The sequence below is a fragment of the Chroicocephalus ridibundus genome, chromosome Z, assembly GCF_963924245.1.
Source record: "Chroicocephalus ridibundus chromosome Z, bChrRid1.1, whole genome shotgun sequence".
In the NCBI taxonomy this organism is placed as follows: domain Eukaryota; kingdom Metazoa; phylum Chordata; class Aves; order Charadriiformes; family Laridae; genus Chroicocephalus; species Chroicocephalus ridibundus.
In genome coordinates this window covers 52,607,772-52,679,860 of record NC_086316.1, presented here as the reverse complement: position 1 = coordinate 52,679,860, position 72,089 = coordinate 52,607,772, and the positions used below count along the sequence as shown (strand labels likewise).

Genomic DNA, 72,089 nt, shown 5'->3' with positions numbered 1-72,089 from the left:
GCTTTAATCAAGTTTTGGAAGATGTTTAAAAAAGGAGTAATGAGTATTCCATTGTGGAAATATTTGCCGGTATTTAAACAGCTGTAGTTTCCCTCCTGCATGAGTCTTTCTGTTCAAGTAGCTGTTACTCTACCACTCCAGCATAGCCTCCTTTTCAGGATAGCAAACCATCTTGTTTATTGTTTGACATCCACGTGTTTTGCAAAAAATAATGTGCTATGCCTCCTAATAACTTGTCTTAAGAGCTCCAAATCCAAACTGAAACAGCCTCTTCTAATCTCCCCTTTCTGGGGGCAATAGCCTCTTCTAAACTCCTAGGAGGAAAACAGCACAGCACTAAATGTTCACAGGTCTTCCCTGGGAGCTGGATGGAGCAGTCAGCACAGCTTTTATATCCAGTCCTACATTCAGGGTGGGGTCTTGGGACTCTACAAATTCCAAGAAGGGGCTGGGGGTCCCCGAGCACTGTGGCGGTACCCTGTTACTGTCGTGCCCTTGAGATGGTGGCATTTCAGAGTGCTGCTGCGGCTGGGGGTGTCGAGGAAGGGCTGTCCTGCCTGTGCCTTGCGTCCTCATCTTTGCAGGCGCCAGAGCAGCCCTCCAAACCTTTCTGCAGTATATTTTACATCCTGCTTTTAACAAGCAGATTAACTTCAGCTCCTGTGTTCAAGCACTTCCAGGCACAGCTGCTGGTTTCTCAATTGGCTTGCATTGCTTTTCCACCCCAGAGAAGCGAATGGAGTCCATCAGCTTTCAAATAAAATTGTGTTGCTGTCCCAGGCATGCAGAGTCTGGAAGAGAAGAGGGACATTTTTATAATCTACCACCAGATGTTGATGATGTTGAATTTTCACTTGAAGCTACCTAGGGGACACACTGCTGATAGTCCCTGAGAGATAGGTACATTATAGATGGTATGTGTAAACACGACTCCTTTGGCACCCAGGGAATGAGACTGAGACACCAGGGAAAAGGCGAGATCGTGACTGCATTTTGACTACAGCTTTCCTTCCTCCATAGGAATGAGGGTCTGAAAGGATATCTGTGACACCATGAAACTAGTAAATAAGTTCTTGTATTTCCTTCTGGACTTGTACTTACTTCAGTGAAAATGGTTTATAGACCAAAGACTGTGTTTTAAAAATAAAACAGAATTTCAGAACAAAACTTTGTGGCCTCAAAATACAAATGCTTGCATGACTATTGACTTGACAACACTGTGTATTTTTACATGAAGAGATATGTCCCTAAAGGTTCAGTTTTTTAAATCAATTTATCATTGTATACGGAAAATGCCATTACTGTCTATGTCAAAAGACTCTCCATATGTCTAAACAGCACATAGAGTCAGCCTGTATAACCTCTACATCTGTCTACCCCAGCCTATTCATTGGCATAGACCATGCTTCTGGAGTGCTTTTCATGAAGCACAGAGGGTAACTTCCACACAAAGCATAAAGACAATTTAAATTCTTAAATTTATTCTAGGGTTGTAATTTGGGCTGACACATGCTTCAGCTATAGCTAGGCATAGTGTTCTTTCATCTAAAATCAGTGTTTTCAGACATCACCTTGCCAGACACAGGTTACCAGAGAAACAAGCATAAAATAGAGCAGATCAGCTAGGGTAAAGGTGGGTGCCAGAAGACCAAGAACCAAGGCCGAGAACTACAGTTAGGGTTCATGAAGACAAGAAAAGTAGTCTTGCAATATCTGACTGTATTTAAGACCTCAGAAACCAACCCAGATCCACCTGGCAAAATTTGTATCTGTGGTGGTAACGATCAGCTGGCTGCAATTAACCTTAGCCTGAAATCAAACTGAAATGTTATCACCTGACCTTTAGGCTTAGTCACCTCGTCAGGCTGCAATCTGGCTCTTCTCCCAGGGCAGGCGGAGTTTAATTAGGATCAAGAAACTCTGGGAGAGGTGATTTAGGCTATAGTCCCTGCTAGGTAACTGCTGCCATCAGGAGTTATTAATCTTCTTACTTACCTAACTAAGGCAAGCTATGGATTAACCAATTCAAGCCAGTAGGAGGGGATCAGCCAGAGTTAGAAAGTTAGGCTTTGCAGGAGCTGCCCAGATAAGTTTAACGCTCACAACGACTTGTGTTACCTATATAATTCTAGGTCTAGGCCATGCAAGCATCACCAGCTAAGGTAAAGCGGTAGAGATGACATCTCAGTGCATGTATATGTAATTCCAGATTACCACTGACAGGCAGTCAGGGTCAGACTTGCTCAGGGTATGGGGGATGGACACTGGTAGGGGACTGCAAGAAATGAGGATTACTTGCCTGAGCTCTACATCTGCAGCCAGTGCTGTAACTGCAGCTGTAACTAGAGACTTTACTGAGACTTTTGTAATTGTATACAGCATTATAACTGGTTGAGATGTCTTCCTCCAGGTCTCACCATTTATGGAATGCTGATAGGGTAAAGAAATTATAGTATTGGGATTAATATTCATGTTGGCAGAGAAGACAAACAGGAAGAATTACTCTTTTGAAGATAAGAGTTTTAAGACTAGGTCTGTGCTTGGTGAAGGTGATGGGGAAGGGTACGTGGCTAAGGTCATCAAGAGACATTTAAAGATAGGTCATTGTGGTCTTGGCTGGGATTGACAGATATATGTTAAAGTGGATGTTTTATAGGGAAGCTTTGTAGGAAAGGGCATGCTAGAGTATACATACTGTCTGAAACAGGCTTGCTAAACTGGATTAAGGTTGTCTGTCTAAAAAGAAAATATTAAATCAAATTATAAAAGCCATAGGGACTGCCAGGAGCCATTGGTTTATTACAAGATTAGGGGTCAAACCAGCAAGGACTGATCTGCTCATTTGGCAGCCAGAATCTGGATCAGCAGAATTTGGTTTAGTGGCTGAAAACATCCCACAGGCTAAATCTACGTTTTGGGTGTGTGGTTTCACTGCTAGACCTGCATAGAAAATGGCAAACAGAATGGCTGAGGGTGGTTTAAGGCTGACCATTGGGACTAGGGGATCAATCAAGGAACAAGGTTCAGACGAACAGGCAAAATTAGGTTGATGGGGTGGTTGGGACAGACCTAAAGACAATCCTGGTTGAACATGCTGTTGGATGGTGGCACAGAGCCACTGTGCTGAGGCTGAAATGAGATTGGAGGTGTGCTGCGTGCTTACTGCAGTTGGAATTGATCTCCACTTCACATGAAACCAAAGAGCATCACTGACAGAGAAGGATATTTTTGTTGACCTTAATGGACACTGGTGTTTGCCCTCAGCTTGTTTATACTTAACGAGGATATAAACTGAAAACAGCTGAAAATTGTGTGTAACCAAGTTGGGAATGTGCTAGAGTTTTGGTGTGTTTTACCTATCTAGGCACGAAATAAATCAGCTTAGGAATTTTTTTACCCCTTGATCCCTGCCCATAAATGTTAGTGAAGTTACTGTTCAAAGCTGACAACAGGAAGACTATTGATTCCACTGTGTTTATTCCATGTTAAATATTTTCCCAGTAGAACTGAGAGGGATGGAAAGCAATTCAAGCCACTTAAAATAATGAGCTATTTCCTCTCCTTCCAGCACTTAAAATAATTGTCTTGGGGGAGGGTGAGGAGTAGTTCTTGGCGATAATTGAATGGGCTCTCTTCATTTTATTCCTTTCAAAGATATCAAAGTCATCTGTACTAAATGACTCTTCTACACCTGGCAGCTTTGATAACACTGTTCACTTCCCATAATAAATAGAATCAGCCTTCAGCACCACTTTCATTGACATTTATCTTGTGACACTATGTTTTCTATCAGGGCAAGGCTAAACACAGACCTTACCATGATTGTGACAGGTCTTAAGCCTGTCTGCATAGCTGCTACTGTAGTGAATAAACATCTGCCCTCATTATCTAATAAGCAAAGACTATCTGACATCAAGTGGTGTTCAAAGGAAAAAAAGAGAGAGGTTGCACAAGAACTGTCTTTAATAAAATGTCAAAAGTGAATCTCTCAACAGCAAGATAACAAGGAGGACAGCAATCATGACCTCTTTTGCACGCACTTCCTGACCTCCCGTGTTCTTTCACTGTCTGCCTGGGGAGCATGAGAAGCCTTATGCTTTGAATAATGAGTGTGGTATCTTTGCTAGGAGATCCCAGAAGATTTGTGCCAGGTCTGGGTTTGGGTTGCTACGATCTCCCTGGGAGACTCTATTTATTTGCAAAACTCAGAACTGGTTGAAGAGCCAGTAATATGCCCTCAACAAGAGTACTGCTCTCCTAGTTCAGAAGACAGAAGTCTTCTGCTTCTGCTATCATCTTAACATTTCTGAGGAATGAAGGTTTGGCTTAGCAGCAAGCCGCACCAGTTAATACATATTATGAAATCCTGTAAATCCAATAACCTATTTTAGATTAGTTACCAACACAAATCTATTTAATTCATGAAGTGAACTTATATAATATCTGAATCCAGAGGATTTAACCAAAAAAAGTGTTTCAACAAATATAGTGTCTCAAAAATGAAAGTTTCGTTCACTTGCATTTCTAATGTAAGGGGGAAAAACACTTTGTACTTGAATTTAAAATATTTTTTTTCAGTAGAAATTCTTGGAGACAGACTGGAAAGTAACACCACCTTTAGAAGTTTTACAAATTCTGGTGCTGTCAAAAGCATTTTGTTCCTTTTGAGTCTTCCTTCCACCCTCTACCACTCAGCTCTCTCACAGTGGATCGACACAGGAACGTTTTTCTTGAAAATTTGACCTGCAAACCAGTTTCTTGCTGATGACCAAGAATGCACAAATGCCTTTTAGTGAAATTAAACATGGAACAGAACAAACTCTCAAACTTTTCAGCTGCTATCTAGGAGCCATGGCCCTGTAAGAGCAATCAAAGGTTCTGAGGGTGGAAGATAAACAATGAATGTAGAGATCTGTTGAACCACACTGCATGGAGGCACCTCACAGAAAGGGTTGAGTGGCAGAAGGAAGTAGCGTTGCAAATGAACAGCAGTTTTCTGGGGTAGATGGAGAAGTAACAAGAAGCAAGGGGACAATGCCTAAATGATGGAGCGTGGAAGTTTTTACATGGGTCTTTGCGTGATGGGAAACAATCCTAAAAGTATTTAGACAGTCTTAAGTCTCAGTGTCAAGTTACATTCCCATGGTTTCTCTGTGCTAGGAGTTTTACTGCTTGGACCTCAATAGTCCGTTCATTTAAAAAGAACGGAAGAGATTGAGTTGATGGAGGCTGGGAATAATATGCCTTAGCTCCTGCTGAGATTGTGTTAGCTCTGGTGGTATAGTTTTGTCCTTTATAACTCTGATTCTTTTTCTTTGAGTTATTTTTGCCTTTAATACATGACCAGCTTCCCCTGTTAGGAATATAGCTAACCTGATTCTTTTTATTTTGAAGTCTAGAAATTAGCATAATGTTGGTGATAAATATGTCATTAAACAGAACAATCCTATCTTCCACTTCTTAACATGACAAATGTGTGGAATACCTTACAATGATGCTGCCAGATCAATAAAACTAGGAATAAGTAGTTTGTTCCCTGTACTTTTTCTGAAACTGAAAATATGCACCTTCACATTACTCAGTTTCATGTGATACAAAAGTTTCAGGATCATGAATGTCTTCATGGTGCCAGAGAGTACTAAAATATCACAACTGGCTTACAAAGCCACAAAGTTTTCTCTATCCAGTCAAGCTGAACTAAAAGAATTTTGAATGGCTTTTCAAGTCATGTGTTCCTTATGAATCAGTTAATAAATAAAATCTGATGCCACACTGTTTATTTGTTAGATTGGCACAACTGTATGTGCTATTATTGTGGCTCTTCTTTGCATTAATGATCTCGCTTCCCATACTTTCTCTTTTCATCTCTTGCTCCAGGCAGGATTTAACTATTCTGCTACCATTTTCCAAGTAAACAGACTTCATTTCAATATAATATGAAAAGATGCTTCCATTCATGCCTCTCAGGTGGGGAGTAGGGTGTGGTTTCTATAGCTTACTCAGTAAGCTGGACCTAACTGGCCTCTGCTTGAACCTAACACTATTTAGCTTCTTTGGCATTTCTCAACAGCATTGCACTGGCTGTGTTCCCAGGAGCAGTTTACTGGCCATATGAACTCCTTTCAGCAATTCTTGAAGCCCTGAGTAGTTTCACATTGTCTGCAGTCCAGTTCTGTGCCAAGCAGTAGTGACAGCCCTTTCTTAAACTACAGTCTTTCTTCACCTCTGTCCATCTTGGACAAATACCTGCAAATTAACATGCAAACATTTACATTTGGTAAAAATGGCTAGTACTTAAGAAAACTAGTTGGTTTAACCTCTCAGTAATCCACTGTATCCCAGAGGCGTAACTTCAGCCTTTTATTTTTAATTCTTTCCAGGGTCAAACCATGAATCCTAAAGCCACAGAATGGTTTTTATTTCTATAAATCTATTACAAACTCCAAACTGTTTCACAGTGCTAAAATGATGAGATCACCAGATGTCTGGCCATTTCCAATAGCAAGGCTGAAACCTGGAATAATATTGACGTCACCAAAGAGGAGGCACCTGCAAGAGGTAATATGATGGGACTTCTGGGCTGGCCAGGGAGAGTCAGTCATGGCACTGACATGCCATTTTGGCCTGCTGAGCACAATCCACCTGCAGCAACCTTGGGCAAGTTTATAGAATCACAGAATCATAGAATAGTTCTGAAGGCCTCACAACGCTTGAACTCTGAACTAAGGTGTCTTGAATTCTAATTCAGTATTATTTGACTTTTTGTGCTATGCTGATGCAACCAACTTTTGCTGTTCTACTGTTTTACTAGATGTCAAGCTACATAATGTAGCTCAATGTCCAGATGGAGATCAGTTACAAGTGATGTCCCTCAGGGGTTCGTATTGGGACCAATAGCATTTAATATCTTCATCAATGACAGAGACAGTGGGACCGAGTACACCATCAGCAAGATTGCAGATGACACCAAGCTGAGTGGTGTGGTTGACATGCCTGAGGGACAGGATACCATCCAGAGGGACCTGGACAGTATTGAGAAGTGGGCCCATGTGAACCTCATGAAGTTCAACAAGGCCAAGTGCAAGCTTCTGCACATGGGTTGGGGCAAGTCCCAGTATCAACACAGGCTGGGGGATGAAGGCATTGAGAGCAGCTGGATGCTGTTTTGTCACCACACAGGCCAGGAGAGTTAACAAAATAAAACTACTGGTGCTTGTGTGTATGTCCAACTCTGTCAGCAGTAAAAATGAAAATGGCTCCAGCAAAGTGATCGTGTCATGTCTGGAAACGCTGTTGCTATAAAATAATAACATTCAATTTCACAGCAAAAGCAATCCCCATATTCAACCTTTGCATTATGATGCATCTGTGATATTAGAAGGAAAGACAATTGAAGGATTTAGAAATTCCCCTAAGCAACTCTCACATTTCCTCCTGTAACGTGTCAAAACAGCAAAAGATGAGCATGATTCATAGGCTGTTGTTATTCTGCTGCTTCCTTATGTGTCAGATCTGACTGCTTCTAGAAGTTTAGTGTGCTTTCTGCTGTAGATGCGATGCAACCCAATGCTTGGGCCTGATGTGAGCATTTTGGCACAACTCTAGGGGAAACAGGGTGGTTGGAGGTTCTTTGTCCCAGGAAAAAAGGCTTCAGTCTAGACTGTTGCATTGACTAGAGTTTTCTTGTTTATTTTATTTGTAAAACTGATACACATTATAAATTTCTCAGCAGCTAGAGGACTCTTATTTTAGTGCGATGGGAACACAGTTCATTAAAGTAGTTTTTCAATAAGTGGCTCACAAACCTTGAGAGGTTGTTTCTTTGTTAGGCTTGTTTTGCTAAGGAGTCTGTAAAAACTACTGTCGGTAGATTTAAAGCTATTGTACAGCAATGTATCTTTCTGCAGGAAAATATTATTGCAATTGGGGAAAAAGATTAAACCACTGGACTTGGATGTTGCTGAGATGTCTGCATGCTCTTGGGTGTTGCCCAGAATTCCACAGTCCCCACTGTTGCTTACTGCCTTATATAAATCATTATAGTTACGACTGTAGCTCTGAAAGAGATGCTTACCACAGCCTTTAAGGCTTTTACGTTAAGCTTGACCCATAGGTGCAGTTCATTGTTCCATGTACTTTTAAAGCAAAGGCTGAGTTTTACAAACGGTATCTACAATCTTTGCCCAGTGGAGGTAATGGCTAATGAAATCATGTACATACATGGGCAAAGCAGCAGAGAAAGAATAATAATGTTTTAGATATGCTTCTATGTTCTCTATGTGCAATGAATGATTAATGCCTCTGAAGTCAGTAGAGTGCATTAGTAGAAGGTGCTGTGAACAGATTGAAAAACCGGGCCCTCTCTGTACGCCTTCAGTTCTGATTCATCTGGGTTCTTGTACAAGCCTGTGAAATGGCAAGTGCAGCACTCTCATCTCCTCCCTTTAAACAAAGCCAAGAAAATCCTAATCTGTGTTCCTAAATGCTGTTCCTGTGTTCCTTTTCATGCTCTTTTCACAGCCCATGGCAAGGAGCTCAGGAAAGGGGGATTAATCACTTTTAGAAGGCATTGCAGAGAAAATGTGTCAAAACTGACAGAAAGAAAATGCCCTGCTCCTTTCTCCACCACCATGTTCATGTTCCACTTTTCACTGGCCTTTGGGCACAGGACAATGCATCGCAGTGATATTCCAGCTGCTGCTGAGGTAAGAGTTTGTCAGTGCAAGGTGCCCTTGATAGACCTTTCAGACTTTCACAGTGCTTTTTCTTACAGCTGGATACAGTCTTAAATTTTGGGAAAGCCTTTTTTGGGGTGAACTACCTATACACTGCATTGTTCTGGATGAAAGTTCTGACTTTGATTGATATGACCCAAACTTCTCTTGGTCAGTAAGCATGCACCGGGCTTTATTTTGTTAGTGGATTTGAGTGATAGTCACCTTGATGATGATTATTAATGGCTTCTGTTAGTCTACCTGACCTTACCCATCTGCAGTAGTTCTTCAGTTCTAGAGTATCTTCATTCCTCCTAAGTGACCTACTTAAGAAGTTCAGCGTTATCCTGCCCCAGTAGGAGTCATGCAATGTGACACAGAAACATGGCCAATGAACATCCAGCTCAAACCGCCTCACCCTCCTCTGCATGTTAGTTTGGATAAACAAATAATGATTGCTTCCTAGAAGCTTCTTACAAAGAATATTGTCATTATTGAGGTAACTAGCTGAAAGCAGGAAAGGCAGGACTCCTCTCTACCACACCCTGTGTTGTCATGTACCTGGAACTCTTTTAATGCTCCTGCAGCCTTTGAAGACAAAACAAAGGTCCCACTTCTGTAGCCCATACTTCCAAGGGAAGGTCCACTTAGAGCAATTATTTATATAAGCCTTATTTACTTCAGTGAGACTGTGGGATTTCTTCAGGACCCAGATTACGAAAACCTCATCTCTTACAGTTTATTCATCAGACCCCCCCCCCCCCCAGTTCCTTGGCATAAGCAATGCAAGGAATATTTTCTCTTCATTATATATTGCATTGTCTGTTACCAATACTTAAGAAGAAGTACACTTTATTATTGGGAATAGTTTCCTCATTAAAAAAAGGCTGGTTTATTACATCATGAAAAATAACCCCCACGAAACTGGCTGCCCTCCAGGAATTTTTTTTTTAAACGCTTACTCACCTGCAGTTTGATATGACATAACTCCAGGTTAAATATCAACCACACTTTTTGCTGTACTGTAGGAATCTGTCTGACACTGTCAACAGATTAAGGAAATAGAGAACTCACATGGACCTAGGTACCTGCTGGCTACTTTCCAAGGTGTTCTTCCAGCATAATTTTTATAAAGACGAACCAGCGATGACAACATCTGAGCAGTTGGCTCAGTATGGCCAAATATTTTATGTTGTCCAAAGGTAGAGATCTGTCTGATTGCTCGCTCGGTTCAGTGGAAACCTTGAGCAGTCTCTGGACTGGGCTAATATTTCCAACATCATTGAGTTAAATTTATCTTGGACTGCACTCCAGCTGAGGGAGGGCCTGCCCCTTTTGGATCTGGCTTCAGGAAAAATCCTACACTGCCAGATCATATTGCAGCTACTTTTGATCTCTAAGACACCTGAAAGACTTTATTTAATAGAAATTGAAAATAAATGTATTATAAAGTTACTTTATTATTAAAATCAATGTTATAAATAACCTGAGCTGCTGTGTCTCATCCGTTGAGTATAATATCCCTAAAAACAAATTTGCCTGCACTTTGCTGTTTCTTTCCATTTTGAATTCTAGCACTTACCAATACGCACCATCTTTTATGGAAAGCAAAAAAAGCATAAACTGAAAACAGGCCTCTTCCTCCTCAGGCTCCCCTTTGTTGTCCTGTTTAATGACTTTTGTCCTCTGATCTCCCATGTGAATAGCCTCAGCAATCATTCAAGAGCTAAATCTGCAAAGAACTGCCATTAAAATAAGGATTCTATCTTACAGGCTGGAAAGTAGTTACCTGGTTAAACTACATGCCCTAAGTTCACAAAATCAAGCTGAGAACATGATCTTTGGAAAATGCAAGTGTGTTTCATGATGGCACTATGGTTTTGTTCACAGTATTTTCACCCTTCTGGACAAAGACAGTACCATGTTACAGACTCCACAGGCTTAAGGCGCCAAGAAAAACTTCACAGTGAAATCATTTTAGCAACACCACCTTATCTCGAAATGTTTAGCATAACATCCATTCTCCAATTTCTTATGTAAAATCATGGTTTGACCTAAGGCAAGTCTACGGCAGTGCTCAGTACAGTCACGTGAAGAAACTTATATTCCTTGGCTCTTACACCCAGTAGGAGATGCAGATGAGATGGTGTGATGATAGAAAGCCTATCCAACAAGAGACTAAACAGCCATTTCTTGTCTACACAAGCATCCACACTTTCCTGGACTAAACTATCAAGACTTCCAGCTACAGAAAGAAAGAAAGAAGTGGTTGATAGGAGGATTTAACAAGGCATTAAAATCACTGAATATGTCTATCTGGACTTTAAAAAAAAAAAATGCTATCAAAGACTGATGCAAATGCCCTTATTTAGAGATTCGAAGTAAGAGATTCATAAAGTTCTGAATCTCACCCAAAGACTGGACATCACAGGGTAGAAAAGAAAAGGGCAATACTGGAGGACTACAGAGATCCTGTTGGCTGTTGTAGGGAGAAAATCTATGTGGCCAAAGCTCAATTAGAGTTCAAGCTGGCCAGCTTTTTTAATATGTTAATAGCAAAAGGAGGACTAGAGATAACATTGGTCCATTATTTGATGAGGTCAGTCACCTCACAAATAGGGACGTAGAAAAAGTAGAGATGTTTAGTGCCTTTTTTTGCCTCTGTCTTTAACACCAATGATGGGCTCTGGGAGTCCCATCTTGAAAGACTGTGACTGGGGAAATGATAAAGCTCCCAGCTGACTCTGAACTTGTTCGAGACTTGCTGCTCCAGCTAGACATGCACAAATCTATGGGGCCCAATGGGATTCATCCCAGGTTACTAAAAGAGCTGACTGATGTCATCATGGGACCACTCTCCATTATTTTTCAACAGTCTTGGGAGTCTGGAGAGGTCCCAGTCAACTGGAAGCTGTCAAATGTTGTTCCAGTTTTCAAGAATGCTAAGAAGGAAGACAGGCCTATCAATCTCATCTCAGTGCCTGGTAAAATTACAGAGATGGTTATTCTGGGAGTTATTGAAAAACACTTGAGAGACAACCATAGCCAGCATTGGTTTACGAGGGGAAAGTCCTGCTTAACTAACTTAATTTCATTTTATGACAAGGTCACCCATCTAGTTGACCAAGGGAAGCCAGTAGATGTGGTGGGTTTTGATTTTAGCAAAGCCTTTGATACTGTCTCTCACAGTATCCTTCTGGATAAAATGTTCAGCACACAGCTAAACAAGTCCATAATACGATGGGTGAGCAATTGACTGATGGGTCAGGCTCAAAGTATTGTAATAAATGAGGGTTACATCAGGCTGGCAGCCAGTCATCAGTGGGGTCCCCCAGGGCTCAATTTTAGGGCCAGTGTTCTTTAATGTTTTGATAAATGATCGGGACGCAGGAATCAATTGTTCATTAACCAGGTTTGCCAATGATACTAAACTAGGACTCCCTCAAGGGTAGAGAGGTCTTACAGAGACATCTGGGTAGACGAGAGGGCTGGGAAATCACCAACTGTATGAAATTTAACAAGGGCAAGTGCAGGGTTCTCCACCTAGGACTGGGTAATACTGGTTATACGTACAAACTGAGGGACAAGAGGGTGGAGAAAAGCACCAAAGAAACAGATTGAAAGGGTTTGAGTTGATGGCAAGTTGAATATGAGTCAACAGTGTGCCCTTGGCAGCCAAAAGGGCCAACCAAGTCCTGGAGCGCGTCAAGCAAAGCATCACTAGCTGGTCGAGGGGGGTGATTGTATCACTATACACTATGCTGGTGTGACCCCACCTTGAGTACTGTGTGCAGTTCTGGGTTCCTCAATATAAGAAGGAAATCAGACTATAAGAGCGTGTCCAAAGGAGGGTGACCAAGATGGTGAAAGTTCTCGAGGGCAAGACTTATGAGGAGCAGCTGAGGTCAGTTGGTTTGTTCAGCTTGAAGAAGAGAATGCCAAGGGTGCCCTCATCGCAGTCTACAACTTCCCCAAGGCGGGCAGCGGAGTAGGAAGTGCTGATCTCCTCTCTTGTGACCAGCAATAGCACATAAGGAGATGGAATGAAACTGCATCAGGGGAAGTTCAGATTGGACGTTAGGAAAACGTTCTTCACTAAGAGGGTAGCTGGTCACTGCAACAGGCTCCCGAGGGAAGTGGTCATGGCACCAACCTTGTCAGAGTTCAAAGATGCATCTGGATGACGCTCTTAGTCATATGGTTTAGTTTTAGGTAGTCCTGTGAGGAGCAGGGATTTGGACTCAATGATTCTTATGGGTCCCTTCCAACTTGAGATATTCTATGATTCTGAAATGAAGACAGAGTATCTGTCCCACAGGAAAGAAATACAATTTAGATACCGTTTGATGTACATGTTTTTGTTTACTTAAAGAGAAACCTATTTCCTTGAAATGCAGATTAGTTTATTAAATCTCATAACCTGGAAGATTTAACAGGGTGGCTTTAACATAGACGTATCTTTTTATCTTTGTAATTCAAGAGTAAACCCATTGACTTGCAAGCTGTTATACTGATGCAAAGCCTGTGGGAGGTGAGAATCAGGCCGTCAGATAGTAAAGCGTAAATTCATGAATGCATAGAGTACATTATATAGTTTACTTTCTGAATGTTGTTCATCTGGAACAACAGAAATAGGTTATTTTCTTTATTTTCAGATTATTTACAGTAGGATTCGGGGAACTTTTTTATCAATAGGAACACTTTTTTTAAACTAACATGAAACTTTGGACTATTTCTTCTTACATTCCCGTTTGAAAATGCTTCATAATTGAGGTAACTTGGAATCATTTAAAAAAATAATCTTTCGGATCTTGTTTGTAAAAAATCTCTTAAAAAAACAAGCTTGAAAACAACTGAATCATGACCTTCTTGTATAGCAAAGAACCCCCCTTGTATAGTTCAATATTGTTGCAACAGTAATATAAACTTTTACTTGACAAGATGTTCATAGTTCACATAGGAAGAACTTCAAAATGATCCTTGCTAATTTATAGAATGGCACAAATCAATATTAATTTGAGGTTATACGGAAGCTGTGCTGCAAATATCCATAAATTAAAATAGAACTGTAGGACACATTTGGGGATGGTGGCATTAAGAAAGAGGATTCTGATTTTGTGTGTGTGGCTGCTTTTGGCCTTCTTTTCTGAGAAGAATATTGATTTTTTTTTGGCCATCTGAACTAAACTGTCCTGGCACGAATGGGAGACATAAATGTCTTTGTATGTGTCTCAAGCAAAGGATTTACAGATAGTCTGATTATATTGATACAGTAAGGGTCCTGGCCTAAAATCAATGCACCTGTGTCTGTGGGTTTTTTGCTTAACTGTGCTAAACCGTTGCAAAGTGCTCTGATAAATAACTCCTAGATTTTAAAGTACTGATGAAAATATTTCACAGAGAACATCCAGTTTGTAACAATATTTTGTTTCCCAAGCTTACCACACCACTTTTTGTGATCCTAGTTGCTATAAAGGACCTGGCACACAAAGTGAGTGCCTGGTCTCACTCTATCAACCCCCCTGACATGCGTCAGCTGCAGCTCCATGGATGGGGCTATTCATACCCCAAGTTTTCATGCCTGAAAGGTTTTTCAGTGCCGCGACAGGTGTGTGCAGCCACATCCCGGGCCAAGGAGCGACAGGGCGCTGCCAGCGTTGCTATCTGCACAGACAGCATGTGCCTGGCTATCAGAGTTACAGTAACTGTCTCAGCTAGCAAACCGTGCCTTTTCAGGGGGAGGAAAGGGGTACAAAAATAATAATAATGCGGCAGGGGGAGTGGGGGGAAGGAGAATCAGCCTGCCTGCAATGAAACCCGTTTGATGAGTGGGAGAAACATTCACACTGTATGTATACTCCTATCCCTGTTAGAAAGTGATCTAGGGTCACAGAGCTCTGGATAGTAGTTTTATTTTTTCTTCTTCTTTTCTCTTTTTTGCACCTATTCGTGTTCATTTTTCCTTTTCTTTTCCTCTCCTCTCCCTTTCTTCTCCTCTCTTCTCCCTCTCCCTCTTCTCTCTCTACCTTTCCTCTTCTCTCTTTTCCTCTCGTCTCCCTTTCTTCTCCTCTCTTCTCCCTCTCCCTCTTCTCTCTCTACCTTTCCTCTTCTCTCTTTTCCTCTCCCTCTTCTCCCTCTCCCTTCCCTCTTCTCCCTTCCCTCTCCTCTCCTTCTCCCTTTTCCTTTTCCTCTCCCTCTCCCTCTCCCTCTCCCTCTCCCTCTCCCTCTCCCTCTCCCTCTCCCTCTCCCTCTCCCTCTCCCCGCAGGGTTCCCAAGCCCTGCCCGGCAGCTCCCGGGCCAGGCCGGGGGGGAAGCGGGGGGGGAGCACTCCCCGCCGTGCGGGGGCGCCCCACCGCTCCCGCCGCCGTGCCGCGCCTCTTCTCCAGGCATTACGGTAGGCGGGCCGCGCCGCGCCTCTTCCACCTGCCAGCGGCCTTTAAAGTTGCGTCCGGCCCAGACGCGCGATGACTCGGGTCCTGGTGCCCGGGGCCGGTAGGCGGCAGCTGTCGGGGCGCATCGCCGTCCCGCCGGAGCGGGGCCGGAGGGCGCGCCCCCCCCGCTTTCCTTGGCTTAGGACGAGTTTTTCTCCCTCGTCCCCGCCTGCCTACTTTTGTCTTTCCACCCGGTGGCAAAGGAGGGCCGGGGAAGGGCGGAGGGCGCGGGGGGGGGAGGCGCTGGTTCGCCCGGGAAATCCCTATGTCTGCGGCGGGTCACCTGCGCGGCTCGGCCGCCGGCCCCGCCGCTGCCGCGGATTACCGCGTCTCCGCGCTCCCGCAGCGCCCGGGCGGCCGCGGGTAGTGCCCGGCACCGCCGCCGCGGGGCCAGCCATGGAGCCCGGCTCCCCGCCGGACCTCCGCGACGTCGAGCAAAAAATGGGGCGCAAAGTCCCCGAGAGCCTGGCGCGGCCCTTGCGCGGGGAGGAGCTGCCGGGACGCCCCCCTGCCGCCGCCGCGGCCCCCGGCCCCCGCCGCCGCCCCGCCGCCTCCCTGGCCAGGCTGGAGACGAAACTTCACCTCCTGAAGCAGGAGATGGTGAGTAGCCGGGCGCCGGCCGAGGGGCCCTGCGGCAGCGCCTCCGGCGCCTTTGCAGCCCTTTCCCCCCACCACCCCGGCGGCACCGTCCCGCCGCGGGCAGCGCTCCCCTGCGGGGTCGGCCCGGGACGCGGAGCCGCTTTCCCGCCGCCCGGCCGCGGGGAGATGGTTCTGCCTCCCGAGGTGGCAGCAGGGGGGCTGCGACCTCTGTGCCGCCGACCAGGTGAGCAGGAGGTTGTTGGCCCAGTGGCCAGAAGCGCCTGTCACTTGCCGGCTCTTTTTTTTTCTCGCCGGGTGGCAGGTCGCCAGCGGCTCACGGCTGGCTTCTGGTTCCTCTGTCAGCTGGTTAAAAGTAGTGGAAGCTGGTGTACCAATAAACAAAGCAATGCACTGGTCTTCCTCTGATGTGAATACATCTTCTGCATCACACCTGTTTCCTGCTGGTGCATAATACCTAAAGCGACACTGGATGGTTTGGGGCTGAAAATTTGGCCTGGTAATCTCAATTTCTGGACACTGGTCTTCAGAGACTTATTTAGTTCTGAACAGACGGTGCAGAAGGTGCACAGTAACTCTTGAACAAGCAGCTATTTATAATTTGGCCAAGAGGTTGGGTTTTTTTTGCCAGTGGTCTGTGATGGGACTGTGCTGTATTTAGTTTAGAACTTTTGTTTACTGTCTTAATGCAGGTGCTTGTCGTACTTTGTATATCACCATCTCAATAAATTTATTTTTTGATGATGCCATAAAACTGGCTTCTTTCTTCTTTAAGGCAAACAAAAAAAAAAAACCCACTCCTTGGAAGCAAGTGAGCAAGCAACTAGTGAACACTCAGCAGATATGGTTATGACAATGCAGAGTACTTCAGATGTGCAAGCGTAGTTGGCTTCTATTTTTATTAGGGTGTAATTGTTATGTGAGGTCCCAAAAGACTCTTTTTAGTAGCAGTTCTTTCCATAGTTCTCGCCACTAAGCTTATTTGAAAACAGTATGGAGTTTGATCTTGTTGGGATGAGGATTTTGCTGGCAATGTGTTGAGATGACTTTATGCAACTATCTTGGAATTCAGCCGTTTACAGCAAACAAAGCAATCTCATCCTATTTGAACAAGTATAGTGCCAAACCATCAGTCCCTGTGTAACCTTACAAGTGAAAGGTGGGTGGGGTTGTAAGAGTTTTTAAAGAATAAGATTGCTAGGAGAAAGGGAAAAAAAGAATATTCTGAGATTTAATAGCCAAGATGATGACCCTAATCTTGGAAGGTTGTTTATAAGTCACGCTTGCTATTGTATGACTTCATACAATTTAAGAGATCCTCATAAATCAAACTGACAATGTATTTTAATGTGATGATCTCTGTGAATTTCGGTTTTAACAGTAAGTTCCACATTGTGAGCATATCTCATGTTTAATTTTGAATTTTAAGCTTGCACAATGGTTGTAGAGTGACTTGCAGGTAGCTTATAGTGTAAAACTGTTAGGGAGGTCAGACTGCAAAGGAAACAGATAAGGTAGCCAGAGTTCTTGACATGACTTTCTAGACATGTCATGACATTTAGGCCTATTAAGGGGAGAGGTGGCTTGGCCTCATTACCTTTTGAGTTGTTCTCTTCACCTACTTTACCCTTGCAAGTTTCATGTCACAGTCTTTAGTTTGCCTCCTCTTCTTTCTGCCACCCAGTTTCCCTATTTTTTCTCCCCATCCTCAGTGTGAATGTGTTTTAGTCCCAACATCCTGGACCTCTCCTGTTCCTTGTCACTTCAATGACTGACTGACCTTCATATCTGAACTCATTGCTCATGCTAAGAAAGGGCAGTTCTGTTACGCACCTCTTCCTGTTTGACTTCTGGTCTGGGTATGCCCATTAAACCACCAATATCATGACTATTTTAAAAAGGTGAAGTATTGATACTCTGTCTGCATCTTCTTCGTGTTCCTGGCCGTCTTCTGTAATGCAGAGAATGAAAGTGAACTGTCCTCCCAGGGTTTTCTTCTACTCTCATTAGCAACCTAAGGATTTTCCTCTATCCTTAAGGTTTCTTCAGGTTCTTAATCTGTCACTTTCCCCTCTGCAGTTTTCTTTGTGACCTTGTACAGATCCAATCAACTTAAGAACAATTAAACAGCGTAAAAACCACGCTATTTCTTTCTGTATTTTTTTCTCCTTTTTCTGCACATCATTCCTAGAACAGAGCCAAAACTTCTATCTAGCTTCTTACTTCACACCTCTTTGTAACATGTTATTCTTTGGCTTCCCTGCAAGGCCAAAGACGCCGTGAACACGTAGAAAGTAGTTTGTAGCTGCTGCAGTAGTAAACAGGCGAAAAAAACGGAAAAGATTAGAAGTTTAGAAAACCAAGTGTCATCCATCAAGCTATCTTTTTCTAGTTGTGCTATGATCGCAGCTTCTGCAGCCCACTCACTGAACTTTGGATAGACACATCTGTGCTTTTTTTGCTTGCTTCAGACTTGAGACAAACATTTTTTTAAGTGTTTACAAAGCAACATTATTCAGGCTCTACTTTTCTAGTCACATACAAAAAAGTTGACACTTGTTACTGTGCTGACATCTTGATCTCTAATGCTGAGCAGTACTGTCTTCATTATCTCCTTGTATTCTTGTTTTTGTCGATGAGGATACTTTGGACAGATGTGGCTATTTTCTGTGTTGTTTTTTCTTAACTTGATAACTTGGCTTTATACAAAATTGGGCAGTTATGCAGCTCAACTTCTGTCCTTTCCCACGCCATTGTTTGTCACAGTGACTGCGCCTGTGCTGAAAAACCTGAACTAAATCTGACAAACAAATTGATTTTATAGATACTGCCTTGGTATGTTTTGATTTATCATCATGTTTGAATCATGGTGATCCCAAAGCTCTTGACTGTGCTATGGTTATATTTTACTGTTAACTACATTTTTTCATCTCTGTCCAGGCCATAGCTTCTATAAAATACCTCTGTGTTCCCCCGACATCCTATTGTTTGCCCCCTGATAGTAAAGAATAAGGGAAGCATGCCTGAACCTGTTTGTAATGCTTGGGAGTAGACAGCAAGCCTTAGCTCAGGCAGCATATAATCCTTCCAGTGACCAGAGTAAATTCAAACGTACAGGAGTGGAAGTTGGTGGAAGTTTTTGTTCATTTTAAACTGGAGGGCCATCTCCTTTCCTGTCAATGCACATGTTGTCCTTCCAAAGAAACTGATTTTCTGTTCTTCTGTCCATCTTGTGCATTAGAAGCTAATGCTTATCTTGCTTTTGAACGAAGTAACTATATCTGTTGGACTGGATAAGTCTGAGGAAGAGAGGTGGAAGCTTTGAGAGCTCTGATCAAGTTGCCGTGTCCTTGGGCTGGAAGAGTATGAATGAACTGGTAGAAGTGATTACCTCTCCTGTGTCATCTGCTGCAGGGGAATGTTAAGAGATAAGCATATTATCATGTCAGTATTTGACTTGGAAATGCTGGTTTTGACTGGGATTTAAAGCACCTGGTGGTGGCGGGGTGTGTGTGTGGCAACTGTACATCTGCTGGCCAAAGGCCTTGAGGCTTGCATCTTGCTGCTACAGATCTTTTTGCAGTTCCCGCTGTATGTATCTTTTCCCCTCAAGCCGGATTTTGCTGGTAGTCTCTGGAATCACACACAAAGCACCACGGAGTGGTGCATTTTTGAAATACGGGCCTGCTTGTCTAGGCCTTCTTTCCCCTCTTTTACCTTCAGTTTTCCACATCAAGGCCACGATGGAGACTGTGTTGGATCCTGAAAACCTTTGAGGCATAAAGCCATCAAGTAACAGGAGAAGCAAGACGTAACTGCCAGTGTGAGGCAAAATGCCACGCTCTGGTCATCCAAGGATGCGATGAGTACTTCCTACTAGCCAATGTGCCCTTTATTCAGTATGGAATTTTGTCACAATGTTAATGTTAAACTCTTTCCTCCTGTGGTATTTTACATGGAAATTTCCACTGGTGTATTAATAATAACCCTTTATAGCTGCAGCCCTGTTTCTGGTGTATCATGCTCCTGAGGTCACTATTTGATACATACGACTTCAACAGCTACACACTGCAGTAGCTAATCAGTGAGGTTCGTTCTGCAGCCTGAAATGGTACTGCTTCAAAAGACTCATTTCTCCTTCACAAGTTCTGGGCTTATTCAAAGGGAGATTTTCATAAACACCTGAGGAAAGAGAATGTGAGGGCTTTTTTTTATTTTTGTTCAAAAGTTTTCCAAATCAACTTTTTATTGCCTTTTTGAAAGCTAAAAAAGTTAAACAGAGTATAGTCTACATTACATGTAATAAAAAAAGTAGCATTCTTTGCATAAAAATATTTCAGGCAGAAAAGGTAAACTCTGTCTTGGAAGTAATGGGGTAAATGGCAGTGCTGGGACTTGTAGATGAGATTCCTTCCAGTGAACACTGCTGAGGATCAAATATTGTTAATGAATCTGAAGGCCAAACTGGATATTCTGAGTGCTTAGGGTAAAGGGATACAGAAATGGAAACAATCCTATTGCCAAGAAGCTGAGTGTGTCAGATTTAAGCTAAGGCTATTTGACATAGAGGCATATTCCTGTGCTCTCTCGGTAGTTGAGTTTTCTCCCCTTTTGCTCTTTTAGTTCTATTTTATTAACTATTTTTAAAAGGTTAATTAACATGGAGCCCTGACAAAATGAAGCAGAAATAAAAGTACTTTTTACTGATTGGAATTAAGGCAAATATGATCATTACAATGGCAGTCCTTCTCTTATTCTTTTCTTTTCTTTTTTTCTTTTTTACTTATTCTATCTTTTTTTTTCACCTGTAAGTGAAGGTGCAGGTTGGAGGGCAGAGCTGGTGTAACTCTGTTCTACCAGCTCTTAAGAGTTTGAACAACTTCAGATTTGCTTAGATTTGTTAGATCCACAGTTGTGGGGGGTCTGCCTTTATTAGTTTCTTTAAAGGACCTTTTTAAAAAAGTCAACAACTGTGACTTGAAACATCTCTTTAACACATGTTGTAGGTACAGGCTGCTACATTCACTGTTTTGTATGATAACATCAATTGACTTAATTGAAGCCAAGATCTGGTTCAGTGTGTCTAGTCAGCAGCGCAAAGCTGTGTATCAGATGCTGGTTTTCTATTAGATTAATTGGAATTTTTGCTTAAAAACTTGATTGAAGATAAAATCTTAAATATAAAATTACTAGTGGCTAAGCCTCAAGCCTGTGTAGGAGCGTTTGATTAACCTTGGTTTGTTAGTGAGCAGTTATTCAGTGAATTCCTAAAGTGAGGCTCTTCTAAGAAGTAGAAAGAAGGCATACAGAAATAGAAATGAACTTATTTCCCCTGAAGTTCTCCTGAATTTCATTGAAAAAGCTGCTAATCTTGGATCTTGCTAACAAGTTCTCTCCTTTGTAGCCTCTGATTTGCAAGATGTGGTAGAGGAGTTTGTAATTTTCACATGTTGTGCAGGTTGGGCAGTGATACTACAATACTTGGGTTAAAAGGGATTTGTAGATTGATTTTAGGGAAAACGATCAAATCCAGCAAGAAAAATTTGCAACCTAATTATAGTACCAGAACTTTGCCAAGTTTTCCATCTTTTCAGACCATCTTTGTAAGGATGAGGTGAGCAAGGTTCTTTAAATTAGTGCATATTTAAACATATCTTTTGACTGGCAAATCTCAGCTAGTGCCTGGCAAAAGGATTTAAATTGTGGAACATTTGCATGTTGCAGTCGGTGCTTATGGCTGTTCTCGTTCAGCTACAGTAGCCGCTGAAGGGTTTGAGTCCCCAGGAAGTACAGGTGAATATGTGGTTACATTGCTGACATAGCTACTGCTTGACCAAGGGTCTCTGAAACATTGCTGACGCCTTACCTAGCCTTACGGTGAAATACTTCAGTGAAAGTGATTCTGTCTCATGTATGGATCATCACGGCAAGTGTCAGGGATACTTCACTCGAGACTTCCAGTTAGACTGCCCCTGTATACTGACGCTTTTGGCAGCCCTTATTTCAAAGAATATATATTATCATTTCGTGATGTTTCGTTCCTCATTGCTGTGTTTCAAGGGTAGAGGAAACATTTTGGCTTTGAAGTTGCTTTTTGAAGTCTGATTGCTGACAATTTGTAATGAAAGACATAAAGACTAAGCACCTTCTGCACAGAGCTCTACAGTTTAAGTGACTTCTAATAGCTTTTAGCAAACAGATTACAAACTTTCTGATAAAATCAGGAGAACGGTATGATTTTCATAGAATAGCCTGGGCTGGAAGGTACGTCAAAGGATCATCTGGTTCAACCTTTCATGGAGCCTGGATATGATTCTTGAGCAGTCTGTCCAACCACATCTTGAAAACCTCCAGCAGTGGGGACTTTACCACGTCCATGGGGAGGTTGTTCCAGTGATTGATTGGCCTCACTATTAAAAATTATTTCTTATATCAAGATGAAACCTCTCCTGGTGCAACTTGTATGTGTTGCCCCTTGTCTTCTCCACGTGGCTCCTCATGAAGAGAGAGCCTCTGTCCTCTTTGCAGCAGCCCTTTAAGTATTGGAATACTGTGATAAGGTCCCTCCCGAGACTTGACTTCTCCAGGGAAAAAAGGTCTGACTCCTTCAGTCTTTCCTTATAAGGCAGGTTCTCCAGCCCTTTGATCATCATCATTTTGTGTAGATACTTTTTTTTTGGGGGGGATACTTAACAGCTAACAGTAACTGTAAACTACCTTTTGTGTGTGAGCAGGAAAAACTTGAAATGCATAATACCAAATACATATATTGAGCAGAGATGATGGCCAACAAGTGCATTTCTACTGTTAAGTACTTTCTTTTTTTTTTTTTCTAACAGTAAATAGTTAAAGAACACATTTTCAATTCATTTTTTTTAAAGGTTATAAGATCCTTTGTCTGTTCTCTGCCTTTAGGCTGAAAACCTGGTAAGCCTTCCACAGTGGACATGTTCATTTCCTATGTGTTTCATTTCTGTCCGTGTCCTGGAAGAGAGGCTAGAAACTGGAATCTGGAGCAAATGAGGATGAAGTTACAGGAGTAAAAAGACAGAGGATCTGAGGTCTTGAAAAGCAATTGGAATTTAATTAAATTGAGTGCAGTTTTTCTCTTGGATTTTCACCTGCATTTATAACCATGGAAGTTGGGAATCTTACATTTAAGCAGTTCCAAAAACTGCTTTGAGAGTTCCAAAAACTGAGAAGCAAAAGATGTTTCTCAGGTTACTGTTTTTTAAAGATGAAGAGCTCTGAACAGAATATTATGGGCAATCTCATAATAAAAGGGGAGCATTTTTGATAGGAAGGCAGACTTGTGGCTTTTGTTTCCCAGCCCTCACTCTCAGAAGTGGGGCTGCTTGTTAGAGCATTTTTGCCTTCATGCCAGTTGTTCGCTGTGTGGAATTGTGGCTTAAACCACTCGCTTATCCTTACTGGTGTGGAATGGGAGCTGGTATCTAGTAGGGCAACTGGAGCCTGAGATGGCATCAGTGTATCATTTAGTTTCTTAATTTGAGAAGTCTGTAACTATTTGGATAGCAATGCTAAGGCTACCTCAGATCAGAGCATCTGTACCCTATGCGGTCTGTAATCTTCTGTATAGTTATTTTAAAATTCTTTCTAAAACGCAGGTAACAGGCAGTGCTTGAAACTTCAGCATGGTTTTTGTGAATGCAGACCTTCTGTACTTGGAGATATATATCTCTGGATCACTGGAAAGTGATGACTTCGTAAGCTGTGATGACTCGGAAGTAGCTTGACCAAATATTGCTCTAAAATAACTGCAACAAAAACAGTTTTTTGCAGACTTGTCAGAAAGCTATTACATTATTTACAATGCTGAAGAAACTATTAATTGCAACTGTTCAAAGCAAGTAAAGGAGGAGGCAGGAGAAGCTTGAATTTGGACTGAAGCGTGAGGGTGTCCATCAGCACAGCAGTTCTGAAAAGTAAGAATACCCAGTTTTGGCCATTTGGTTTACTGAATGCTGAGGGGGATGGGGAAACAAAAACAAAAGAAAACCCCAACCCCAAACTCTGTAAGACTTTCATATGTTTGGTTTTCTTGTTAGGAAAGTCTGGATGTATTTTGGTCACTTAAGCTGTTCTAGCTGGCTGTCCTGTGGCCTTGTAAGTACTGTAGTTGTTTTCAAGCACAGTTTTGAAATATCATCCTTGTTGTTGGATAACTTCAGTTACTGCCAAAAGGGAATCATAGCACTAAGAATTTTATACCTGTGAATCTTGGTCTTTTCAGCCACTTAAGAAAAATATGAACTTTTTTGTGGCAGATGGGATAAGTTGTTCAAGGACTGGAGAAGGATTGGAGAGAGAACTGGATAGGACTGACTGCAACGGAGTTTGAGGAAGAGGCTGAAACACTTCTTCTGAAATGTGTGGCTGCCATAGAAGCCAAGAAGGAGATCAATAATTAAAATAATGATGTTTCTTTAATGTAGACGACAAAACATTCCTGTACGTCTGTACTTTGTGGTTAAGGGTATGACTGTGAGGGGTCCTCCTTTATCAGCTGAATGACTATAAACCAGATCTAGCTGGGAAACTTTCTGTGCCTGCGCTCACCGTAGTGATGCTGATTGTGAAGTAGTAAGCCTTGCCGCAAGGATAAGTTGCTTTCTGAGCTTCGTTTTACTCTGCACCATGATGCACAGAGCCATGTGAGTATACAAATGGTCTTGGTATCCCTAGAGCCAAGTATGCTCTTATTTTTAGTCTACAGCAAGCTATAGCTGTGCTAGGAGTAAAACCTAGAATGACAGAGACAATATTTTTATATGAGTCCATTGAAACTGTTGCACTGTAATCCACATGGTATTGCTATTTGTTTTCCTGTAGATAGGTGTCCAACTAGGATACTTAATTCAGTAGTAGTTGAATTCACAGCTATGTAGTGAATTATGTCAAATTAAAACATGATTAAGGATTGTGTGTGTAACATGTCTAAACTCCATTTTGTCAAGTACCAGTATTGGAGGATGTGGTTTGGAGAAAGATTTTAAGTACGCTTATTGAAGTAATCTTCCTTCTTTTTCACAGATTTAAACATGCTCTCTCTTTGTCATCAGTCATTTACAGATTAGGTGTCAGTGAATGTCTTTCCTTGTCTGTCTGTGTCTCTAGTGAGAGCTGGGTTGTGTCCAAAGTGACCAGTGGGCCTGGTAAGTACATTCTGAGGTATTCTCTTCAATGGATTCTGAAAAGCTGTTCAGCCACATACCTGAGCAGTTTTCAAGCTTCAAGAGGTGCTTGACTGTGTCAGGGAAGTGTTCATGATAATCAACTAGAAGAAACCTTAGCCTGGAGGGTGACCAAAGTAGGTGACCAAAATACATCCAGAGGATCTGTAAGCCACCTTGTATTACAGCTTTGGAAGGTATAAACAATACAGCTCAAGTTTTTTTCAGATCTAGAAGTATATTCGGATGGTCAGTTATTTCAGAAATATCCTGTCCTGTGTTCCAGCAGTGAGTTCCTCTGGCTGCCTACCTGCAGATGAGCATGTGGAATAAAATGTGTTTGAGGATCCCCTCCTTAAAGTTGTTCCAAAGGAGGTTTCCCTCCTTCCAAAAGAGCAGATAAGGAGAAGACACTGGAGCATATATATATGTCAGGTGTTAAAGTTAGCCACTCTTATTTTATCAGAATATGCAACCTCTCCCAGAGGTTCCATAACATGGAGAAGAGCAGTCCTGGCACAGCTATGCAAATCCTGTTCTCAACAATCTAATCCTTCTCCCTCCCCGCCAACCTGGCATTTTTTAATACTTATGTTTTGTCAAGGGAATGGTATGGCACGTTTGTTAATTAACAGGAAACACAAACTAGCTAAGCTGCTAGAAGTTATCTGAATGTTTCACTTGCCGTGCTGTAAAATAAACTACTTGCAATATTGTATACCCATGCTGGGTGTAGTGCCAGGTGAAGTGAAAGCATTTAGTGCCTGTAAAGCAATGCTAGATTGCTATTTAACTACTGGGAGTTTCAGATTTTATAAACGCTTTACTGGCTTAATTTGTAATTTCATTCACTGTTGTTAAGTACCAGCTGCATTCATGACTAAAATGCTTCCAGAAGGAGAGTCATTTTACTGCATTGCTGCTTTGGACATGAAACCTACCTCTCTCTAGGTACAGAAGGAAGCGCACATCCAAAAATTATAATGTGACAAATATGCTGAGTGTTTCCAAGCTCCCACATTTTTACTCCAAGGTAGAAACAAAGGTAGAACAGCTCTGTTGCTTTGCATTTTCCTGAATATTATTTTTTTCTGTCTTCCTACAGAATCTCCACTGGTTAAAAGAATGGTTGCACTGATTTTTGTAACTCAGTTAAGTGCTTATGAGACATAGTAAACATTGGACACGATTCTTAATACTGAGTGTTTGCTGAAAAGAATTTTTTAATTTACAAAGCTTCAGATTCTGACCTTTACCCTTCCAATAATTATAAATGATTAGGAAAAACAGTCCCGACAGCAAGGAGGAAGCTGTGAAGCATTTCTATGTAAGAAGAAATAGGATCTGCATTGGTTTGCCACCTGTCCAGAAAACTAGTGAACATCCGTCGTCCTTCCTGGGATGAGACTAACACATCAGTTTGGAAGGGTGACTGGAGAAGGCCTGTTCCAGCCACATCACAAGCCTGAATTTGTTCTCTAACGCTAATACAGACCATTATCTCTGCTGAGCAAAGCTGAATGATGTGTGTTTAGAGTCAAGTATGGGGTGAACAGTGTCTTTTTATATAGTTTGGTACTGAAGAATCCTTTCTATGGGCAGGAAGGTTTTTCTGACTAACAGAATTTGGATGGGTCTGCAAAATAACATGACAACTTCAAGAAGCTGGCCAGCAGGTCGAGGGAGGTGATTCTGCCCCTTTACTGCGCTTTCATGAGACCCTACCTGGAGTACTGCGTCCAGCTCTGGAGCCTCCAACATAAAAAGCACATGGATCTGTTGGAATGAGTCCAGCAGAGGGCCACAAAGATGATCAGAGGGCGGGAGCAACTCTGCTATGAGGACAGGCTGAGAGAGTTGGGGTTGTTCAGCCTGGAGAAGAGAAGGCTTCAGGGAACGCTTTTAGCAGCCTTCCAGTACCTAAAGGGAGCCTACAGGAAGGATGGGGAGGGACTCTTTATCAGGGAGTGTAGTGATAGGATGAAGGGTAACGGTTTCAAACTGAAAGAGGGTGGATTTAGATTAGATGTTAGGAAGAAATTCTTTACTGTGAGGGTGGTGAGGCACTGGAATAGGTTGCCCAGGGAAGCTGTGGATGCCCCATCCCTGGAAGTGTTCAAGGCCAGGCTGGATGGGGCTTTGAGCAGCCTGGTCTAGTGGTTGGTGTCCCTGCCCATGGCAGGGGGGTTGGAACTAGATGATCTTTAAGGTCCCTTCCAACCCGAACCATTCTGTGATTGTTCATTCAAGCAGTCATTGTAAACTCTGATTTTAGACTACTGTTCTAGTCTTTTCAAAACTATACAGTTATGAGAGGAGCAAACATGAAACCAGAGCAATAATTTTCAGATGACTTTTCCTGATCTGGGCACAAAGACTGTGTATGAACCATATTTTAGCGGGATGGTGATTACACTAGTGGGGAGATTTGGATGAAGTTTTCCCCTTAAAAATAAGGCTGAATCTGAAAGACATGCAATTTCAAGTAGTGCACAGATTAAATTTAAGGAAAAAAACTCCAAACCTTATTTGATAAGATGTGTTGACTCATTTTTATTGAGTAAGTTTGAAAAGATTTATCACTAAAACATGATGTTCATAACTTTTTCATAGGGAAAAAACACCCCATGATCAGCCTATCACTTTCTAACTCTAGTAAAGCAGTTCTAAGAGGACGTGATCACTTAAAATTAGAAGGCTGCCTTGAAGTTTCTTTTATTCTTACTCAGATAAATCTTCAGTAAATAGGATGTGAGTTTGCCGTTAGCAAAGATTTTTTTGTTAGATTAAGCATATGCTTTTAACATGACCATCTAGCCCATCTCCATGGCCACAGAATTATTACAAACAGAATCCTATTTTAAATTCTGGGGAGATTCAGACAAAGATTTTAATTTTTTTGAAAATCTTACATGTCTGTCCAGTGGTATTGCGAAAGCAGACTTGAATTTCAAGAAAGTTCAGATTTGTCTCCAGTAGTAACATTGTCATGTCTCAGTTCTGACTTAATGAAACAAGTCGGGGTTTTTTGTTTTTTTCTTTTTTTTTTTTTCCTTTTAAAAATAATGAGGTGAGGATCACTGTTGTCTCAGTAAAAGCAACATTTTCAAACTTTGGATTTACCTGTAAGCAAAACCCATGATCTTATTTCACTTTTATTTTAGTTCTGTGCTTTTGAGAATACTTACACAGTGCCAGTATTAGAACTGATTAATTTTAAAGGGATGAGCAGGTCTGGAGTGCTCATTAACCAAATCTAATTCAGAAATGAACAGATATTCTATCCAATTTTCTTTTTTTTTTTTTTAAGAGCATGTTTTGGTCAAGACAACCATAAATAAGGCAGAGAGTGAAATCCAATGGAAAAAAGATCTAGAAATGCTGTTGAGCCTCAGTGTTGTCTCACGTTGATGGGTAAGACACATACAGTCCTGTGTGGTGGCTGGCATCCAGAACACGTTATAATGATGCTGGGATCGTCCATCTGCTGTAACACTTTCTGACACCCGCAGCTGATTGTTACCGCTGTGTATTGACCTGGTATTTGCAGTGGTATTATCTTGTCTGTCAACATATGTGGGTCCATAGTATGGATTTTTCTGGACGTTTTCACCTCTGTCATAGTAGATAGATTTCTAAGGTCAGATGCTGTTTTTATGACAACAGTATGGGATATTTTGAAATATTCAGTAAAAACTTCCCATAGTATTAGAAGCTTTTTACTCTTCTCAGACCCCAGTATTTCCTCACTGGTCTCTTTCATGTTCATTCAACTAAGTTTTAAAATAATCAAGACCTTCCTTTTATATTCAGTCATCCTTCTGAGGCTGGATGTTTCCCTCCCTGAATTCTGTGGTGTTTCCGTATTTGAAGAGATGATTTTAGCAGTTATTTCATTTGGGCAGGAGGTGATGAAATAGGGACTTAACTAACTAACCTTTATTTTTTTCCTGCTACTTGGTCTCTGACCATAGCATGTTTCTCTCTGATAATCATCATAATATCTACGTAGTAGGTATTTAAATTGTTTCTTCTTTTTTTCAGTAAAATAAAACCATGGCCAAAAAACTAAAACAAACAAACAAACAGGAAAGGATTTTTCCCTGAGAATTTTGTGTTACACTTAAGCATACAAGACACCTTAAATAGTATAATGTTAAAAAAGATATAAAAAATGTACCCTACTGAGTGAATGATTCATCCAAATCATTGATATTTTACTAGGTATTAATCCAGATGGCAGGCTGCCCACAGGTACTCCACAGAAAAGGATCACCCGCATTTCAGGGAGGTAGAGAAAGGCCTTGACATCCACTTTTTTTTTTTATTACAGAGATAATGTAATTAAACAATTGCACAACTTGGCGGTATGTATTTTCCTGTCAAGTCTGAGGGGGATCAATTAGTATGTATAAAATTAACATATTAAAATACTGTGTTGTAAGAGAAATGTAAATCACCAATACTGTAATTTCCTATACCAGTTGATAACCATACTAGCATAATGTTTTGTTCATATATTTGCAAGGAATGTCCTTGAAACCTGTTCATTAACTTACTTAGACACATTTCTTACTGAGCTAACTTGCTCCCTCATGGACTTGCTCTGCCTCTTGATTATTCCGATGGTGGCTCAGATCTGACCTGCCCACTTCCTTGCTGTAGCTAATGGGTGTTTGGTAAGCTCTGCTTGCAGAAGGAGAATCCTTTTCTGGCTGATGCCAAATCACACTGTCTCTCCTTCCTAGTTAAAAAAACACTGTTCACAAAGCTATGTTACGTTCCTGCCAAATTTTACAGAAGGACCTGTAGAAATATTTACGGTAAGCATTTTGTGCAGGATAGCACGGGAACTGCAGCAGGCTGGAACAGTATCAGGATCTCTCTGCCCAGGGAGGTGGTGGAGTTTCCAACTCCGGAGGCATTCAAAACCCACCTGGACGCGTTCCTGTGCAACCTGCTCTGGGTGACCCTGCTCTGGCAGGGGGGTTGGACTAGGTGATCTCCAGAGGTCCCTTCCAACCCTATGATTCTATGATTAGGCTAGGGCTTCTTTTTAAACTAGCAAGGTCAAGGGCACAAACAGAAACTGAAGGCTTAATGACTGCTCACTTTCTGAACAGCCGGGACTTCAGAGATTGTAATGAATTATGACTAAAAATCTGCTATGAGGATTTTAACAATTTTGGAGTCTCCAAGAGAAACAACAGTATAAATGATCTCTTTTGCAAAAGAAGGCAAAAAGTAAGCCATCAAGACTGCTTCTGTAAACTGCCACAATGCTTTTACTGCGACTCGTTGTGGAAGTGACACTGAAACTTATTCAATTTGCAGAAATAAACTAGATCAGCAAACTGCAACTGCAAATCAATGATGGGTCACATAAATTTGGCTTTTGTATGTGTAGCTTTTTTATGTGCTCCTTTGTTGTCTGGAGATTACCACAAGCCTAAAAAAAATATGAGGAAATAAATGGGAAAATGTTTCAGCAATACATTATAACACAAGTCCATGCTGAAGGAAACCAGATGCACAAAAAACTGTTGATCTACATATATCATTGTTGACTGAAATTTAATTTCCCTAAATCAGTGTGGTAAATCACAGTCAGACACACATGGCATAATGATGAACACTGGAGGACCTACGTCAACTCACTGACAGTCTTATCTCTGCCAGGCTTTGGACACCACCTGCATTGTTTATGCATATGAAGAAATTGAAGAAATGAGAGTGTTCACATATAGTGTCAGGTTGATTGGGTTAGCTTGGATTATTGTAGTGCCTGAACTAATCTAAGCCAGTTGACTTTGTAGTGGAGTGGATATGGAGCATTCCCACAAGCAGTTATGGTTCCACCTGTGCATAGATGATCCCTTTCCAGCTAAGGATAGTAAACCTGTGTTCTTATACTCTGTCACATAAAAGCTCTCTGGTGTTTTGACGGGTGATGCTACAGATTGTGTTCAAATTCAGAAGTCACTCTAGGCATTCTGCTTTTTCATCTTGATCCTGAAATGCCATTGCCCAAAGTGGCTTAATTATATGAAGAAACCAATGCAAACATCCTGAGTCAGTGGGACAGTTTTGAAGTAGGCAAGAGGTTTAAAGTCATGCACATGCATACGTATTAATTAAAGTAGGACGGAGCTCATGCACAGGCTGTTAAGCATCCTGCATGTTTTAGGAGCAGACATATGTCCCTTATCTGTCATTTGTGGGTTTATTTTAGAGATGTTAAATGGGCAAAAAAAAGAGCATTTATTTTACTCACTGGTGTTGAGAAGCTAGTGTAATATCATTCTGAGCTTGCTAACCTTCAAGTGGCATACTTCTTGCTTTATGGTGGTTGCTTAACAAACAAAGCCTCTGTGTGTAACCATACTTGTCCCTGTTATAAATGTGTTAGCTCAGCAACTCCAATTAAATAATGCTTGCATTCATATATTCTGAATTTTGGACTTTGAATAGATTGCTTATGGTCTTTTAGCTTGTTATGCATATTCTCTTACGGAATTGGTTGGTGAGGCTTTATTGATGGGTTTTATATCCTTCTATATGTGCTTACTAAATTTGTATCTTCTTAAGACTCAAATAATTCGACATTGACAACCAGTGTTTATTTTATTTTTCACACTCTCACGTTTCTCCTCAGGAATTAATTTTCTTAGTTACTTTAAGAAATGTTACTCAGTGTTTGTAATAGCAAAAGTAACACCAGAAGAAAGTGGAGCAAGCTTAGCTTTTCTGAAGAAAAAGATTTATCAGAATTCAAAACAAATTATTATTTGGACATTGATTGTTAGGTTTTTTACTTTTTTGTTGTTGTTTTTTTGTTAAATCTCAAATGAATTTGTAGAATTCATTACTCCATGGAAAACTGAGGTAATCTGCCTTTAAAAATAGAAAGAGGAGATAGGCATGCCTGGGTAACCATAAAACTGTTTATCCTGAACGACACGGGAAACAGAAGAAACTTAACGGGAAAGTGGAAAGCTGTCTCTGACACACCCTAGAAAAGGGAAAACAGCAGTAGCATTAATACTCCTAAACCATACTGGTCACGCATACCTGGTGGGCATGGAAAGATTCTACTGGTTTGAAATTCCGTTTGTAAAATGGGCAATAGAGTTGGCTGTGGCAGTGTTTAACAACAGATGGAATTGGCTCCAGTGCCCATTTCGTCTGACCTCTTCATGTGCTAATTCTCTCCTGCAAGACTGTTCGCGTGCTGAACCTCTGAGCTGCTTTCAGTCAGGTACTGTATTTTGCTACTGTTTCCACCCAACATTAATTTATTGTGCAATATCTGTTCAAAATTATACTGCTTTAGAAACATGGATTCCATAGTAGCCAACCCTAGATCAGTGTTTGAGACTAGCTCGAGATCCTGTAGAGGGCAGAGCTTTTGAGCTGAGTGACTTAAATAGCTCCCTGAATCCATTAACTTGTAAGTTTAAGATTCTGTGTCTTGTAGTGACTTATTTCACCGTGCTCTGGCTAAAAGATTTGTCTTGAAGGAAGTATCTTGTTATTCATGCTCTCTCACTTCCTTTCCTTTTACTGTGCTGAGCTCTTCACAGCACGCAATATAAAGGTGTTGAGGAAAAATGAAACTATCTTTTAAATAAACTTAGGAGTATCTTTTCTTCAGATTTTATGGTTACCATTAATATCCCTGCAGACTTCCTGTAGTTGAAAGAAGCAGCAGCAGCTCGTGTCCCCAGAAATCTAAAAGAAACAGATCGCTTTCTTTTAGATTATCAGAAAGGAACTAGAGTTCCAGACAGCTTTGATAGATTAAAAGGATATATTGAACAGAATTTTTAGCTTTGTCATTTTTGGGGGGGAAGGGGATCCACTGCGTTTGGAGGTGACTGGAAGATTAAGTCTTCAGAACATGCAGCAGCAAAACAGAAGTCCATTCTGCCCGTAGTCAGAGTGCAAGTGTGACTTTGATCCAAAAGCAAAGTGACCAGGCTAGGGACAGCTAATGCACTATTTTGGGTGACTGCCAGGAAAGTGAAAATTGTCTTTGTTAACAGCCCTGATCATTAAGAGTTCTATTCTAAAACCAATAACCGAGTCAAGTCCTCTTTTAAAAACACTGTATATGTTAAAATAACATGCATATTTGGATATAAATGTGTATACATATGTATACACAGATGTCCATCTGTTTGTATATATATATATAAATTCTCTTCAATAAATTATGGCAATGTTGCACATGTGGAAGACCACAAGGAAGGCTAGTTGTGTAAGGAAAAAATATCTTGTTAGAACAACCAGTATGAGAGGGAGGGAGGCATAGAGAGGTGTTTAGGCCATTTATCCCTTCCAGACTGAAGATCTGGTTGTGTCTGAATGCCAGTGCTACCAGATTGAAAGATACTCACTGTGACTTCAATTTCATTTTCTCTTGCCATGACTAGCTGTTTAATGTTCAACATTTACAGTTCTTCCTGTGATTATACAAACTACGCAAAAGATACAAAAGCTGGCTTATAACCAGAATTTCTTTTGCTCTCTTGTCACAATTCATTTCCTCTGTAGACCACACGTTTGTGCTGAGGACTGATAGATGCACAAACACACCTACCCTATGGTGGTGCTGTGCTCTGCCTTTGACTCAAAAAGCAGATGTAGAAACCATTCTGGAATATCTACATTAGCTATAATACACTCTGTTTAGAGTATATCTGAAGTGCACCTGCTGCTGTGCATAAGGAATGGAGCAGTCAAACATACTGCAATTTTGTTGTGTTTAGTCCCTTATCCCTATAGTTGAACCATCTCAGAACTGACTTGTTTGCTCCGAGAGTTACATGGGGTACAGCTACATAAGTGAGTACGAACGAACGAGATTGTGTCTGGGCTAAAGCAGATAAGAGGCAAGAAATGTCGTAGTGACATTTTTGTGTTATCAAGCAAATGATGAAGGAAAACATGTTAAAGAAAGATGACATTTGGTGGACTCCTTTTTAATGTTTGCTTTAGGACAAGCACACTCTTGGTATGGGAGAGTTGGGGTGATGTTTTAGCTTGGAGGAAGAGGACTCAAGTACGCAGGAATGCAAAGAATTACTCCAAGTAAGGCTGTTCCACGGAAATGCTGAAGCTGTGTGTGTATTTAGAGAAAAAAAATGATTTATTGTGAACTGAATCTGAAATACATGAGATCTCTATCTAAAAGGGACTGTTTCATTAGGGGTGTATTGGTGCTAGCTCTGCTAAACATTTCCTTAATCAGCCTCTTGGGAAATTTCCTGTCTCCAAGCTTGCTTATATTCAGCAAGTTGCTGAAGTCTGTAGTTGCATGGGGGAAGTCGGGTAATTTACTGCTTTCATGACAGCCTAGTTGCTGAGCAAATGGTTTATAGTGATTTATGGGTAGGAGCAGAGGAACTGCCTTGAGCAGGAGAGCTACAAAATGGTCAATCTGTTTACAGATCCTCACATCTGAACAATGATAGATGGGCAGTATTGTTAAAACTGTGAATAGTAAAGATATTTTGCACAGTACCAGGTTAGCTGTGTTAACTTCTGTGACATGGCACTGAGGATAATTCACAAGTCATTCTGGGAACTGGGGAAGGAGACTGGGAATACACATGAGAGTTACATCGACAGTCTGTTACTAGCAAACCTTAAAATGTCTTTGTGTTGGGTTGACCCTGGCCAGTAAATAAGTGCCCACCAGCTGCTCACTCACTTCCCTCTTCCCCTCCTGGCATGGGGGAGAAAACTGGAAGAATAAAAGTGAGAAAAACTCATGACTTGTAATAAAGACAGTTTCGTAAGTGAAGGAAAGAAAGAAAAAAACCAAGTGATGCAAAGTCATCACAATCTCCCTCCAGTAGACCAATGCCCAGACAGTCCCCAAGCAACAGCTACATTAGAAAAACCAAACTCACAGGTTTTATTGCTGAGCACAACATTATAGGTCAGGGAATATGCCATTGGTCTAGTCAGCTGTCTTAGCTCTGTCCTCTCCAAACATCTTTCTCAGCCCCAACCTACTCACTGAGGGTGCAGAGTGAAAAACAGAAAAGGCCTTGATGCTGTGCAGTCACTGTTCAGCAGCAGCTGAAACACTGGTGTGCTGCCAACACTTGTTTTAGTCACAGATATCGAACACAGCACCATACTGGCTGCTATGAGGCATCCCAGCCAGAGCCAGTACAATCTTCTGCAGTATCTAACAGAATAAAAATACATTAAAATAACTTTCTGAACAACTGTACCAGGCAAGTGTAATTTAGTATATTGAGAAGATGGCATCTGAGTGTGGAAAGAACTGTGTCCAGATTGCACTCTTGGCAAAACAAGATACAGTCTTTGCTTCCTGAGAATAGTGATTCCATTCCAGTCCATTGTGGATGAACAATACAGCTGCTGTATTTCTGTATAATAACTGTGGACTTGGAGAATAGCAGAAAATGTCTATTGTCTGGCATAACAGATCTTACATGTTTTCTTCCGTATTTCTCATCTGAGTGAAGACATTCAAATTTTCAATATAATGTATTATCTTTTACGAATTACTGACCTTAAAGTTAAGATTTTAGTACACCGTGAAAGAAAAGCATGTAATACATGTGTATATATCAAACATAATGGCACGCGTATTTTTGTAGAGAAGTACACTCAAATTATATACAAAGTATTTTCCAAATGCACGTATTAAAGCAGTGACATATCTGCCTGTAGAATGCTTGTTTAGTACAATTAAAGGATGTAAGAACATGTGATAAAATATGACACAAATTACATGCTAGACATGGTATCCCTATGAGTTAATCTGCAATGACTGGCGCCTTTTTTCCAGTGGTTTTAAGCATGCATGCCCTGTGTTGGCACTATGGCAAAAGTTCATCTAGGCGGAGGACTTACTGTGGAAGTGATGACTCTGGAAGTGTGTCTGTTGTGACGTCAAACATTCAGTAGTCGTGAGGTGCTGTTGGAAAGGGCTGGAGAGTTGATTAGGTCACAAACTAGCATTATCTTCTCACAGTATGGGTAGAAGTAGCTTCTGGTTCTCCACTTTTCATATTATGGTCAACTCATTTGTCAAGACTGCCTTTTCAGCATTTTTACTTGTGTGTTGTGATGAATAGGGGGTCACATAGATATTTTTTTGCCAACATTTGTGATGTGTCAGGTGAAAAGAAAGAAGGAACAAATAAAAGCCGTAGGCCTCACATTTATGTGTCATCTCATTGTGGAAATCTGAGTAAAACAGTGGCTTATAAAGTTCGTCCGTTAAGGAAAACATGAAGTCAGTTAACTTAAATATATCTTTGAAATGCGGCACTGTAATATTCCACTGTGCTTTACCATTAACACTCCTGTGTGTAAGCGCCAGCCACCACAACTAAATTGGAAAGTAGGACTTTGTGCTGAGTGTGTATTTTTTAGTTATTTTTTGCAAATTTTTTTCTTTATGTTAATCTATAGTAAGTGGTTGACTGTGAACTCATCATCTAATCTGGGTTTAAATAATTTGAAATTTACAGTTTCAGTAAATTCAATATTCAACTCTCAGGCGTTTATACAACAGCTTGCAACAAAAACTCGTGTAGTGTGAATAAAATTTAGAAGTCCGTAAGTCTTTTTCCAAATGGTGCACATCTGAAAATTTTAGGTTACCCAAGTAGCCATAATAAGCATAATTTGGGAGAAGTGCTTAGTTGCCTGGATGTGCTAAGCAGTTTACAGTAATTGTAAATGGAAATGGGTTTGTGTCTTGCTTCTCTGCATAATGAAAAGCTATCCCCAAGAATTGTCACAGCAGCTGTGTTTCTCATCTAAATACCATTGTACCAGTGCATGTACAAGTCTTGTCATTGACTAGCATTCCTTTTAATGAACTGCTTACGTAGCCTGATAAGGTTCTCACTTGAACTTCATTGAAAGCATTAGTATCTCAATACTTAAACTTTTTTTATTTTTTCTAATTATTTAAATAGGTTTGTCCTAGATGTGAAAGATGGGGATTTTGTGTGGATTTTTTAATCCACTCGTGGCTTCCAGCCTGCTATTTAGAGTTTGATTTCGAAGAAAATGAATAATGTTTTTAATCACTTTTGCCTTGTAGGTTAATCTCCGAGCCACTGATGTGAAGCTTATGCGTCAGCTACTCATCATCAATGAAAGTATTGAATCAATCAAGTGGATGATTGAAGAGAAGGCCATTGCAAGCAGAGGTAGCAGTTTGAGTGGCAGCCTGTGCAGCTTGCTGGAAAGTCAGGAGACATCCCTCCACGGCAGCTGTAACAGTTTACAAGACTGTAGTGATGGACTGGATGGAATATCAGTGGGGAGTTACTTGGACACCTTAGTGGATGATGTCCCTGGTCACCAAACCCCTTCAGATATGGACCAGTTCAGTGATTCTTCTATTATGGAGGACTCACAGCCTCTGCAGAAGCATCCCAAAATTGATTCTGATGAGTACTACTGTTTTGGTTAACAAAAACAAGTTCCAGTGGGACACAAATGCACTTGTACTTATCCTTTTTCTTTGCTGCTATTTTATTTCGTGTGCAAACCCCCCAAACTTCTCTTGGAAGGAAAACATAATATGATACTTTGATTCCACTTGATAACTTTTCTTTTGCTTCTAATACCTTTTTTGCTTGGTGGGTTGTGCTTTCCTCCTTACCTTTTCTTTTTCTTAATTTATTGTTGCAATTTTTGTTTCTTTGTTTGTTTTAATTTTTTACAATGCTGTATTTACAGGTCTTTAAAAGTGGTGAAGGAAAAGCTTTATCTTTATAATGAGACATCAGGGAACAAGAGCAAAAATTTTGTATTTGTTGGCAATAAAATTTCTTCTGATAAATATATGTTGTGGTAAATTTTCTTGACTACCAGGTTTGGCCTTTCCAAAGACACTGTTCTTATTGAGCCTTAAATCTGAATCTTGAAAATACCTCAAAATATTTTTCCTTTTGTAAGCAACGATACTCAATTCTGTTAAGCTGTCTTCACTTGGAATATAAAGTATCATAAACCTTTCTGTGTGAAGTTTCTTTCTTCTTGAACGTTCTCATCCTTCTTGTCTAATTATGATTTTAAATTCTGGTCTTCATTGGTGTCTTGCAGTGATGCATTCCAATATTCTGCATAAGAGTATATTTCATTTTTGTGCTTCATTCCATTCAATTTTATTGAACCTGGTGTTTTATAGACACAGTCTGTATCTGTAAAAAAATGAGAGAGGCATCCAGTTCTAATAGTTCGGATACTGAGACAAAATTCCTCAGCAGTTATTTCAAAAATTTAATTTAAAGTCCCGACAATTTTTATCTTGAATTTTTGAGGGATTTAGAGGACACTGATGAAACAATTTACAGGAGACAACGTGCTAGGAGGCGTGTCCTGTTTTGCTTGTGTATGCACACCCTCATCCTTAACATTTACTTTGGTTTTACCAAATATTATTACTAAGAGAAAGTGTTGCTCTGCTGTCTTTTTGTTTCCTGTTTTATAAGTAAGAGTATGCTTTAATATTTTTGTGCCCACTGGTACAGTTGAGAGCTATGGCTACTCACTCAGATTGGATGCATCTAAGAAGAAAAACAAGAACCAGCTGCTGTGTGGTGTGCCCCTGGCTTTGTGAGTCCCCTGGCCCATGGTTTTGTGTAGAAGATTAGGAGACAGATTTTACTTTTAATTGCTTCAATATCATAAAGAAACGAGATTTTATCCTTCTGCAGTAAAGAATAAATAAGAATAGAAGACATGGAATTGAACTGGATCTGTCTTGTCCAGCCTTGGTCAACATCAAATGTGGAGAAGTAAAAACTCTTCTTTTAGTAGCAATTTGCGCTTTGTGGTTTGCTCCGTTATTTTTCAATACAGTAGATTTCTGTGTCTCTCAAAATTAAAAAACAAGATATGTGTATTCTGCTTTGGACTTAGTGATTTGTTCAAATAGAATGAGAGTAAAGAAATGTATGTTGCCAAGAATGAAGCTTCTCAGGGGTATTGCAACCAGGGTATTGCAGATAGCTTGAAGGAAAAGAGAGGCAAGCTTTCAAATGACAATGATGTGCTGACTTAATATTTTTAGTTTTTTTAATTCCTTCCCCAGCTTATGACTCCTGGACATAGTTTGAAGAAAAAAACTTACTTCTCAGTGTATCATTAAATACAACATCAAGGGTGAATTCAAAATAGTTTTTATTACTTTACTTTAAATTATTTGCATCTGGAGAACAGAACTATCTCTGTGGTGTCAAACTGTGACTCTCTTGAAAATTTTTCTGCCTTTGGTGTGGAAGTTAAACATGAGGATGTATTCTCCCTCTGAAGGTAATGAATGTGCAACATATACAGCTTTTTCTTCTGCAACTGAGATTTGGGGCAGTAGACCAAGATGCACATAAAATTTTTCTACTATGCAGGAAATTCAAAAATATTCTTAACATACCTTCTCAAATATCCCCTAGAGTTATGCTGAAATTACTTCAAGGAAAATACAGGCTGTAGCTGTCACCCACCCACTCACAGCTGTAAAACTGGATAAAGAGTAATTACATCAGTGATAGATTTATCATATTACGATTAAAAAGTTCATTTAAATGGGAATCAAAGCTCACAGAAAAAAAGCCTACTACTAGCAGTGCTGAAATAAAAATGGTATGTGGTTGCAAGCTTTTGATCCTGTATGTCTCTTGACTGGAAGTGGAGAAAGAGTACAAATGACAAAATAGAGGTGCCAGGAGACTGTTAGAAAGAAACAAGAATTTCCAGCTGTTTTGTTTCTCATATCCAGGAATACAAACACCTAGGGTTTTATTTTTGAAGGATAAAAACTTCAAAGATTTAGGTTTGACTTAGATTCCTTTATTGCATTAATAGGACTCCATAGACAAAACATAGTGATTTACTCTGACTTCTAGCTTATTACAGAACACGAAATTTTATTATCTCCTAAAATGAATCCAATAACTTACAATTGAACTACAACTTCACTATTTAGACAACAGAAAATGTTCAATGCTCCTTAAAAAAATACTTCCATTGGGTAATTAATTTTGCCTTTAAACAGTTTACATATCTCTTCCAGCTTCCTCTTGACTTGGTTGACCTTAGTCTTGCAAAATCTTTGTCCAGTTAAAAAAGAGCATTTTACTTCTAGCACTTTTCAGAGATGGGTTCTTTTTTCCCTTGAGTTTCCTTGTAATTTTTTTTCTGATTTACAGAACTAAAAAAAAATATTCAGCAGTAGAGTGCAGAGTACCTGAAAGCACTTTATAAAGCTATGTCAGTTTCAAATGGATAAAAGCAATAGAATTAAAAAAAAAAAGGTGGAAAAATAGCAAATATAATTTATTTATCCTCTGTCATTTTCTGTCATCTTGGTTCTTCTGTCACTTAGCTTGCTTCCAGGCATGACAAACAATTTCAAGATAATTTGTGAAATCACAGACAATGAGCAACACCCAGTCAATTCTTATTTCCATATTGTTGAAGTTTTATCTTTGAAAGACATTCCACTGTGTAAGCTGTGAAATTCAGAGACAATAAGGGACAATCAAAAAAGATAGTTTCAGTATGCTTTCTGTTTTAAAATAACTGTTTCCTGCTAATAATAGGAACCAGCTAGTAAATGGATGTGCTCTGGTTCACAAACAAACTACTGAAGGAGAGGTGAAGGGGGGAGGGGAAAAAAAGGCTCAAACTTTCACATCTGAAAACCGTGGTGCTTTAAAGATTCTGCCAAGACAATCTAGCTGTGAAGTTTTGTTGCACTTTCAAAAGAGCAATTAAAATTCTTTGAAATCTCTCTGCCAGCTGCCAGGCCTAGTATTGATCTCAAGGTTGCATGACTCTGTGTGTCTCTACAAATGCTACGAGAGGATGAAGAACCAAGCAGGAGCCCTTGGATCCATCAGTAGGCTAGAAATACTGTACTTGGACACTGAAGACAGGACAGCACCTCTGCCTTTGGAAGACACTCTACCATTATCCTGAGAATTGAGACAGGATGATAAAAAAAAGTAGAAATCTGGTGTATCTTGTTAAATGAGCCCTGACTTTTAAAGCAAGTCCTAAAATGCTAGAAGTACTGTTGAAATGTTTGAAAGCTTTACGTTTCAAAAATCTTTCTCCACATTTCCCTCTGAAAAAGAGAACTGATTAGTCAAAGTGGGTGAAGGGCAGTCTGAAATAATGTCTGGTTCACGATGTAGCTAGATCTCATAGAACCCTATATACTCCACTGAGAAACTGTGGGGGTTTTGTTTAGTAATCTTACGCAGTAAGCAAGCTGTCTAAAAAGCCTGTGCTAGTATTTTTCATGTTACCAACACTTCTTCTGAACCAAGCCTAAAAGATGTGTCTTTGATATAAAGATTAGCATATACCCAGTAAACATGAGATCACTAGAAAGCATCCATCACCTTACAGCAAAGGACACTTTGTTTCACTTTAAATGTGCTCTGTTACAGCAAGTTTGTCTTTCTCAGAATAGCTAAGAATTTACTATAGAAACAGCAAAAGAGCATCCTGCCCTGAAACAAATGGAAGCTTTTCCCATACATAAATTAAAAAGAGATTAATGCTGCCAGCACTTGACCTTTCAATTGCTCAGACATTAAATTTCCCTAGTAAGTATATCTAGAGTGAAAATAAAACATTTTTTTTTTCTCCCATGGAATTTTCTATGCTACAGCATACTGCTAAGAAGACAAACAATCTTCATGAAGTCTTTTTAAAAGCATGATCTTCCAGCAAATATGTCTTGTCCTCAGGACTGACATTTCCCTATAGTCTTGTTCAGTTTTGTTGTCTCAGGCCGGGAAATAACATGTTTGAAAAGGTATGTCTTTTAGTTACTGTTAGGGGAAGCACATCATACAAATGTCTGACAATAAATATCAGTAACACAATTTATCTTTTTTTTTCTTAAAAAAAAAAAAAATGGCTGCAGAAACTATGTTAATATTCCTGAACAATTTATTTTTTTTTTTACCCCATTTTTGTCTGACATCCATATGGAGATAAAGCAGCAGAGCCCAAGGTCTGAAATCAAGCTTTTACCTGGGGACCATAGAGCACATCTATCCTCAGTACAAACTTGTCAGCATTGCTGGGTCCAAAATTTTATAGCTAACAGCTATAACATCATAATACATTAAAACTCTTTCATATGATCACTGTATTGATCATCTTCTGGAAACCTGTGAGACCACTGAAACCTTGTTAATTTAGAAAGGATACTGCTTTGATTTGGTGAAGGAAAATGTTATTGTTAGAACAACTTATATTTTGGTCGATAAATTATGAACTCAAAGGAAAAATTAAAAATCTTTTGTGTTATGTCTGTCTTGTAGTAGACTGTTTCTCTTCCATGTTGGATACAGTGTTTCTCTTCAATGTTTGTTACACCACTTAAAAATAAAAAACAGTTTTCTTTTTTTCAGATGGCATTATGTAAGATTTTGTCACAACATTTTGTCACAACTGTTTGAAGTTGTAAGACCAAACAGTTGTAGTCTCTTATTTAAAAGAATGCACTAAAATACTGAGTTAAAACTTTAGAAATTTTAATTGAAAACTAACTATTTATTGTTGGGCAATATGGCTATAACTAATAATTTTATTTTAAAGAAAAAAAAAATCTCTTTTTTGACTCTCAAGTTCATTTTTATGTGCATTCCAAGTCAAATTCCAAGAACCAGCACTACAGAAAGAGAACAACAAATACTATATGTGAGAATATTTGTAGAAAATGACTTAGTTAATTCTTTCTTCAAGTCTTACTGTCAGCAATGTTCCTATTATCTTACCGGATGAGTGTCTAAACAATAGTGTATGACTTATCAGGCAAATCAGAATTAAGCAATACAGCATAAAGTGGTACTTGTAATAAAGTTATTGTGCTGCCTTTTTAGAAAAAAAAAACAAACAACAAAAAACAAAACAAAAAAACCCCAACCCACATTTCTCTGTGAAGTGAAGGAGGACAGATAATAACAGAGTAGTTATCAATGCACCCAGTCCTGTGTGCATCCAAATGATAGTGGATCTTAACATAGTAAGGACAGATCTGACCCTATGGCCAAGCTTGCAGGAGGCAGCGTAAATATTTCACAAATAGAAAATAAATCTGAATGCCTCCTCTGTATTTTCCATTGGAAATCATTTTCTGAACTCTACATAGAATTGTTTGTTAAACTAAGGAAAAAAAAAATGTGCTTAGCACTTGGTAGTCTGAATTCCTCGATTGCTCACTCTATCCCTAAGACACAATGTTTTCCAGGGGACTGCTCAAATGTTTGAAGACAGAGTGCTCAAAGTGCTACAGTTCTCTCAAAGTAGTTCCTGAATATGAAAAAACTATTTAACAGGAGTAATTGATATTTATTTTTCCCCTATGCATTTTTTGAGAGCCATATCTTACACGTAGTTGGTACCATATTTTCTAAAGGTCATGTTTTTCCTGTGAACAAGGGAGGATTTTCCCAATATTTATATATTTTGCAATCAAATTCTTTAGTCAAAGTCATTAAGTGCCCAGTTGATATCAGAAATCATCAAATTAGGGAGAACCTATTCACCTTTTGTGCATCTCTGAGAATTTTGATTGCTTAGAAGACCATCTCTTTCCCCCAGGAATACAGTGCCCTTTGTTTCCTGACAACTGGCTTATCACACAGTTTGTACAGTCAAGTAATCCTAAAAATATTTTGATGATGAAGGAGGAGAAGGGCAACTAAAATGCTCCTTGCTTTTTGCACAGAGAGGCTGTGTTTGGAACAGTGACATAATCCTTAGGACAAATATGGCTTTCATTGTGCCACCCCACCTCCCCGTTGCCTGAAGTAATGCAAATATTTGCTTCAGTCCATGAAGCTACCCAAAGTCATTGCTGGGTCACTTTCTTTCTGGTATTCAACATGTTGATATCAGTGCAGAGATTTCCAAAATGAGTCATAGTGCTGTATGGGAAGCTACCAACTTATTTTAAACTTCACATAGAACGAATTGCTTCTCCAGAACACCATCATCAGAAAAGGTAGAGTTGAGAAAGGCTTTTAGATAATAATTATTTTTTTAAAAAAAATTAATGTAAGCCTTTCAGTCTTATCATTCCACTTGTCATACTGTAGCTTAAATTACTCTGGCAACTGAAGAAAGCTGAAAGGTGAGTTTCAGGTTGTGACAGCAAAACTGATTTATTGATGACCCTTTATGCGGAAGCATAAGTAAAAAGGAAAGATACCACCAAAAATGTTATGAAAATACTATCATGATACTTTTTGCTCTGAAATGAATTCAAATTTAGAATGTAATCTTGTATTTGCTGAAGGGCGATATACTTCTTTTTTTTTTTTTTTTGAGCTAGAGAGAGAACATAAGCTCTCCAGGCAGTGTATTTTCTTGGTGAACTGGAACAAACAGATGAGGGAGTGAGTGAATATGGAGAGAATAATTTGAGTGAACACAGTAGGCCACTGATCCTAGTAATCTATGCACTAGCAATGGCCCTGGAAGCCAATTAAAATCTGAGTGGATTTCCAGAGGTGAACCTTAGAAAGGACAGGGAATGTGATACAGTATTTGTGGACATTCCCTTCTGAGTAAAAGTTTTGGTGGCTGTGGGGTTTGGGTTTTGGGTTGGATGGTTTTTGGTTCTTTTGTTGTGGGGTTTTTTTGTTATTTTTTTTCCTTACTGAATGATAAGGAAAAAAACCTTACATTCCTACCAATCTATGGTTTAAGAAATCAAATACCTTCCCTTTTTCTGTCTGTATTTTCAAGGGCTTGGCTATCAGAGCCAATAAGGCTTTGACTGAATAATGCTAATCTGTAATATCAAGTCTGGAGTTGGATTTTCTGTTAAAATGCTGACATGTCCATACCTCCATACCTTTAAATAAGCATACATGAAACAATTTAGTATATATTCGAATTTCCTCAGAAGAAAATCAACTTGAAGCAGATTAACTGAGGAAGTCATTCTTGTAGCAAGGTTTCCTTACATTTCTGCACAATGTGAATTCTTTGATTTTTGTAGCTCTCTTTTCCAAAATGTAATAAATCCCTAATACAAGAAATCATAGAGCTTTTTTCCCCCTGCCTTTGGGCCTTTGGGCCATTTGGGCCAACTGTGTTTACTGTGTTTTTTCTCAAGGGGTTCAAAAATTGCATAGGTCTTACAAGGCAACACCCATGTCCTCACATCCTTTACCATGGCAATTAGGCCAATAGAAAGTACAAGTTTAGTATACTCCACATTTCTAAATGGATGTTAATCTTGATATTATGACAGGAATGTTTAAAGCCTGAACTGCCAGTTTTGCCATGTCGTCAGGCTGATGAATCATTGACAATGTAAACATGATATATTGCCATGGTTTAAGACTAAGGGGCATATGATCTAGCCTGGGAAACGCTTTCAGTGAGGCATCCTAGGAATGGCTGATTTGTGCTACCAATCCCAACTTGATTCTTATGCTTTTATACAGATGAATATTAATCAGATAGGACCTGGGGTGGTATCTGGAATGTACAGTACACAGAAGACTGTATCATTACAGTCTGTCATGAACAAAGTGCAATTCATTCAATTTATTAATGCTCTGTTTCCCCTTCAGGCAAATAATTTCACCAGTGTGTGATAATAAAGGGCTTCAGTCAGACACTTTTGACAAACTTGACATGTTATTGGATGGAAGCCATGTTCTCAGATATAAACTCACGGCTTTCTTTGCTGGGTTTTCTCACAAACAGGCCTGGAAAAGGAAAACACGTTTCCCTCAGTGCTAGATTATTTGATGCAAACTTCAGAGGCCGTTGGCATGCGTATGATACTGAAGAGAACAGTTTAGTGAGGAAGGCTAGGAGTTGGAGAGAGAGGGGAAAAGGATTATAACACAGCCAGTGACAAAGATTCTGGTGCTGTGTGGGTTACAGACGGTGGTTGAGAACCAAGACCACAACGCAGAATCGTCTGTGAAAGAAGGAACCAGCAAAAGAATTGCATCTCATTTGTCCAGTCTCCTTTCCACTGTTGCAGATGTCATGGTTATGTACACATAAGGCAATCACAAGCCATCATTCCTTTTCACTGCCTGTTTCCACACATATAGGGGATAATTTTATGAACGCCTTAAAATGCTGCAGCTTGCTTGCCTTTTCTACCTCTTGTCCCAAACCACTTTCTTTTTCACCTTGGGGAGAGTCTGTAAGAAACCCTAACCTGTACCTTTTAACACTCAGGGAAGGAATCCTGGCAGAGAGAGAACTGGCCACTACTCAACCCCCCTTCCCTCCTCAGAACTGCACTGCAGGCTGTTGTTAACCTGCTGTTAACCAGTACATTAAACAGAGTTTTATTAGCCAAAAAGTAGTGGTGAGGGGACAAAATTTATAGCTTTGGTAATTCCTCAATTCAGCAACAGTCCATATTCTGTTTATGTTTCTGCATCTTGTATAGAAAATAGGGCTTTATTGCGACAAAACATCACAATAGCAGGTAAGAAAGATTAAGCTTTGCCATGAATAAATTAAAAAAAAAGAGAGAGAAGAATAATCTGTGGTTTTGATATGGAGCAATAAGGTACAAAGGTTTGTCACTTTCCTGATACTGAGGAAAGTTCAAAGTATGGTTTGGAATAAAGCCCAGAGTACCTGAAGTCATACAACTTTATCAAGGATTACATTTTCCTATTGACAAAATACTGTTCTCTGCTGTAGGTATCTCGTTTTCTAACATGGCGTATGACTTTCATCTTCTAAGGGAAAAAATGTGATGTACTGTATAAATCTTCATGTTTTCTAAGTATTTTACCCTTTATGTGTAGAATTTATTTTTTTTTTTCAGATGAACAAGTCATAGTCATTTATTTCCTCATTTTGGAAATTAGGCAGGTTTTTGTTCTGTGTACAGGCTCATTGTCCATTTGGTGTTTAAAATTATTTTACATTAATGACTCATCTGGTTTTTTGGACCATCTTGTTTTCATAAAGCTAAAGCATGGACATTGGTTTCTGTCTTTTGTTGCTCTGATTGAAGTTAAATAGGAATAGTAGTGCCATCTTCCCTTTCAGCTTCATTTTCTCTTTAGCTGAGAATGGTGATCATTGACAGAGATAGGGTACTTCCTTCCAGACTGCTGGAGTAATTCTGTTGGGATATTTTGGCCTTTTTGAGAAACAAGCAACATGAATAACATTTTGCAAATCTTACAAATCAATCAGCACTTGTTCTTTAATTTCACTTTAGAAGTACTTCCCAGGAGGAGGATTTGCTAGAGTAATAAACTCACTCATTAAGATTCAAATATGAGAAAATCAAGTCCAGAAAAAAATTGGCTCTCGTGACACACAAGGCAAAGTGGAAAGAGGTTACTCTATGCCCCAGCATAATCTTCTTAAAGAACAAGGCAAAGAAATATTTTATCTGTTTTGCCTACTTGCCCCTAGCTATCCTGGCAGTTCAATGGGGTGGAGAAACATACCTTTTCATGGGAAAGCTCTGACAGACTTTCCAAACAAACATTATAAAGCTGATTCATAGCCAGTCTCTGGCAAACCAGTTTCCTACTACTGTTCTGCAAGCGTAGGCGTCCATTTCAGAAAGATACTTAAGTATGTGGTTAACTTCAAGTAAGTGAGTAATCTCGTTGACTTCAATAGGACTATTCATGTCCTCAAATGCCTGGCTGAATCAAGAACTAAATCTTCCTGGTTATCCTTTCAGGCTGCACAGAGCTGACTCTGTGCAGACACTGAATCTTTCCAAATGAAACTTTGCCAAACAGTCTTCACTTGGTATCTGCAGTTCATTGTTCTCACTGCCTCTGAAACGCCTCTGTAATCATCGCATTACTGGAAGATAGTTCAACTTTCAGTTGTTTCCTTCTTAATCTTTGCAGAGATCATCATGTAGCAATATTCTCTGATAACACTGTCATTGGAATTGTGACCGTACCAGGGTTCAGTCAAAAAGTAGGGGGTTTATTAGTCAGGGTATGAGTTAGTTTTCTTTTTTAAGAGCCAGTACTTGTTCTAAGGGGTGTCATAATCGAGGCCAACTCTTCAGCCAGTCTTTCTTAAAAAATGGAAAATATGTATCAGGCCAGGAGTAGGGGAAAATGCTAATAATTCAGCCATACCTAAATAGGTACTGCTTTATGTCATGGCACCTGCTTAAGATGTTTACGATTTCTAATTTCTTTGTAAGCTTGCCAGACATCTTCAAATTAGTCTGTGAAAAAATGAACTATCAATGGCTTTCTTTTTCTCTTTTTTTGAAGGATAAGGGAAACTGTTTCATCATACTGAGTAAAGATTGCACTTCTTAGTTCTTTCACTAAAAAGCAGTCCCTACACATTGCTAGTATGTACTCCTGTGAATTGTGTGCTAACATAGTGTAGGGTTGTGCCTGAAGACATTACACGTATTATTAAAATCCAGAAAAGTGAGAACAAGAGAAGGAAGGATAAATATGTATCTGTATGGGCACTGCTGCTTGGTCCCTATTATATTTTTGTTGACATCTTCATTCCATGAATTGTCAACTGGTAGTGACTTAGGTCAGACTGTAGTCAAAGATAAAATGGGTTTTTGTTTCGGGGGCTTTTTTGGGTTTTTTTGATAACATTTCTTTTACTGCTGGAGTTCCATTGTTGTCTGTCTGCACAAAACAAACAACAAAAGCCTCTTAACTTTTTTTTTTTGTCTCCTAAGGAGACATAGGAGAAAGACTTAAAGAGCCTATGAAGTCGTGAGACTATCAGAGACAAAGGGAGAGAAATGAAGCAGAAGGTATCCTAGTTAGGGATATACAAGAGAAGCAGTATCACTCTGGAGGACTATATGTGCCTTGTGATCAAGAAATTCAGACATGTTATTGCACTTTTCATACAGCATCTCTGGAGCTGGGTATGGATTAACAAAAGGAGATTCCTTTTTTCTCTTAAAATGAGAAAAGGTCAAATGTGTCCTAAATAAGCAGAAAATAGGTAGACTTGGTACTTCTAGGGATGAGAAAGCAGAAATGTATAGAAGTAGCTGGCATTTAAAAGGAATGTATGAGAATAAGGTCTTAGCGTGAACTACAACCTTCAAAAATGCTTGAGGACCAATCCTTTTCTGACAACAGCTACACGCTTGCTCGGGTTTATTTATCCAAATAATCCCAGGGACTGTGATAGAATGACTTGTGTGTGACAGTAAACAGCACACAGTATACCAAAGCTTAGACCCACACAGTGTGAACACTGTGATTTATTGTTTTCTATCTATTATGCTATCTTCTCTCAGATGTGTGTTGTGACCTCTAAAAACCATAGACCTGATAGGAGAAATGAAACCTTAATCAGAGAGCAAAAGCACCTAGTTACTGTAAATCCAGAAGGTGCTGGTAGACTTGGAGCTGCCAGTCTTCTTACAAAAGAGAAAGGAGACCAAACCCCTCATTTTACGGATCAAAGCCATTTCTATTACGCATTAGTTGTTTTATTTTAAATGGAAAACTATCTTGCAAGGAAAGTTCCAGTTATTTAATCCTCATTTCTTTATTCTAATTCAGACTTTAATTAAAAAGGTGATTCATGCTTACCAGGACCTGCATCTACTTTGTTTTCCATGGAAAAGCAAGATCGTTTAGGGAATGTTTGTTTGATTCACTGTGAAGCTCAAGGACATTCAGATAAATGATTGGCTGGATCACATTTAATGTATTATACCAAATACAATGCAAGAACTAAGAAAACTTTATAATAGGCTGTGGAATTAAATAAGTATTGACCAGTGCAGAAGGAATCAATGGCTGTTGAAAAAAGAATGATTACAGTAGATTGCATCCTCAGGGTATAAGCATATAAGCACATGCAAGTGTTCGAGCTTTTGAAGCATGGCTAGGCACTGGAGCCCAACAACAGAAAAAAAACCCCTTGGGATTATTATCTGATCTGATTGTTACTTTCACTGCGAGGGAGAAGCTGTACAGGGACAATTATTCTTGTCAAAATATGATAATATTTTTGTGGCAAAAAATACGGGTGGCATAATTTTTTTCAAAATTGTCTAAATGTTTACAAGGGCCTGATCTAGTCTGACAAGAATGGGAATGTCTGTAATCACATTAGGACAAAAACATCAATTTATACTCACTTCACTCTGAAAAGCTATGTAGTAAAATGGCTCCGGGGGATTCCATGCTGATTACACAGGAAAGGCTTCCAGATCATTGTTGAAGAACACACAAATATTTTGGGCTGGCACTTCACAGAAGCGTAGGACTAAATCATAAACAGTATCCGCGTAGATAGACAAAACACAATTTGCTTGGCCAAAAAAGTGAAAACAGAGCTATCATACCCTCTTACCAAAAAATCTGGCATAGCAGTGTCCTTGACATTTTTGTACGGCTTTTCGGAGATATTTGTATGTGTGAGGTTCACGTTTATGTTTTCCCTACAGGAATTATGTAGCCTGGTGCTTTCAAAAGAGTGTGCAGCGAGAGTCAATTATTTTTCAACGTGAATCTCTTATATGGTTATTTGACTTCCTCTGTCAAAAGAAATAGATTAATATTTATATTCTTTACAATATTATGAGATACAGTTGAACTACTTTTATTAAATCAAGTGAGAGTTTACCTTTGACTTGAATAAGTTGCCCTAAAATACAGCTTAAAATTGTATTGTCTAAACCTCAGCAAATAAATCCACATTTAGGCATGCAAGGAAGTGGTCCAGCTTCCCAAAGCACTGAGCAGCAATGTGAAACTACATGGTCATCACAGTTACACTTTTTACTTAGCAGAAAGTATTGCCATCATCATAGAAGAAAGGAACTAACATCTTAAATTCCATGTGTCTGGAAAGGTGCAGCAAGTGCACAATGAGGTGCATGGACTGAAGTTTCGGAATTCTATAAAGCAGGCCAAAATGACTGTTCGTTCCAGTTAGCTTGAAGATTTTGGCGCAGTTGTGTTCATTATGAGTCCTACCAATACGACGCTGGCTACTTATTTAACTCTGGCTTGTTGCATGACTCATACTCAGATTGAAGATCTCTCCATTAAGAAAGATTAATTTTACCAGCCCTAAGTACCCAGTGGTGAAGCTACGTTCAGAACACCCATTAACTTCATATTAATTAATTGACCATGCACATGACTGAATAGCTTCATTAATGATTTAACGCCATCAAATTCAAAATTGACTTGGACTTTATGAGCATCAGTTAAACTGTGGATATGACCCAGATAAATAGATCTGCACAGGAAACATTTACAGCCTAAATGAGTTCTATGGTAGAGATCCATTTTTGTTTCCTGGCTTGTTTTATAGTGGTCTTTGCTGAGAAATGCCAACTTTGCCACATTAAAGCTATTTATAAATCCAGCCCTAATTCCTTAAACATAATGGTTTAAGTTGAACTAAAAGAATCATTGTTTTGGAGATCTCAAGAAAGTTCATTTTGACTTTTTGTGAACATACCCTTTCAAATTTCCAAGCCAGCCTTAGAAAGGGGATCAAAACCTCATCTTCTGAATGAATAAGAAGCCTGCCCAGGGAGGTGGTTGAGTCACCATCCCTAGAGGTATTTAAGAAACATCTAGGTTTGGCACTTCAGGGCATGCTCTAGTGGCAGAGATTGTAGGTTGTTTGTTTGTGGCTTTTTGGTTTTTTTTTTGGCGTGTGTATGGTTGGACTCAATGATCTCAAAGGTCCTTTCCAACCATGAAGATTCTATGATTCTATGATTCTATAAGTTCTTCCAACAGACTTTTTCTTCTTGAAGCCCGTTATTCAGCCTACCATTCCAATGTGAAAATCCTGATTCAGATCCACTTTACCCCTGATTTAAATTCCTTTGCCTCTAGATACTTCCTGTTGAGTGACATGGTGTATAGGTTAAACCAGTCCCACGGGAACTGACACATCTGAGTTTCAGTCCCGCTGTTAATACACATATATATGTACAAAATGGAACCACATCATCAGGAGAAACTGAAGGACTCATACAGAGTATCTCCTCACCTTCTTCTAAGGGGACTCTTCTGTGAAACAGCTAATCTTTGCCATAATGTCTTCTCTAAACCAAGCTGAAAAGGAAGTAAAATTAAAACAATATTTCAAGATGGATAAAATGTTCAATTTGTAATTTGACCTTTTTTTTTTTTTCAGTTTGACCTCTATACTAACACATACATTTTTGAGAGGGATTTGAAGTAATATGAAAGAGGTCATCTGTAAAACAACACAGAAGGTTTTTTCAAGGATATGGACATTATGAAAGTAGATGTAGAGCCAGATCTTCTATGCATCCTATTTAACTTCTTCCTTGATGATAACAGTCCTGAAGTGTTTGAAGAATGTAATTGTATCCCCTCCTAGTAATGATTTAGCCAAACCAAGGTATTTGTTTCATTTGAGCTTTCCGCATAAATTAATCCCTACAACCACATGTTTATTTCTGTTGCCTTCTCTGAACTCCCTCCAGCTTGCTGAATTTTTTTGGCACAGAGGTGCTTGTTACCATAAGCAGTATCTATGGTGTGGTCCCCTTTATACTACACAGACCGGAGCTATCTTCTCCCTAGTCCACAGTATTGTGCCTCTACATGTACAGCCTAAATTTACACTGACATTTTTTGTTGCTGAGTTCCTTTGCAAGCTCCCTTTTAATTTTCTGTACAGTGTCACCCTGAGGGATTTTGGCTGAATCCCTCTGCTGCTAAATATCTGTGTTTCAGGTTGTTTTCCCCCTAGATGCAATGCATGCATATTTTCCAGATTGGACTTCATTTTCTTATTTCCTGCCCAAGTTTCTAGCCTTTCTCATTTCTCTTCTGGCTTTAGCGTTACCACACCAAACCTTATAATATGTAAATCTCATTTACATTCCTTTCTCATTGTTTTCACTTCATCCATGAGCAAGTTAAATGAGAAAAAATTTAAGGTGGATTTCTTTTGGGTCCACCACCCTCTCTCTGTTATTGACTATCTTGCCACTTAAAGCACTATTTTTATATTAATTTTTTTACTATAACCCCTAGCAAAGTCTGAGTATGTGCTATCAGATATCTTTCTCTTGCCCAGCTTCTTTCCCGTGGTAGCTGGTAAAAAGAGAAATTAGTAGAATGACTTTGGAACTTTGAGGCCTAACTGTGTCAATGCGGTCTACCTTGATAATTTATATGTAGATATTATTTTTGCATATGAGAACCTCAGAACTTCAAACTTAATTAACTTGTCATTATTACTGTCCTAATGCAAATACAAGACTAGGGCACAAAAGACTGAAGCTATGAATAACAGGAAATCTAGGTTTGCCATGCTTGGACCCTAATCACTACATCATATTAATGAACTGGGAGTCCTTGTCCTAAGTAACTCTTATAGAAATTTAAATCATTGGAATTAATGGATAATATGATTTCATTAAAACAAATAACGAAATAGTTGAAAAACATCCTGGAAAATGCAAGAATTAAGAAGCTTCAAATTCTATTATAGAGAATTGTTCCCAATGAGAATTTTTCATATGTAGAAAGAACAGTAATGTTACAAAAACATCTAATTTGCCCATAGGAACATTAATTCCAAGGCTTGCTTCAAAGTATTTACTCTGTAATCACTGTGTTGTTGAAAAAGGAGGCTGGAGCAATGCAAAATCACCGCTCTCTGAGCTATTCTGAGCAAGCATCAAAAGGAGTTTAATAACAGTACTTGCAAAGACTTTGTAGATGAATAATAACTGTGGAAAGACTTGTTATTTCTTAAGGAATGAGAGATGGTTGATACAGTTTTACTTGGAATGTGGAAAGGTGTCAGTTTTATGAAGTACAGGTCTGGATTTCACTTTCTTGTTAATGGAGGACCACAGATGAGATGGGTGTCTATGATCTGAAAAGGAACTGATATTTTATCTGACTCTATTACAAATAGGATGGAGAAATGTGCCCCCAAATGTTTTAGAGGTTTACTTAATCAGCAAAGAACATACCAAATGTGTTTCATCAGGAAATGAGAAGAATGGGTGATGCTTTAAAGTTCAATTTTTGAAGTGTAGATTTATTGGATACAGGATTTTGTGTTTTGTGTTTTGTTTTGGTTTTGGTTTTAAGCGGAAAAAAAAAAAGATAAAGCCTTGGAAACTTTAAGTGATACCTCTAAAAACTGTACTTATGAAACCTTACCTTAACTGCTACCATGAAATTTGATCCAAGGTGCCATGGATACTGCCCAAAACCTATAATATGTCAAAAAGACTTCAGGAATGTGAAGGCTTCTTTCTTTGAAAGATATTACTCATAGGCAGTTACATTTTGGTATATTATTACATACACACTACATACATATATTGTTGAAAGTATTCCACACCTTCATGTTTAGTGGAAAAGTCTGAGTTCTCCCTTATGGGACAGCAAATTGCTGTATATTATTTTATCATATCATCTCACATGTTCTCTTTTTTCAAGAGATACTTTAGGAATTCCATTCCCAAGACAGTCTGGAAGCAGAGTTTTTCAAAATCTACCAATCCTACAAAACCTTATGGAGACACAGGAACTTCACAAGAGGTCTCTGGCATCTTGTCCGGTTCCTTTGCAGGACCCCGTGTTTTGGGCTGCAACTGTGGCACATATCTGGGAACAACGTGACTTTGTAGTCTACTTCAGAAAGCAGATAAATGAAGCCCTGCTGTTTGCTCAGCAAGAATTCACAGAACCAAAACATTTCAGTTTCAAGAAATGAGTGTTTTTCCAAGAGAACTTTTAAAGAGAAAAAGTTTCACCAGAGCTAATAATAAACATTAAAATATACTTCAGTGCATTTGATCCTAAAATGAGGTAGAGTAGGGGAACTTGAATCACCATACAAAAATCAAACATCATACAGAAAAATATAAAGAAGGTAGACATTGGTTCAGGAATTCGGCAGTGAAAGATTCATACCTATTCTTCTCTAAATCAGAGCTATAACTTTCAAAGTGATTTTACTGAGTTCTTCACTGTTCTTGAGAAATGGCATGCTGTACTGCACGTCATAGACTTTAGAGTGTTTACTGTAGAATCTAATCGCAATGATTCTTTTGTCAAAATGCATTAGATGCTTTTTCAAATATCCCAGAGCAATGGTCTCTTTCCCAAGGAATTAAATCTGATTAATTTACAGTCCTGCTGATAGCTCCTAAAAGAATGCCCTGAAGCTTGTGTAACCATCTCTGCCCTTAACTTTTTTTCAGATCTCGGATAAGTAGTTCCATCTCCAGAGCTTCAGCGTGGTGATCCATGTGTAAGAGTGGATATCTATAAAGCACCATAAGGTAAAAGTCAAAATGCACTTTTTGTTCTATTTCTATACAGGTTTCCTCATTGCTTTATCTCTTCTTGGCCTCAAAAAAACACCCTGCACTTGTTCCAGCGTTGTTCTAGGTGTGCAGCGAGGCACTGCCTCTTGGAGGATACAACATACCAGCGCATTTAAGGAGAAGCTTTTGTACGATAGGCAGAGGGAGGAAGCTCTTACTCAGTCCCATACAGCAACACAGAACAAGCACAACGGCTGTCACAACCCCCCCTTCCCACCCATGTGGCAAGATCGGGTTTGTTTTGTTCTGCTTTCATTTTCAGAGGAAAGGGAAATGCAAATTTTTTCCACAGTGTTTCCACTATGACAGTGCGGTGTGCAAAATTTCAGGCCCAGTGGTTTGTGCTTTCAACTCCTGTGCTTCTCTTAGCACACAGAGAGAAAAGAAGTTTGGGGGAACAAGTGCACCAGGCATGTTTACTGACATGCAGTGTTTCGTTTTTCCTGGTTGTTTCAATAGCAGTGTGAGGCCTGGTTGGACAGTTTTCATTTCCACCTTATGGGAGTGACCCCTATGTATTCTGTAAAGCTCTGACATGAACACTAACGCATCTCCCTTTCTGTGGCTCACATGAGTCTGGAGTTGCAGAAATATTTATAGACCGCTTGAAAGGAAAGTGCTACCAAGTAACATTGTGATCCTTTATGGACTGAAGACCACTTTTTTTTAATATTTAAAACAGTGCTGCAGAGTGGGATGGTATCTTCACTGTACAGGGAGTCAGACCAAGAACATTTTTGGCTCAGTTCACGCATTCTGATTTTAAAAACATACCATATAGTCAGTATAGCCTCTATTGAATGGACAAACTCAGCTGAAAAGATAAATGGGAAATTTTCATCCAAGGATGGCACGCTTTCTTAAAAGCTCCACCTTTTTTAAAAAAGGTGTCCTTTGATTTAAAAAGAAGCTTGAGAAACACGTCTCAAATATGGCTTGAGAGCAGAGCACTCAGAGAATATTAGGAGGAAAAAAATGCTCTTACCCTTTATAGCATCAGTGAAGCTATTAATGTGTCTGACAGACATATTTAAAAGTAATATATAAAATTGGAAAAGGTCTACTGAGATGGCCTGAAGTCTGAATAATGGACTATATAGGGTAAGATTTAAGACCGTTCTACCATGTAAGATTTAAGGTATTAATCCATCAAATAATCCAACAGGAGGTTAGCCCATCACTTGATATCATTTTCAAAGTATCTACATAGGAGAGATTTATGGATTTTAGCAGAAAAAAAAAGCATAAAGAGATCAAGAGAAGGAAGCTGGTGGAGGTGAATGCAAACTGAAAATAAAGTGCTGTATTAACAGTGGAGTGGTTTCTGTGCTACCTGAAACTATTAAATCAATACAATCTGTCTTTTCAAAAGATACACTATAATTCAAACAGAAATGATAGTTTTAGTGCAAAACAACCAGTGTTATTCAGTGTTGTGCAGTTGCTCAGAACTTATTGTCTCCTATGTGGACTGGGAAAGTTTCAGATTGTTCTTCAGAGCTCAGCCTGTTCACTACCTGTGGCTGAGATTTCTTTACTTTTGGTGTGACATATTTCAGCACAGTGCTGTTTGTGTTGTCTACAAGCTAAAACTTGACATATGACATAGACACTGGGCACTTTGCTTATTGGATGTTACCTAGTAGGCATATCCTAATTTTAGAAGAGGAGACTGGTCAAGCTATATGAAATTATTATGGGCTTTGCTCTCTTGAACTCGAGAAAACCTTAAGAATTAGCTCTCAAGTCATTCAATCTTGTATTCCCCAAAACAGAGATAATGGAGGTGAAATTGTGGAAAAGCTGCTCTGAACTTTGAAAAACATGATTTATGTAGTAGGAGTAGCGCTGTATCCTGGAGTTTGTGTCCTTCACAAACTGCTATTCATTTCCCCAGCAATACATAGCTTCTTGTTATGTCTTAACCTTTTGAACAGCCTTGGGCTCCTGACTGGTTTCCAGGAGGATTTATTATCACTCCTTCCTTCACAATTAAGACAATTCTGATGTTAAAAAACCTCCCGTTGTTGTTACAAGAATAACTCATATGTCACCTGTTAGAGATTTTCTGTTTATCAGTAGAGAGCCTAGAGATCATAAAGTATGTGTCTCAAGCGTTGGGAAGACTAAGATGCTACTTTGTAATAGCTTTCTTCAGCTACTGCTGTCATGGAAGTTTTGTACAAATACAGATCATTTAGACAAGTAATCTTGATAAATCAGTTTTACATAGATTTTTCTTTGTTTGTTTCTGTTTCCAGATGGTCTTTCTAAATTACTCAATTGAAAGAAATAAGAATGTTCTAAAAAACAATATTCCATATGAAAAAAAAAATCATTATATCTCTTCCTTTGTCTAAAAGTTTGTATTCCTAATGCTTTTTTGTAAGTTTATATTGCAAGATTTACTCTTTGTAACAGTTTGCAATAAAAGACAGTAAAATGTTCCAAACAAGGAAGAGTTACTGAATTGCTGTTAAAATGTGTTAGGTTTAAGTCCATAGATAATTTTAGTTATGTGGTGGCAAGTGAATGAATGAATAACATATATAGTGAATGAGTACTGTATTTCTGTTTGACTGTGGCTTCAGATGTGCTTGGGGTTGGCTTAGTATTCCAAATCGGTAATAAGAACATTAAAAAGTAATAAACTAAAATACTTAATTCCCTATTCATTTGATCCTTATTACTGAATGCTTGCTTGTAAATTGCTTTGATATGTGTAATTGAAGGCACAATTATTCAAGTCAGTAGACCTGATCCTTACCAACAAACAAGAACATAGACAGCAGAAAGGAAGGACTGACAGATAGCAGTGGTCTCATGAGGCTGCTGTCACAGCTGTTTATCAAGGAGAACAAGGAAGACCTTTCCTCCAATTAATAAAGTATAATTATCAAAAGTTGGCATCCTAGTGGCTGGTGAGGAAGCTAAATAAATCAGGTGCATTGCATTCCAGGTTCCCAGCCAGAGGTTTTTCAATCTTATGAAAGTCATGATTGTAAGCAAGGTTACTTTAGATTGGGGAGGGGACATAAAGGTACTTAATGCCGTTCTGTTCCTTGTTTCAAGGTTTATCTTTTCTGTCTTTTTCTCTTAATTAGTTTCATGTCACATTTACTTTGCCTTTCTCTCTATTAAAAAAAAAAAGGTCTTATGCAGAGCAAGATGATAAACAATATAGAAATAATTCTTCATTTTAGCAGCTCTTTTGGCTTCCATATTGACAAATGTTTCTGTTTCCTGCCAACACATTGGCAAGTAATAACAAAAATTTTGCTGCCAATTTTTTCTAAGTTTAATCAACATACTTAGGATTAGATAAAGAATTAGTTTTAGAGGACATTTTATGGAAGCCATTCATCTTAACTCAGTGGAGAATCAAAAGTTATTTACAGATATAACAAGAGCAAGGGCAACTCTGTTTCTTGTACCATTTATCAGTTATCTGCCTACAATCCTTTCTTCAACAACAGCTTTAGAAGGAAGAAAGGATGCAACCATACTCTCATAAATGGTTTCTTCCATGATCTGCATTCTACCGGCAGCAACAGGTATAGTTTTTAGATGATCTTTACAAATTTGCATGGTCATTTCATTTTATGCTAGCACAACACTAAGAACAAAGCCTCACCTTAATAAATGATCCTGTGCTTATATAATAGTGTGACTTTAGGTCTTTCTTCCCTTCCTTTTCACACTGAAATGATTTGTGCATGTTAACTCTGTCACCATCTGAATCTCTGGAGAGCAAAGTACTGTAGACTTCTAGATGAGGTCAACATTACACTCGTGTCTGTGGTTCGGCTTACCTTAGGTTTCTCATGGTACATATCTAGGTGACATGAGGATTTTAAAATCAACCATAGATTGAGATTATGCTACATATCTTTTCCTTCCCCATCCCAAAATAAAAAAAAAAAGAAAGATCACCCTGAAAGTATCCTGAATGCTGTGCACTTTGTAATAAAGACAGAGCCGTCAATAAGAGTAATTTTAGAAGACAAGATCTTCATTTCCTGAGGAAATAGAAGCCTTCCCTGATGGAATTTAAATAAAATTATGAAGAAACTTGTTCTGAATCTTTCTTAGAAACAGTATTTGGGTTTCTCAGAAAGTACACACTGGCCTGAATGTTACAACCTCCATTCCCAAATTCTTTCACTTAACTTCAGTTAAAGACTTGTTGGCCGCTTGTAAACAGGACAGGGCTATTAAAATATTGTGATAGTCATGCAATATAGTCATATAAATCTTATCTTTTGGTATAGGATTGGGTATATCAAAATATATAATGAATGGTATCTAACCTTATTAGTTGCTCCTTGTTCAACTTCTTTTCTTGCACCCTAATGTTTTATCGTCCTTACCGTATTTTTGAGTCACTAAAGCTTTTTCATGTAGACAGCATAACACTGTGAATTAGCATAATTCTGTTTAAAAGGACTGCTGTTGATCCATGTCAATCAGATGACATCTAAACAGATGTAGGTAGTGAAGGCAATTTAGACTGACTTTTTTTTTTGTTTTTATCTGCAAGAAACACACCAAATCTGAAATCATAATTATTTAAAAATTCATTAAATGTACCACCAGAATGGTCACTGTGTGTTTACCTGCCTCAATGCAAGCTACCTGTAGTTTGCAGCCCCTGAAAAATAATTGGACTATTTATATCCTGAGGAAGAATGCTTAGGAATCTTCAGTGGAGAGAATGCCAAAGACAGGACGTGCTGCTGAGTGTCCTTCCCTCCTTTCCTCTCTTTCTTCCTTCTCCCTCGACTGCCTCCCACCCCGCCTCACTCTCCTGTATTGCTTTGCTGTGGCTATTTAAATCAAGACGAGAGAAAAACTGCAGATCTTTATGCTTCAAGGTTGCTTTATTACAGGTTGAAACAAAATCTTGGATGCCCACCTGTGTGTTAATCCTCACTTCCGAAACTCACGTGTGATAACCTGAAGAGCCCAGATTTGTTCTGCATGATTATCTGCCAGTAACTATTTTCTCTCTTCTGGTTTACATATCTGTTTATCTATAATTCTCAAGGATTAGTTTAAGCCTAGGGTAGCAAGGACTTTTAATTAAAAATAGATTGAGTAGACCAACGAACTGTAACACAAAATCCTTGTGAACTGAGTGATACTGAACCTGAATAATCTTGTTTCCTATGCGACTTTTAAATAGGAATGGGTTTGCTTTTATCACTGATTTTTGGTTTTAGAGCACGTGGAATACATCTTTATTATACTTTACATTTTATAATTCATTCCTAATACTCAGAATGTTTTGATCATACTCTGGAAGGCTGAATATTTGAAACCCCATGTGTCACCTATCTGTCATCTGTAAAATTGTGTTTATTTGTTCTGTGCTGTGAAATGGCAAATAAGGTATAGGTTTCTAATGCTGCACAAGGATAGGTCTATTGTATAAGCATAGCAACTGAAGTCTAATATATTGCTACTTATACAAAGAATTTTACAATGTTAGAAATTCCAGTGATGCTAGATCCTTGAGTCAAAATCTTGAAATACAAAAAATTACAAGACTAAAAAGATTCTTTAGGTGATAACAACAGCCACAGGTCTATTCTGCTTCCTACGCATATCTGTTCGCATCACATTTCATAAGGCAATCATGTAATAACATGATGAAAGACTTCAAAAGTAAGTAAGAGTTATTCAGCCGTCTCAAGGAAAGATAGGGTTGTTTTCTTGTTCACCAAGTTTTTATATAACCTTCTTTCTTATCAGTTTCTTCTATCTGCAGTTTCTTAAATCATGAGTCCTGGTCACTAGACTCAGAAGTCAAGTGAGTCAACGGTAGTATGAAGATGTGGCCTCACAATTCTCCTCTATAGAATGAATAAGAATACCTTGACCTGTGTTTTAGCAGTGCGTCTGATTCAAGTGGTCTGTCTTTAAAAAAGAAATCACAGACTACATTTCAGGAGTGATAAAAAACCTCCCGGTGTAGGACAGGAATCTTTCTTGTAAATGTAATTTCAGTCTCCAGGACACATTGCTGGGCTGTTTTTTCATGCAAAAGATGTCTATTTTCTTTTTGTAGCAATAGACATTTTGTGACTTCAAACTTGTAAGCAGCAAGTTGTATTCCTATCTCATTTTCACTTTTGTAACCAGTGAACTTTGGTGTTTGTCAAATATCACTTCCATTTTTTTCTCCATCTAAAAAGGGTAGCTAGTATGCATGAGGATGATTTTGCTGCTTTTCAAAATAAGAGTCTCTGCCTTTTGCAAGGGAGACCCTGTTACCAGTTAGCTGCATTTTCTGCAGAACGTCAAGTAAAGTAAATTACTGCACCTGGGAGGTAGCAGAACTTGGTACAGCACTTTCCAGGTTTTCTCTCATCTGGACAGTCACTAGTGATTAGTGAATATCGGAGTAAGTAAATTTTTGAAATGGCTGACCAACAGCATACTCATTTAAAAGCATGGCACACCTTGAACTTGCTTGTAACATAGCTCTCACCTGTTGGTTTAGATATTATAAATTTTACTCTGATAAACTACAGGTGGGAATGAAGAATGTAATCATGATTCTGAAAGTAATGCCTAGGAGGAGAACTAGAAGAAAACACACTGGCCAAAGCAACAGAAAATTGATGACTGTCCTGACTACTCATGCTATAAAGGACTAGCTGTGTTTCAAACACAGTTTTACTCCTTTCTAGTCCTGCCAAGAATCATTACCTTATATGCATACTGTGTTTTGTCTCTTTTAATAAATACAATACTTGTTGAATGCAAACGACCCTTTATATGTAAATTCCAGCAAAATATCTAGCTTTAAAATACTCCAGAATTCGATTTGTTTCCTCAGTAACTTGTGAACTTTCAGGTGGCTTTTGCAGTTGCCACTGCCAATGTCCCATATCAGCCCATCCAGGAAGCCTCTAGACAAGAATAACTGATATATTCCCTTCAGAATCAAATATATAATCAGGAAAAAAATAGTATAAGCTTCTATGAAAACAGTTATTTATTTCAGAAAACATTATTGTACCTATAGAGGATGGGTCTGTACATAAAAATGACAAGGTTTTCATTTCCATATTATGATTCAAACTGAGTCTTTAAACTTCTGAATTTTTTTTAGTATTGATATTAATGTTTTTCAATCTTTTCTGTTTCTCTGGTTTTCTTCAGGTTTGGCCACACTGATTTCAAAAGCCAGTGGCAAAGATTATGGGATTCTTATAGTTGTAGGCTCTCTTAGAAGATGCTGGTGTCATTGCACAGGGAATCCAGATGGATTACTGCTGCTCAATTACTTCATTGCCACATGGTTGGTACATTTAATAATATGAAAGAAAGGAAGGTAATTTTTAGACAGGTAGACTTATTTCCATATTTAAAATGGATATAGGTATTTGAAGATTCCTACAGGCCCCCAGTCAGAGTTTGAGAAGCATCTTGGTATGCATTTCTATGAGATTTCAGTGAAATTAAGAACCACATTAAGATCAAGTTAATCTTGAACCCCTTCATGAAGCCAGGCTGCACACTTTAAAAAGTGACACTATCCACTTAGATACATCTTCGAGTCTTCAAGTGCCTGGTAGGTGTGGCCTTTAATTACTAAGTAATAATTGAAGGGAAAAAATAAAGCACTCAAAGTTTCCTTTCATTTTGAAACTACTTTTAAATTTATGCATGAAAAAGCTACTGCCTAAGTAGCTTCCCTTTGCAGCCCCATGAAGCCCATCTGCCTACCACTGCACCACGAAGTATTCCAAAAATGGTGACTTCAAGGAGCTCTCACATGCACCTTTTTCAAATTTACTTCTCTTTTTCTCCCCACAGCCACACACCGTTCCACAAGACATGTGGTGATGCAAATGATATTTGAAAGGACTGAGCAAGTGTTAGGAAGGTAAATCTTCACCAAAGGTCTCTTCAAGGACTCCTCTAGAACATTGCAGTGTTCAGCTGTTTGGAGGTGCACCAGCCTCATGGCTTGACAGTGTAACAGGAGAAAAAACTTGAGTCATTAGGATAAATGTGTTGTTTCTATTTTCATACTCTGACTTTAGATGCCTAACACTCACAGTTCACTGCAGGAAACTGTAAGTCTGAAAAGCACACAGCCTCGGTACTCTTCCCGTTGAATCACATGGACTGAAACTCCTCTCTATATAAACATTGAAATACCAGAAATGCCACTGCTGAAGAAGCTTATCCATCATGAGTTTTACAGTGTCTGTCTGACTGGTTTGTCAAAGAGATTTGCAGATAGAAGGAAAACAGAACCATTTTGATGCCAGGTTTCTTAAAACAGCAGTCAAAGCTGTAGGGATGTATGTGAAATAAATCAGACCATGAAAGGTTCCTAACTTCCCTTTTCACTTTTTCCCCTTTTCTTTTCCAGTTCTTTGGCACATCTGTGTCTCCTGAGCAGATTAAATTTCAGATTCCTCAGTTTACATGAGAGGAAAATCTGTAATTTTCCACGTAGGAAGAAGTTTTTGCAGCCTGTAAATGATGTGAATGTGACATAGTTGGTTTCTCCATCACCGTGACTTTGAAAGAAGCCTGAATTTTATGAGTATTTTTTATAATGTAGCATGTGCCAGAGGTCTCAAGTTTCCCTAATTATTGAAAATCTGGAACAGAGAGGAAAACTTTCAAGATAGCTCAGAAACTAGTCTAAATCTGTGAAGGGAATATCTCCAGTGCCTGAGAAAGGGGAAAGCATTAGGAGGAAATAAAGGAGTAAGCTAAGGAAACTTTCATTTTTGTCACTCAAGGTTGTCTGTCTAAAAAAATTAGCTAAGTCTGTGGTTGCACACAGCAGGGTGGTTTGTTATTGCACTGAGCTGAAACCAGAGCCTGAAAGAGTTGTCTGAAGCTCATGAAACAATAAAATACCCTTTGATTTAAGAAATAAAGAAGAAGGAGCTGAAATGCCATGGCTTTAGGGAGCTGATAAGTGACCATGATGTTGTGGGAAAGTGTAGGATGGTTTATTCAGGCTTGGAGAGCATGAAGCGGGAGAGGCACTAGCAACACAGTTGGGCAGCTGCCGCAGAGGTCCTGGCCCTCTGTCGCAGCAAAGGGCACAATAATCATGCTCGTCTGCCTGACAGCTGGTAAGTGAAAGGCTTTAGGGTGAACTCAGGTGAAGATGTGTGGGAAGCGTCTAATCCTCTAATAAATATATTGAGTAAGTCACATGCATTGTGACCTCATACTTTGTACAGCAGTTTGAAAATACAGCTGCCTTCTCGTGTGATTCTTTCTAATTTCCACAAGTAATATCCATTAATAAAAACTCTTTTACTAATATTCACACACATAAACGTTTTTTCTAACTTTTCCTATGTACTTTTCTATTCTGGGCTTAAGGAATGCAAACACCATTACGTGAACTTTCAATTATTGTAGTTAAAATTATAGCTACATATACAGTTCATCTGCACAGCATTCACTGTTCAGTGGCATAAAACTAATCACGGAGGTCAGGATAAAAGTGACTTAAAAGGAATAAAAAGGATGATGTGCCTGAGTCTTGTTTCCACTTTGGGGTGATTAGAATATTCAACTGTCACAGCTGGAAAACTAAAGGCAAAAGACATAGTTTTACATCTGTTATGAAAGAGCTTTTCTTCTAACATTCTTAATAAAAAAAAAAAAAAAAAAGTGGGGCATTCATTGAAAGTAGCAGAACCAGAATCTAGGACGCAGCAATTACTGTGCTGAAAGAGCACTGATGTGGATGAAATGCTTTGCCTCCGTGTGAGTCAGTAGTGAAGGACAAACATAGAAACAAATGTCTGGGTAGAGGCAAGGTCTAAGTAAGCTCTAAAGTTTCTCCGCGATAAACATCTTTGAAGAAATCTTGATTCTTTATTCGCAAAACCAATTAATTTTAATGCTGCTGAACATAGATGTTTCTCTCCATTTTATATTATGCATTCTTCTTGTAGAGACATTAATGTTGGTTAAAGGCTGTAGATCCTCATGAACCAGAGAGATTGCTGTGATTTAAAAAAAAATAAATTCTGTGAGAAATTTTTCATTCATCTGGAGTACTGTCTCATCCACAGAACCACCAAGTCCAAGCACACTAACTAATATGACACTCTAGACTGTCTTGGCCTAATACAAGATACTTTTTTAGCACTAAAAAAGTATCAGTCTTAATACATGATCCTGTTAAGATACCTCTGATTTTATTGTTAAGAATGAACATAGGGATTATGATACAGAGATATTTGCACAATAGGTACACACTAAAACCACCACCTACGAAATTAGGAACCACCCAGTTAGCAAATGATAATAGATACTGGTTTATTGTATTTATTTTGGGTTGCAAGAAGCCATTGTATTCGATTCCTTCAACTGCACTGATGCCTGCACATACTCAGAGAAACTTTTTGGAGGAGTAACCTAAACTTGTGACTACTTATTTTTATTTTATGAAATAATTTAGAGCTTTACTCGTCAGCAAGTTCATCACAGATTAGCTCCTCTTAACATTTTGTCTCATTACAGTTTTCTGTGACAATGAATCTGCAAACAGTGATGGCCTCCTACAATATATTTGACCTTTTATGTGTTCTGTACTTTGACTGTTGATGCTTTCCAGGTAAGCGTGCATCACTGAAGCTATAAACAGAGCAGAAAGGATGTGCAGCAGAGCAAGCAGCTAAGTGGAATATATGATCAAAACAAGAGATGTTCTTTGTACTATAAGGGCACCCGAATTGGACTGGCTTAATATTTTGCTTCAGTTTCATAAATGGGGCAGCTGAAATTACGCTGTTCATGCCCATGCACCACACCCATGCCAATACACTGTGAAGATTTCAGAACTGTTTTATTACACAGTGGTCCTTCGAACGAGCAAATTGCAGTTGTGCAGGGGAGCCTTTCAGCCTGACAGAATGCATTCCTTTTATCCTCGGAGATTTTCTTCTTTAGTAGATGACTACACCATATTGCACAAAGCCAGCATACTTTACTGCCATGCAGCTGTGAAGTGCCTGCAGTTTTCCTCAGCTGGCCACAGTCCCCAGGGTGTCTACATGACACTGGGGAAAATGGCAAGCAGTATCAAATCTGTGAAAAATATTTGTTCTGTGTAAAGAAACTTCAGTAACTTTTGAGAGCCAGTCATTGCCTTATTAACTTCCTCACAAGCTGCTGATACATAAACCATTTTAGTTCTTGGCACGCTGGAAGGATCATAACAAGGTAAGATCAACCTGTCCTTGGCATTTGTGGATAGGTGTCCTATATTTGGGGTTAGGAGAGGGAGGAGGAGAAACAATGGGGCTGAAAACGTTCAGACTTTTGGACAACTACCAGTCCCTTTAAAACTATGATGAAAGGTGAAGATAGCTGGGCATCTTGGTGGACATATTTGCTATGGGAGCACCAGCTGTTTTATATTATAATTAGAAGACATTTAGGCCTTTATGTGGACTTCAATAATTGCTCTTACTAACTTTTTATACTGATATTTACAGCTGTCATTATTAGACGTGCTAAAGTTTCATTCTTCCCAGGGAATCTATTAAAAATGATTTTGTTTTGCTTTCTCAGTCATTTACATTTAACAAAGATGGCTAATGAAATAATCTTCCTTTCTTATTGTGGAAATAGGTTTTCTGTGATCAGATATTCATCAGAATTACCAGTTTCGTTGTTTCTGTTTGTTTTTACCAATACCTTGACTTCATTGAAAAATGTTTTTAATTATATTTTTGAAGTCTCACTAACAGAGTTTCCATTATGACCTTGAAAATATTTCTGACATCCAAGAAGAAAAAAAAAGTATTCAAATACATGAAAGCTAGGAAAATCATATTACTGTCAACATGAGGGCATTTTATTTTCAAAAATAAAAAAAATACCTTTCTAATACCATTTCTTATGACCATCAAATGGAAACAAGCCAGAAAGAGTTTGAATCTGGCTATATTCTTATTTAAACACCTTTACTCTTTGGGTAACACACATGTAACTTTATATTTTCTCTCTTCCTAAATGCAAAGGCATGGAAGACCTAGATATGTGTCTGTTATAAGAGTCCCAGACAGTTAGAATAAAGACATATCTTTAAATTCTGCCCATATTAACATCCTTACTATTTAATCTTACTTTTTTTTTTTTTTTTTTTCCTGGATTATATATGAAAGGCTGATGTATTTCCTAGTAAGACTGCAGAAATTAACACTGCAAACTAAATGAGTTTTTCTTCTGGCAACATAAATGCAAGGTCACAACTATTGTGCTTTTGAGATACACTTTTTTCTGGTTTCAGTTTACCACTGTCATATACACTTATACAGAACCAGAGCACACCACTGACAGGATGTATGTAAAATTATCATTGGTCGCTATCCTTGACAGCCAAACACAAGCAGACTATAAGGGAAGACTATTAAAGTTATGTAAAGTGCAATTTGGTCAGAGAAAATCTTCTGAATAGAAGTGAGTTTTTCTGTAGTTTTGGGGCAGAAAATACTATAAAATAAAATCTTTTCTCCCTTCCTTCAAACTCTAAGTCATAACTGCAGGGAACTTAATTGTCTCTAAGGACCCAATTTTGCCAGGAAGATGTGCAGAGGAAGGGGCAAAGGCTCCACGGGGGGTGGCAGGAGGGAGGTTTTCTACGTTTTCTGACAATTAAAGGGTAGTCTAAGCTGGGGATTTTGATCTGTAACTACTTTTATGTTCTTCTTATTCTTCAGATCAGTATGACACATATAAAAAAACCTGTCCACCTTTGCTTTCAAATGAGTTTTGCCAGTGTTTCTCTTCACTCTGTTGTGATTCAGTCTGCTAGCATCTCTTTGACAATGAAGCATCTGGAACCAAAATTAACATTGTGGTTCATTGAGATATTTATGACTGCATTTAACTGCATAATAACAATGCTGACCATGTTAGAGAAAGAGAAGAAACAAACATCATAGAATGGTTCAGGTTGGAAGGGACATTAAAGATTATCTAGTTCAACCCCCCTGCCATGGGCAGGGACACCTCCCACTAGACCAGGCTGCCCAAAACCCCATCCAGCCTGGCCTTGAACACTTCCAGGGATGGGGCATCCACAGCCTCCCTGGGAAACCTGTTCCAGTGCCTCACCACCCTCACAGTAAAGAATTTCTTCCTCATATCTAACCTAAATCTCCCCTCTTTCAATTTAAAACCGTTACTCCCTCATCCTATCATTACACTCCCTGATAAAGAGTCCCTCCCCATCTTTCCAGTAGGCCCCCTTTAGGTACTGGAAGGCCGCTATAAGATCTCCCTGGAGCCTTCTCTTCTCCAGGCTGAATAACCCCAACTCTCTCAGCCTGTCCTCATAGCAGAGTTGCGCCACCCCTCTGATCATCCTCGTGGCCCTCCGCTGGACTGGTTCCAGCAGGTCCATGTCCATCTTGTGCTGAGGACTCCAGAGCTACATGCAGTACTCCAGGTGGAGTCTCACCAGAGTGTACTAGAGGAGTAGAATCACCTCCCTTTATCTTCTGGCCACGCTTCTCTTGATGCAGCCCAGGATGTGGTTGTCTTTCTGGGCTGCAAGTGCGCATTGCCTGCTCTTGTTGAGCTTCTCATCTACAAGCACCCCCAAGTCCTTCTCCTCAGGACTGGTCTCACACCATTCTCCGACCAGCCTGTATTTGTGCCTGGGATTGCCATGACCCAGGTGCAGGATCTTGCACTTGGCCTTGTTGAACTTGATAAGATTCACAAAGGTCCCTCTGGATGGCATCCCTTCCCTCCAGCATGTTGACTGCACCACACAGCTTGGTGTCATTGGCAAACTTGCTGAGGGTGCACTCAATCCCACTGTCCATGTCACTGACAAAGATGTTAAACAGCACCAGTCCCAGTACTGACCCCTGAGGAATCCATTCTTTTGATTTAATCTGCTTCAGAAGTGAGTTACACAGGTGTATGCTAGTTATGTTTGTTTGCTAGGTATAGTAAGAAAATGCAGGGGATGTCTACATTGCACTGCAGTTTTGCAGTTTTATCATTTAACCCTTTATGCAGAATTCTGGTTTTAGGATCGTCAGAGTAACGGATGTTATCTAGCTTACAGTTTCGTGTTCAGTGCTAAATTATGCAACTTTTGCAGAAGTTCATATAGGAGTAGGAGTTTTGTACATGCAGAACAGTTATTCTGTTCCTCATGTTTCTGTATTTCTGTCTTCTGCAGTGTTATTTATGCTGGAACTCTTGGCAATAGTGACACAACCTTGCTTTCTGGTTTGGCCTCATTTATATAGATTTCAGTTTGGTGAAATAGAAGAGCTAATGTTAGCATTTATCAGTGTTTTTCAGCTGTCTTGGAGGTCTATTTATTAGATCCCTTCTAGGCAAAGTGGAAAGTTTGTGCGTGATCAATAAACATTTAAGCAATGGTAGTTTATATTCTTTTCTTTTTTTTCCCCCAACAGTTCATTTAACATCTGAAGGTGATCTGTTGTGGAATATCCTGATTAATAGTATCTCTGTTCCTTTGAAAATGTGGAGCTCAGCATAGAATGAACTGCTTAGAAAAAGAATATAATGAGCTACATCTTCCCTCAGAGTTGATTTTATTTGGAGCAGCCACATTCCTCTTTGCTTTTTTCTTAAAGGGCATTATAGATAGATGGACAGACAGGCATACATACAGGCAGATAGACAGATAGGTAGGTGTGCATAATATATTACATATTCATTATAAACTTACAGTGGGAGTGTATCCATGTGTCCGCTTTCCTCTCAGCTACCCACTACATTTCTCAGGAAGGCTGGCAGTCAGAAACGGTATGGAGGTGAAGACTTACGCTAAATTTCCTCCAAAGCCAGTGCTAGAAGAAGTTTAAAGGGATTTAACACAGAAACTGATGCTGTCAATTTGTTAAAGGTTTGAATTGTTGGTTCAGTTGAAAACTGAACTCTGACCCTTAGAGCAATAGGTGTGTTTTAAAGTATCTTTTCAGTGATTCATGATTTGGTGGCCCACATCCCTAGGCGCAAACACTTGTATTTTCCATTACATTCCTTTTGTTCTTCCTTCCACTTAACTCATCTCTGTGGCTTTCAACATTACAGCTGAAGTGGCAGCTGATAGCCAAATTAATTTGCTCATGGAAGTGCAGGAAGACTTTGTTTACTCTCTTCATGCTCACCCAGAAGCGTAACTTGGTTTGAATTCAGCGTAGGTTTTGTGATCAGACTGGGGGATGGGACAACGTAGGGTGATGTCATCTAACCTTCAGTCCTTTTTTTGTTACCCTCTTGGTAAGCTGCTCCTTCGTAAAATATGACCAAGGACGAATATTTTCTAAATGGGTCCCTCCGAATTGTTTACTCTTTCTGGATACGATTAGCAAGTTGTTAAAAGTAATGATTATTCAAGTGCTTTCCATTCCAGCTGAATTTGTTCTGTCCACATGAAATAATCTGTGCTGTTGTCCACCTGCTATTTGATGTAGAGTACTTTGTAAGCCACCTTTGTAAGAAAATGGTCCCATAATCATGCAGTATGCCAGCACAGATCCGCAGTGATTCTTTACTGAAGAGTTAAGGCATTTCAGCTTGGGGCTGAAAATTCTTGATCCCTTTATATATGAAACCTTGAAGATCATTTGTGGAAGCATTTCAAATAACATTTGACCAGATATTTAAAAATTTCATGTTAATTTGTGATATTACAACAACCTTATAGTTAAAGAAACCAGGTTTAAATGTGAAGGGAAGACTGCGTAACATGACATTTTAATACTCTTAAGAGTAAAAAATTTGCAAATGTAAATAAGGAAACGTTATAAATTTGGAAGGAGGGAGAGGTGGGCTATGTGATCTAGCAGTTTACCTGGATCTGTGATAATTGTCGTCAGTGTTTTGATAATGTTGTTTAGCATAGACTGAAGTCCCGTTTAGATGGCTCACCAAAAAAGACATATCTTTTGCACCCTCTTTAGCATGTTTGCTGATTTTCTCAGCTTTGAAAGAAGTAACTACACTTTGACCACGTTTTGTGTTTCCAACCCTGGAGTTAAGAAGACTGAATTATATTACCTGTGGCTGACGTTTCCTAGCATCAGTGTCCTACAGTGCAATGAAATCAGATTTCCTTAGTTGAGCAGGGTATATATAATACATCAATATCTTGCGTTTTCAAAGGAATCTATATGTTTGGTTCATCAATATGTTTCTAAAGAGTCTCATTGACTCTACTAAGACGTTCTTTATTTGCTTGGAAATGTATTTTCTCCAGAACGGTGGAAGGAGCAGGTTCATTTGAAGTCCCTTTCCTTTTTTGTACTATGTATATATACACACACTACAAAATACTTACTCTATTGTTTTCATTTTTATATATATTTCAATACATGACACATATTGAGTTAAAGCTGTAAGGGAGAAACCCTAATTCATATTACAACCTAAACACATGCCATTACCTACTTTCTCTTGCCCCTCTCACTGCTATGTTGGGATGGTCTTTTTGCGCAAACAAGCACATCAGTTTTTCTAGCTAAATCATGAAACGTATAAGGTGGAACAGAGCAACATGCTAAATCTTTCTGATGAAATTCTGCTGGGAACTGTGCTGTTCAGTGTAGGAACTTCTATAGTAACTTTAACAGATATCAGCCTTGCTGTGGTAGAGCAGTATTGCTGTCAGTTGCAAGGATATGCCCGTGAGACATCGTCTCTTGGACATATCCTCAAACTCCCTAGGAAATTTGTGCTTAATTGCTTCTCTGGGAGTTTCTTGTAGCTCACAAAGTACAAGCAAGCAACTGTCTAACTAGTT

At 39.2% G+C, this 72,089-nt stretch overlaps 1 protein-coding gene across 1 annotated transcript; it reads left to right on the top strand.

Annotated features, from left to right (window-relative positions):
- The first annotated feature begins 15,178 nt into the window (after window positions 1-15,178).
- Window positions 15,179-37,787, top strand: LURAP1L (leucine rich adaptor protein 1 like). Its single transcript, XM_063321261.1, has 2 exons — window positions 15,179-15,745; window positions 37,037-37,787. Exons 1-2 carry the CDS (start codon window positions 15,179-15,181, stop codon window positions 37,409-37,411), a joined length of 942 nt encoding a protein of 313 aa, XP_063177331.1. The 3' UTR covers window positions 37,412-37,787.
- Window positions 37,788-72,089: the final 34,302 nt, after the last annotated feature.

Excerpts from the sequence above, each read along its gene's own strand:
- LURAP1L (XM_063321261.1), top strand. The coding sequence starts at position 15,179 with ATGACTCGGGTCCTGGTGCCCGGGGCCGGTAGGCGGCAGCTGTCGGGG. Across the intron at positions 15,746-37,036 it reads ACCTCCTGAAGCAGGAGATG|GTTAATCTCCGAGCCACTGA; the intron begins GTGAGTAGCCGG and ends TTTGCCTTGTAG.